This window comes from Lolium rigidum, chromosome 1 (assembly GCF_022539505.1).
Source record: "Lolium rigidum isolate FL_2022 chromosome 1, APGP_CSIRO_Lrig_0.1, whole genome shotgun sequence".
NCBI classification, from domain to species: domain Eukaryota; kingdom Viridiplantae; phylum Streptophyta; class Magnoliopsida; order Poales; family Poaceae; genus Lolium; species Lolium rigidum.
Window position 1 is genome coordinate 162,439,094 of NC_061508.1, and position 72,089 is coordinate 162,511,182.

At 45.0% G+C, this 72,089-nt stretch overlaps 2 protein-coding genes across 2 annotated transcripts; both read right to left on the reverse strand.

The window, feature by feature from the left end:
• Positions 1-22,593: 22,593 nt before the first annotated feature.
• Positions 22,594-24,174, reverse strand: LOC124682680 (ethylene-responsive transcription factor RAP2-13-like). The gene has a single exon (XM_047217321.1). It carries the CDS (start codon positions 23,737-23,739, stop codon positions 22,939-22,941), a length of 801 nt encoding a protein of 266 aa, XP_047073277.1. The 5' UTR covers positions 23,740-24,174; the 3' UTR covers positions 22,594-22,938.
• A 13,072-nt stretch (positions 24,175-37,246) lies between these two features.
• On the reverse strand, positions 37,247-42,543 carry LOC124683977 (uncharacterized WD repeat-containing protein C2A9.03-like). Its single transcript, XM_047218396.1, has 10 exons — positions 42,410-42,543; positions 42,106-42,292; positions 41,843-42,010; positions 41,512-41,598; positions 38,872-39,006; positions 38,682-38,786; positions 38,497-38,588; positions 38,302-38,407; positions 38,120-38,206; positions 37,247-38,028 (listed from the first exon to the last, which is right to left on the reverse strand). The coding sequence occupies exons 2-10, from the start codon at positions 42,244-42,246 to the stop codon at positions 37,615-37,617; spliced, it is 1,335 nt and encodes a 444-aa protein (XP_047074352.1). The 5' UTR covers positions 42,247-42,292; positions 42,410-42,543; the 3' UTR covers positions 37,247-37,614.
• Positions 42,544-72,089: the final 29,546 nt, after the last annotated feature.

Here is a 72,089-nt window from a genome sequence, read left to right on the forward strand (position 1 = left end):
CAACATGAAGATATCAAATTGCTTTTTTTCGAAAAGGAGGCATAACCCAGCCTCTGCATCGATTGATGCATACGGCATTTTATTGCTTTATTTAAAAGTTGAAGTTTTACAAAAAAAAAAATACATCATGGGTCACACAGGGTCGATACATGTATCAACCATCTAAAAAAGAGAGAAAACATGAGACGGCTCTGCATCATCATGTTAATCTATGATCAAAACGCCAGCTGCACTGGCTGTATATATCCCGAGCAACCATATCCAGCCGGTTGCACCCAGTAGCCAAATCCTGACGCCTCTCCATTGGTTGTAGGTAAGACCACATACGGATCCAGTGGGTAGCCAGCGGTATAACCTGCATAAAAGTAGTTTTTGCTTTGTTAAAAATATAGTCATTTCTCACGTTCCAGATAGCCCAAAGTAAAGCACAAACACCAACTCGGATTTATACTTTATCTTTCTTTACAACTCCCGCTAGCCAATTGCCAAATAAATTTGTAATATTCTTTGGGGGAATTATATTGAAGGCCATGTGCACAATACGCCACACAACTTTTGCTAGCGGGCAACTAATGAATAAATGTTGTATTGATTCATCTTGATTACAAAAACAACATTTCTTACTACCATGCCAAATTGCTGGTAGATATCAAATTGCTGATTGTCAAATTAAAGCATATACATGTTTCCAAAGTTGATGGAAATAAAATCCTGTAGTTTCAGTTGCCATAGTTGAATGAATTTTGTAGGTTGAAACTGTCTAGATTCAGTTCTTGAATCTCGAACTTGAGTGATGTTTTGAAATGAATAAATTGAATGATATGTTCCTGTAGAATCATAAGCTACTACTCATCATATAATGCCTGCAATGGGAACCTCGATTCATGTTTGAAAATGCCTGCAAGTTTTTCTAGAAGCACTATTATATGATGCCTGCAAGTGTTTTTAGAGGCATTATTATATGATGCATGCAAGTGTTTTTAGAGATAGTATGGCATAATGCCTAGAATTTTTTTTTGAGGCATGTTGGGGAAGTGCCTGAAATTATTTTCAGAGGCATTTTTAAGTGCCTAAAATTATTTTTTGAGCCATTTTTTGAAAGTGCCAACAAAAACATTTAGAGACATTGCTCAGATAGTGCCTCAAAAAATATTGTAAGGCATTTTGAGGCACTATTTGAGAAATGCCTCTAAATGTTTTTTGTTGGCACTTTCAAAAAATGCCTCAAAAAATAATCAAATGGTGTAGATTTTTTTAGGCGGATTTGAAAGTGCCTCAAAAAATCTATTTTTAAAGGAAATTTGAATAGTGCCTTAAAAAATCTATTTATAGGGGCACTTTTCAATAATGCCTTAAATGATTTTTTCCTACACCATTTGATACAAAACTTTTTTTTCCTTCAAAAATCTTTAAGGGCACTAATGCTATTTTAAGGCACTTTTTAGTGCCCCTAATAATCTACTGTGGTGTAGTGAATACCAGGGATGCCCTTGCTATAGCTCATAGCGATGCAGATTGAGGCGAACCCGCCGGTCGATCGGGCGCGCCACGGAGAAGCGAATCACACCAGCCGATGCGGCAGGTGTAGGTGAAGCGTCTTTTTTTTTAGAAACACAGTACAAACGAAGGCGCTCACATACACGCGCATACACTCACTCCTATGAACGCACACACGCACACCCTATCCCTATGAGCACCTCCGGAAGACCGAGCTGGCGGACTGGATCTTGAAATTGACGAAGTCACCACAGGCGCCTCGCTGTCGACGGGAACGTCGCCTCCCACTGAAAGAATATTCCGTCTTTATGAGACACACAGATGTCAAACCTGGGGTTTGAACTCTGGTGGGCTGGGGGTACAACCACCCTCCTAACCACCCAACCTCAGGTTGGTTCTCGGTGTAGGTGAAGCGTCAGTGCGGCCGCCGGTAGTCGGTTGAAGCCTATCGGATGAAAATAATGGAGGTATGTTTCTGTTAAGGGCATCTCCAGCGGCGCGACGCATTTTAGCGTCCGCGCGCGTCCGTTTGCGTCGGCCCTTTTGGTCGAAAACGACCGCGCGTCCGTTTGCGTCGGAGGTGACTCCAGCGGCACGACGCATTTTTTTAGGACGAATCATTTTTTTGAAATGAAACATAATTTACAAAAACTGAAACATAACTTACATACTTGAAAACATAAAAAAAATCTAAAGCGCCTACTGCTGCGCATCGTGCCCGTGCTGCTCCTCGTCGCTGTCGAGCAAGATGATCTCTGGTATGTCCCACGGCCAGTAGCCATCCGGGGGAGCGTACGCCGGGCGCGATCGCGGTGCTCGAGGTTGAGGAGGCTGCGGCTGAGGCGGCGGTGGAGGCGCCCAGGGCTGCGGCTGTGGCGGCGGATGAGGAGCCCAGCCATAAGGCTGTGGCGGCAGTGGGGGAGGCGCCGAGCCATAAGGCTGTGGCGGCGGTGGGGGAGGCGCCCAAGGCTGTGGCGGCGGTGGAGGAGGCGCCGCCGAGTCCAGGAGCGCCTGTCGAAGGGCTTCATCCGCGGACAGGCCCGGCGGCATGACAGCGGTGGCGTAGCGGGGCAACGGCGGCTGCACAGGCGCGTCGTACTCGGAGACGAGGAGGCCGAGCTTGGCCATCTCGTCGTCCGTCATGTTGTCGGGGAACTCGAAGTTCCGGCCCTCCGCCATGGCCTGCTGCCATTCGTGGAAGACGAGGCCGACGTAGTCCTCGTTGTCGTCCTTCACCTCCTCGCTATGGTACGCGAACGCCTCGATGTAGTCGTCGTCGTCGTACACGGCGTAGGCTTCGTCGTCGTCGTCCTCGTCCTCGCGGTCGTTGTGCTGCGGCTGCTCACGTCGCGTCGGCGCCTGCTGACGACGCGTCGGCGCCTGCTGACGACGAGCCGGCGGTGCAGGGCCGAAGGGATAATCCCTGTCGCCCATGAAGCCATCCCTTCGTCTGATGTCCGTCTCCGTGGACAGGTACGTACGCCAACTCTCCGAGTCGATGGCGTACGCCGGATCGGCGCGGAGGTCCGCCGGCAGATATCGCCTCCTGCGCCGGATCTCCTTGGTCCGCTCAGGCTCGCGCGCGAGTGCTCGGAGGGATGGGCACCCGGCGGCAGCTGAGCCGCCAGCCGCCAGGCAGCTGCACGCCGGACCAGGCGTCGCACGGCACCCATTTGCCGTGCATGAGCCTCCCCACCGTGACGGGAGCGCCACCTTCTTGCTGCCGCTGCCGGAGGCCTCGAAGTCGTTCTTCTTCCCCATGGCGCAGCGGCGGTTGTGGTGCGAGTGGAGCTGTGGGCGAAGGAGCAACGCGGCCGCTGGACTTCTAAGGGCGGTCGCGCACGGGATACGATGCCATTGAAGGCGCCGCAGAAGCCCAGCCGCCGCCCGCCAGTGCACGCGCAGAACAGGAAGCTGCGGCATTCATGGCGAAGGCTGCGGCGCAGACGCGGAAGCGCTGACCGCGGAAGCGATGGCCGCGGAAGCGATGCCCTCCATGCAGGCTCGCTGTCAGGCGGGCCCGGTGGAGACCGCAGCGGACACTTTGCGCGTCCACGCAGCGTCCGCCGAGACGCAAACCTGGCGCATATTTCAGCCAGGTTTGCGTGGTCCGGTCACTTTGCGTCGTGCCGCTGGAGGCGACCGTTTGCGTCGCGCCGCTGGAGATGCCCTAAGCAAAATGATTGTGTTCCCCGGGGGACGAAGCGTTCGATCCTCCGTCTTGGCTGCGCGCCGTGTGTCTCGGCCCACCGTTTTCTTTTTTTTATCTTCACACGCGCACCTTCCTCCTCCACTCGTTCGTTCCAGGGAGTCAATCCCTTTTCTCTCTCCAGCTCGCTGCCGCACTACAAGCCGCCGCCGCTGGCTGGCGACCGCTGCACGCAACGACCCACGGTTGGCCGCCGCGACCAGCGCCGCCTTCCTCGCCCGCGCGGACTGCCCCCAACCTTTCGCGCGCCACCGGCCCGTAGTCGAGCGCCGCTGATACGTCTCCAACGTATCGATAATTTCTTGTGTTCCATGCCACATTATTGATGTTATCTACATGTTTTATGCACACTTTATGTCATATTCGTGCATTTTCTGGAACTAACCTATTAACAAGATGCCGAAGTGCCGATTCTTGTTTTCTGCTGTTTTTGGTTTCAGAAATCCTAGTAAAGAAATATTCTCGGAATTGGACGAAATAAAAGCCCGGAGGCCTATTTTCTCACGAAGCTTCCGGAAGACCGAAGACGAGACGGAGAGGGGCCACGGGGTGGCCAAACCCTAGGGCGGCGCGGCCCCACCCCTGGCCGCGCCGGCCTATGGTCTGGGCCCCCCGTGCCGCCTCTCGACTTGCCCTTCCGCCTACTTAAAGCCTCCGTGACGAAACCCCCAGTACCGAGAGCCACGATACGGAAAACATTGCTGAGACGCCGTCGCCGCCGATCCCATCTCGGGGGATCCTGGGAGATCGCCTCCGGCACCCTGCCGGAGAGGGGAATCATCTCCCGGAGGACTCTACACCGCCATGGTCGCCTCCGGAGTGATGAGTGAGTAGTCTACCCCTGGACTATGGGTCCATAGCAGTAGCTAGATGGTTGTCTTCTCCCCATTGTGCTATCATTGTCGGATCTTGTGAGCTGCCTATCATGATCAAGATCATCTATATGTAATTCTATATGTTGCGTTTGTTGGGATCCGATGAATAGAGAATACTTGTTATGTTGATTATCAAAGTTATGCTTATGTGTTGTTTATGATCTTGCATGCTCTCCGTTATTAGTAGATGCTCTGGCCAAGTAGATGCTTTTAACTCCAAGAGGGAGTACTTATGCTCGATAGTGGGTTCATGCCTGCATTGACACCGGGACAGTGACGAGAAAGTTCTAAGGTTGTGTTGTGCTTGTTGCCACTAGGGATAAAACATTGATGCTATGTCCGAGGATGTAGTTGTTGATTACATTACGCACCATACTTAATGCAATTGTCCGTTGTTAGCAACTTAATACGGAGGGGTTCGGATGATAACCTGAAGGTGGACTTTTTAGGCATAGATGCGGTTGGATGGCGGTCTATGTACTTTGTCGTAATGCCCAATTAAATCTCACTATACTCATCATGATATGTATGTGCATGGTCATGCTCTCTTTATTTGTCAATTGCCCAACTGTAATTTGTTCACCCAACATGCTGTTCGTCTTATGGGAGAGACACCTCTAGTGAACTATGGACCCCGGTCCAATTCTCTTTACTGAAATACAAATCTACTGCAATACTTGTTTTTACTGTTTTCTCTGCAAACAATCATCTTCCACACAATACGGTTAATCCTTTGTTACAGCAAGCCGGTGAGATTGACAACCTCACTGTTTCGTTGGGGCAAAGTAGCTTGGTTGTGTTGTGCAGGTTCCACGTTGGCGCCGGAATCTCTGGTGTTGCGCCGCACTACATCCCGCCGCCATCAACCTTCAACGTGCTTCTTGGCTCCTCCTGGTTCGATAAACCTTGGTTTCTTTCCGAGGGAAAACTTGCTGCTGTGCGCATCATACCTTCCTCTTGGGGTTGCCCAACGAACGTGTGAAATACACGCCATCAAGCTCTTTTTCTGGCGCCGTTGCCGGGGAGATCAAGACACGCTGCAAGGGGAGTCTCCACTTCTCAATCTCTTTACTTTGTTTTTGTCTTGTTTTATTTTATTTACTACTTTGTTTGCTGCACTAAATCAAAATACAAAAAAATTAGTTGCTAGTTTTACTTTATTTACTGTCTTGCACTCTATATCAAAAACACAAAAAAATTAGTTTACTTGCATTTACTTTATCTAGTTTGTTTTATTTACTATTGCTAAAATGAGTAATCCTGAAGTTGAAGTTCGTTCATTTAAGCAACAAGGGGGAGAATGTTTAAAAGATGTTTGGTATAGAATTAGTGATGCCCATAATAGGTGCACTAAGAAATACTCCACCACTATCCTACTCAGGAATTTTTATGTTGGTATCTCTAGCTGGAATAGATATGTTCTTGATTGTCTCTCGGGAGGTAACTTCCTAGGTGCTCCCGCTTTAGAAGCTAGCTGCGTTATTGAGAGTTTATTTGGAACACCACCTGTTAATGAAACTAAAAGTGAAACCTCCCTTGAGGATGTTATGAAAAAATTGGAAACCATAGAGAAAAATTGTAGCGTTGAAACTAAATTGGAAATATTACTTGATAATACTGATAAACTTGATAAAATCCTAGGAGGAATTAATGAAAGAATTGCTACTCTAGAAACTTGTGCTATCCATGATAATCAAACCCATAGAATTGGTAAACTTGAAGAAGCTATGAGAAAATTGGGTTCAACTTTTTCTTCTCTTAAATTTAATGAGAAAGCTTATGTGGGTAAGGAGTAAAAATTCATGTATATCTCTAAGGTGCCTAAACCAAAGAATTACTATAGGCCTAAAATTGATAAAACTCCCAACACCGCTGGTAATGATGTTGATGCTTCATCTCTCGATGTTACTTGATACACACTTTCTGCGCCTAGCTGAAAGGCGTTAAGAAAAGCGCTTATGGGAGACAACCCATGTTTTTACCTACAGTACTTTGTTTTTATTTTGTGTCTTGGAAGTTGTTTACTACTGTAGCAACCTCTCCTTATCTTAGTTTTGAGTTTTGTTGTGCCAAGTTAAGCCGTTGATAGAAAAGTAAGTACTAGATTTGGATTACTGCGCAGTTCCAGATTTCTTTGCTGTCACGAATCTGAGCCCACTGCCCTGCAGGAAGCTCAGAAAATTATGCCAATTTACGTGCATGATCCTCAGATATGTACGCAACTTTCATTCAATTTGAGTATTTTCATTTGAGCAAGTCTGGTGCCATTTTAAAATTCATCAATACGAACTGTTCTGTTTTGACAGATTCTGCCTTTTATTTCGCATTGCCTCTTTCGCTATGTTGGATGAATTTCTTTGATCCACTAATGTCCAGTAGCATTATGCAATGTCCAGAAGTGTTAAGAATGATTGTGTCACCTCTGAATATGTCAATTTATATTGTGCACTAACCCTCTAATGAGTTGTTTCGAGTTTGGTGTGGAGGAAGTTTTCAAGGGTCAAGAGAGGAGTATGATGCAACATGATCAAGGAGAGTGAAAGCTCTAAGCTTGGGGATGCACCCGGTGGTTCACCCCTGCATATATCAAGAAGACTCAAGCGTCTAAGCTTGGGGATGCCCAAGGCATCCCCTTCTTCATCAACAAATTATCAGGTTCCTCCCCTGAAACTACATTTTTATTCGGCCACATCTTATGTGCTTTTTCTTGGAGCGTCCGTTTGTTTTTGTTTTTGTTTTGTTTGAATAAAATGGATCCTAGCATTCACTTTATGGGAGAGATACACACTCCGCTGTAGCATATGGACAAATATGTCCTTGGTTTCTACTCATAGTATTCATGGCGAAGTTTCTCCTTCGTTAAATTGTTATATGGTTGGAATTGGAAAATGATACATGTAGTAATTGCTATAAATGTTTTGGGTAATGTGATACTTGGCAATTGTTGTGCTCATGTTTAAGCTCTTGCATCATATGCTTTGCACCCATTAATGAAGAAATACATAGAGCATGCTAAAATTTGGTTTGCATATTTGGTTTCTCTAAGGTCTAGATAATTTCTAGTATTGAGTTTGAACAACAAGGAAGACGGTGTAGAGTCTTATAATGTTTACAATATGTCTTTTATGTGAGTTTTGCTGTACCGTTCATCCTTGTGTTTGTTTCAAATAAGCCTTGCTAGCCTAAACCTTGTATCGAGAGGGAATACTTCTCATGCATCCAAAATACTTGAGCCAACCACTATGCCATTTGTGTCCACCATACCTACCTATACTACATGGTATTTTCCCGCCATTCCAAAGTAAATTGCTTGAGTGCTACCTTTAAAATTCCATCATTCACCTTTGCAATATATAGCTCATGGGACAAATAGCTTAAAAACTATTGTGGTATTGAATATGTAATTATGCACTTTATCTCTTATTAAGTTGCTTGTTGTGCGATAACCATGTTTACTGGGGAACGCCATCAACTCGTTGTTGAATTTCATGTGAGTTGCTATGCATGTTCGTCTTGTCCGAAGTAAGGGCGATCTACACCGAGTTGAATGGTTTGAGCATGCATATTGTGAGAGAAGAACATTGGGCCGCTAACTAAAGCCATGATTCATAGTGGAAGTTTCAGTTTTGGACAAATATCCTCAAATCTCTAATGAGAAAAGAATTAATTGTTGTCAAATGCTTAAAGCATTAAAAGAGGAGTCCATTATCTGTTGTCTATGTTGTCCCGGTATGGATGTCTAAGTTGAGAATAATCAAAAGCGAGAAATCCAAATGCGAGCTTTCTCCTTAGACCTTTGTACAGGCGGCATAGAGGTACCCCTTTGTGAAACTTGGTTAAAGCATATGTATTGCGGTGATAATCCAGGTAGTCCAAGCTAATTAGGACAAGGTGCGGGCACTATTAGTACACTATGCATGAGGCTTGCAACTTATAAGATATAATTTACATGATGCATATGCTTTATTACTACCGTTGACAAAATTGTTTCATGTTTTCAAAATCAAAGCTCTAGCACAAATATAGCAATCGATGCTTTTCCTCTATGAGGACCATTCTTTTACTTTCAATGTTGAGTCAGTTCACCTATTTCTATCCACCTCAAGAAGCAAACACTTGTGTGAACTGTGCATTGATTCCTACATACTTGCTTATTGCACTTATTATATTACTCTATGTTGACAATATCCATGAGATATACATGTTACAAGTTGAAAGCAACCGCTGAAACTTAATCTTCTTTTGTGTTGCTTCAATACCTTTACTTTGAATTATTGCTTTATGAGTTAACTCTGATGCAAGACTTATTGATGCTTATCTTGAAGTACTATTCATGAAAAGTCTTTGCTTTATGATTCACTTGTTTACTCATGTCATACACAATGTTTTGATCGCTGCATTCTCTACATATGCTTTACAAATAGTATGATCAAGTTTATGATGGCATGTCACTCCGTAAATTATCTTTGTTATCGTTTTACCTGCTCGGGACGAGCAGAACTAAGCTTGGGGATGCCGATACGTCTCCAACGTATCGATAATTTCTTGTGTTCCATGCCACATTATTGATGTTATCTACATGTTTTATGCACACTTTATGTCATATTCGTGCATTTTCTCGGAACTAACCTATTAACAAGATGCCGAAGTGCCGCTTGTCGTTTTCTCGCTGTTTTTGGTTTCAGAAATCCTAGTAAAGAAATATTCTCGGAATTGGACGAAATAAAAGCCCAGAGGCCTATTTTCTCACGAAGCTTCCAGAAGACCGAAGACGAGACGGAGAGGGGCCACGGGGTGGCCAAACCCTAGGGCGGCGCGGCCCCACCCCTGGCCGCGCCGGCCTATGGTCTGGGCCCCCCGTGCCGCCTCTCGACTTGCCCTTCCGCCTACTTAAAGCCTCCGTGACGAAACCCCTAGCACCGAGAGCCACGATACGGAAAACATTGCGAGACGCCGTCGCCGCCGATCCCATCTCGGGGGATCCCGGAGATCGCCTCCGGCACCCTGCCGGAGAGGGGAATCATCTCCCGGAGGACTCTACACCGCCATGGTCTCCTCCGGAGTGATGAGTGAGTAGTCTACCCCTGGACTATGGGTCCATAGCAGTAGCTAGATGGTTGTCTTCTCCCCATTGTGCTATCATTGTCGGATCTTGTGAGCTGCCTATCATGATCAAGATCATCTATATGTAATTCTATATGTTGCGTTTGTTGGGATCCGATGAATAGAGAATACTTGTTATGTTGATTATCAAAGTTATGCTTATGTGTTGTTTATGATCTTGCATGCTCTCCGTTATTAGTAGATGCTCTGGCCAAGTAGATGCTTTTAACTCCAAGAGGGAGTACTTATGCTCGATAGTGGGTTCATGCCTGCATTGACACTTGGGACAGATGATGAAAGTTCTAAGGTTGTGTTGTGCTCGTTGCCACTAGGGATAAAACATTGATGCTATGTCCGAGGATGTAGTTGTTGATTACATTACGCACCATACTTAATGCAATTGTCCGTTGTTAGCAACTTAATACCGGAGGGGTTCGGATGATAACCTCGAAGGTGGACTTTTTAGGCATAGATGCAGCTTGGATGGCGGTCTATGTACTTTGTCGTAATGCCCAATTAAATCTCACTATACTCATCATGATATGTATGTGCATGGTCATGCTCTCTTTATTTGTCAATTGCCCAACTGTAATTTGTTCACCCAACATGCTGTTCGTCTTATGGGAGAGACACCTCTAGTGAACTATGGACCCCGGTCCAATTCTCTTTACTGAAATACAAATCTACCGCAATACTTGTTTTTACCGTTTTCTCTCGCAAACAATCATCTTCCACACAATACGGTTAATCCTTTGTTACAGCAAGCCGGTGAGATTGACAACCTCACTGTTTCGTTGGGGCAAAGTAGTTTGGTTGTGTTGTGCAGGTTCCACGTTGGCGCCGGAATCTCGGGTGTTGCGCCGCACTACATCCCGCCGCCATCAACCTTCAACGTGCTTCTTGGCTCCTCCTGGTTCGATAAACCTTGGTTTCTTTCTGAGGGAAAACTTGCTGCTGTGCGCATCATACCTTCCTCTTGGGGTTGCCCAACGAACGTGTGAAATACACGCCATCAGCCGCCGCCGCCACTGGCTGGTCGCCGCCGCCCGCAGCAGTCGACTGCGTCGACGCAGAGGGCCACGCCACGGAGCCGCGGCCTTTTGCGCTGCCGCGGCCGCATACGCAGGCCTTCCACCTCGCCTGGCTCTCCCTCTTCGCCTGCTTCTCGTCGCCTTCGCCGCCCATCCTCCCTGCGCTGCGCCCGGCACTCGTGCTCGCTCCGTCCGCCGCCTCCGCCGCCGCCGTCACCTCCCTCGCCGTCGCGCTCGTCGGGCGCCTCGCCATGGGCCCCGCCTGCGACCTCCTCGGCCCGCGCCGCGCGTCTGGGGTCGCCAGCCTCGTCTGCGTGCTCGCCCTCGCGCTGGCCGCCGTGTACGCGTCCTCGCCCGCGGGCTTCGTCGTGCTCCGCTTCTGCGCGGGGCTCTCGCTCTCCAACTTCGTCGCCAACCAGCACTGGATGTCCCGCATCTTCGCGCCCTCCGCCGTCGGCCTCACCAACCCCGCCGTCCAGATCAGTGCTAGATGGAGGCGAAATCAGTGCTAGAATATAAAGCATATTTTTCGCGAATTTTTGGGAGTTTGCTGCCTTAGGCCTCGGAGGTTGCTACCAGCGAAGGCAGGCTTTGCTACCTGACGATTGCTACTGGCGGAAGCCGGGTTTTGCTACCACGGAGGTCGTTTCTGCTACATTAGGTGTCAGGTGTTGCTGTCTTGATCGGAAAGTTTTGGGAATTAGTATTTTTTTTTGCTACAACTTTTTATGTGGTTTTGCTACCATTGTACAATACGGGGTCTCCGGCGATGTCTCTGGTGACTTTCCGTCGATATCTGTTTTTGCTACAATAGTATAATTTTTTTGCTACGAGCTCGCCGGCGAGGTCTCCGGCGAATCTCCGGCGAGCTTAGCCTTTTTATTTGATTTCGTGGCTGAATCATTTTTTGCTACAATGTAGCAAACACGGGTTATTTTTTTGCTGCCGGTAGGTATTTTTTTGCTGCATCCGGTAACAGCAGATCTGACCGTACAAGATAGCCGATCCAACGGCTAGGGACCCGGGAGCTGGGAAATCAGATTCCCGGGGGACGCCCAGCACTGTCGAAGCCGGCCTTTGAGTTCGTGCGCCCATGTATATAGCTTCGTCGCCTGACACTCCCCCATCTCACTTCATATTCCGGCACCACCACTTGGAGCATCTATGCTCGTTCGTTAGGTTGCCTCTGCCATCATCTTCGATGCAGATTCGTATCCCCCTCTCCCCCCTGCAATTCCCTCTTACCAAATGATTCAATGTGTTGTTGTTGTTGATATCTTTTCCAATCGCAAATTGTTAATGATAGTGTTCATTCTGTTCTAATCAATTGGTGCCTGAATATTTTAAAGGTTTATGTATTGCTCTAGGAAATTCTTGACCACACACTATGCAGTAGCTGCCTGTCAGACAATTAGTTCACGCGTACTACGATATCTCATACAATGTCCATGCATCTTTATTCATATATCAGAGAAAGACGTTTGATTGACATTCATAACATGGTACTTTTTATTTTTTGTATACGATAGGTTAGATGTTACGTGCAAACGTATAGTAAAATACAAATAAAAAACCTAACTGGTTCGTACTAGATGGTTTGTCAGACCACTGCCCGGTGCTTGTGGAAATCATGCAGGAGGTCCGACCAACAAGGCGAACTTCCCCAAGCAGTATGAGATTCTTTGGGAGCGGGAGTCAGAGCTAGGTGAGCGGATCGCTGCAGCATGGGGTGAGGCAGGCCAAAAAAGCAATCTATCTGATATTACGAAGGGCCTGGACCAGGTTATGTCAATGCTACAAAATTGAAGTAAACTGAAGCTCGGTAATGTGCTCCGTGAACTGGATAAAGCGCGGAAGGAATTGGAAAACCTGCGCTTAAACAATGCCAAACAACGGGAGATCCGTTGAGCCACAGACCATATGCAAAAGCTGATATACAAAGAACAAATGTTGTGGCTACAGCAGTCACGGGTTACATGGTTAAAAGAGGGTGACAGAAATACAAAAAAATTCCACCAAAAAGCGGTGTGAATAAAATTAAGAGACTCAAGGACAATGATGGTGTCCGGAGGAATGTCCCTACGAATATGGAGAGAATGGCTACATCTTACTTCCAGGAGCCCTTTACTTACCCTTCTTTTCGAGACCCACTGCTAGGCCTCCCACGGGTGAGGGTGACTTCGCGGAGTGGTGGTCGTTGGTGGTGCGGACCTCACCTCGCCAGTTGCGTAAAGTACTTCGTCGCTCATCATGCTCACGGCGTGGTGGATCTGGAAGCACAGGAACGCTGCGATCTTCGACAACGCGCGTCCCTCGGTGACCTCCTTACTTAGCGACATCAAGGCCGAAGCGCGACAGTGGGCGGACGCGGGTGCCCAGGGGCTTCGCCAACTTCTCCCCTAGATTAGGTCTTTTGGGTTGAGTTGTACGGCGTGGTGTGGTTCTCTCTTGGACTTGTACATATAAACCTTCTTTTTCTAATCAATGCATCGAAACGCAAGCCTTTTGCGTTTTCGCGAAAAATGAATTCATCGCTTTAACACAGGAAAATGTTTCTTTGCCAATGAATAATGATCTGTGTAAGGATTTTACGGATGACGAAATTAGTGATGCTCTGTTTCAAATTGGACCCCTAAAAGCCCCTGGTGTTGATGGTTTCCCGGGTCGTTTCTACAAACACAATTGGGGAACAATTAATGCGGTCTAGTTATTATTATTTTTGGACGGGACATATGCCTAACGGTGTTAATGATACTGACATTGTCCTTATTCCAAAGAGTGACCAGCCTGAAACTCTCAAAGATTTGAGACATATAAGTTTGTGTACCATCATCTACAGGGTAATTGCTAAATGTATGGTCAATCAGAGTGCTTTCATTCCAGGGAGACTTATCATAGATAATGCCCTCGTGGCTTTCGAGTGCCTACATTTTTTTTAGCATAATACAAGTATGGAGAAAGACTTCTATGCCTACAAATTGGACATATCTAAAGCCTATGACAGGGTGGATTGAGATTTTCTAAAGAAAGTGATGCGAAGGTTGGGATTCTCTCATCGATGGGTGGACTGGATAATGGCATGCGTCACCTCGGTGAGATATCAAGTTATATTCAATGGGACCCTCCTGGATTCATTTTCGCCTACTAGGGGCCTCCGACAAGGTGATCCTCTCTCTCCATTTTGTTTCTGTTGGTTGCGGATGGCTTGTCTACTTTGCTGCAAAAGGAAGTGAATGGCAACAATATTGCCCCTGTGAAAATATGTTGTCGTGCCCCTAGAATTTCCCATCTCCTGTTTGTGGATGATATTGCTATTGTCCTTTAAAGGACAGCGGCGCGCCTTCGGCTCGTGCTAGTGTCTGTAGTCGTCGCTAGGTGGTCCAATGACTTTTTTGTAATTTTTATTACTTTTAGACATCTTTGTACTACTGTTGATGATTATTAATAGATCGGTGGAATTTTCGAAAAAAAAAATTGGAACAGGCGAGCCGAATAAAGGATGTGCTTGACCTCTATGCCTGTAGCACGGGACAACTCATAAATCATGGGAAGTGCTCCATAATGTTTGAGAATGCATGTCCTCTACAGACACGCATAGAGATTAAAGGGGTTCTGCAAGTCACACAAGAGGCCTTTGAGACCAAATCTCTTGGGTGCCAACACCTGAAGGGTGGATGAACAGTGGGAAGTTTCAAAGTCTACAAGCTAAAATTGACAAATGACTTGTGGAGTGGGACGATAATCATAAATCACAAGCAGCAAAGGAAGTTCTGATCAAAGCAATTGTGCGGGCCATTTCGGTCTATGTCATGAGTGTTTTCATGCTGTCCTTGGGCCTCTGTGATGAACTAACAAAAATGATTAGAAGGTACTGGTGGGGTGGGGAGAATGGAAAGAGGAAAACTCAATGGGTTGCCTGGGATATTATGCTTCGGCCTGAAGATTACGTCGGTGTTGGTTTTCGGGACATGCGCCTTTTTAACCGGGCGCTCCTTACCCGCCAAGCCTGGAGGCTAATACAGTACCCGAACACATTATGTGCGCAGCTACTGAAGGCCAAATATTTTCCAAGTGGATCCCTGATTGACACGGTGTTCACTGGTAACGGCTCATCGTCCTGGCACGCCATTGAATATGGCCTCGAGCTACTTAAGCAAGGTATCATCTGGAGAGTTGGGAATGGTGCACAAATTAGGGCTTGGCGCGACCCATGGATTCCTAGGGACTTTGGCAATCGGCCGCATTCGTAACAGGGGTGCTGCTGCTGCAGATACCGGTGGGTTGCAGACTTCCTCTTACCAGACGGATCGTGGAACCTACCTCGCCTGCAGTTATATTTTGTACAAGAGGATATAGATGACATCGTAAAAATCCAAGCTTCTAGACGAAATGAAACTAACTTCATTGCGTGGCACCCGGAGAAAAGAGGAACTTTCACTGTCAAAAGTGTGTATCGTCTGGCTCTCAATGCTAGCATGCAGATGCAAGATCGTGGTGCTACAAGCTCACGACCAGATGGGTCAAGGCCTAGCTGGAAATTCATTTGGAATTCTTAGGTTCCACCTAAGGTTAAAACACTCACAAGTTCCTCGCAAAAAAAAAAAACACTCACAAGTAAATACGGCAAGGAGAGGTATGGCAACAACCAGAACATGTCCTATATGCGGCCTAGAGGACGAGGATTCGTTCCATGTTTTCATGCGGTGTCCTCATGCTTTACATTTGTGGCGCGCGATGGAAGAAGTCTGGCCGATGCCCCGGGATGAGCTGCTGAAGAATACAGGAACGGAATGGCTCCTGCACTTGCTACTGTCTATACCTGACGAGCAACGAGCACCGGTACTGATGACAATTTGGCGGATATGGCACACGCACAATGAGATGACACAGAATAAGCCCTGTCCCTCCATTGAAGGTTCTCGATGGTAAGTTACCTGAATTCTCTAATGATGATCAAGCAATTTCCTCATGAAGACCTTGAGAAGGGGAAGATGGTGGTTGATCCTTGCCAAGGATTTAGATGAGCTAGATCATCTGAAGACGGGAAGCAGAGTAGCAAGCAAACATGGATGCCACCGAAACAAGGAAAGGCCAAACTAAATGTGGATGGTGCCTTTGCTGGAGATGGAGCAGGTGCATGCATGGTGTTGCGTGATCACCAGGGCAGGTCATCTTCACGGCATGTCGTGCTTTGCAGTACTGCAGGGATGCAACGGAGGCTGAATTGTGGGGTATTGAGGGATGTCTGCGATTGACCATGCACTGGACGAATCTGAACTTTGCACTTGAAACGGACTGCGCAGAGGCCGCTGAGCTGATAAAAGAAAGTACCCTGAACAAGTCAGCTTACACGTTCAAAGTGATGAAATCCATGAGTTAATAAGGGAAAGATAAGGTAGTATAGCTAAGATTAGTCGACAGGTTAATGTGGTGAGCCACAAATTAGCCAAACTTGATAGGGTTTATGGTCGAACTGAATTCTGGCTAAGGGATTTCCCCCGGGAAGTCGCCACAGCCATTGCCAGTGATTGTAATCCGGTTTTGAATTAGTTTATTCTCTTTTCCCCACACAAAAAAGGAGACGACGCCTCAATATCTTATAGTTTTATTCATATGTGATTAGAACAATAATTTGCGTGATAATTTCTTTCATAAATATAGGGTACATCGTTCCAGGAAAATCGGCTGGTTTCCTGTGCTGCTTCACCGAACTAAGGCGACGCTGGATGCTTCCACAAGCTGCTCGATACCTATCAAGTATGACCTCCTCCTCAACTGCCTACCGATCAAGGCAATGGAAGATCTATTTATCCCGATCCATCTTTTCTGCAGTTTTGTATCAAATCATGTAGCCCTATGTCAGTGCTTTAATAGCCCCAAATTAAAAGAAGATGTGTATATGAGCTATAGAGTAGAATTCTCATCCTCACCATCAGAGTTAGTGCAACGGTGTATATGTTGTATACACTACAGAATTATTTTTGGTTCTGATCCCTCGGATTTACTCTAGATTTCTTGATACTCTTTATCTGAAGGTTCATAATGACAAGCAAGTTTTTTTTATTTGTGATTAAAAGTATTCAAGTGGCATATGGTGTGTCAGCTCAATCAGGATTTCTGAAAAAATATTCATGTTGAGCCGGTGTTTGAGTTCTTAAAGGTCACTAAATTGTGTTGTTGTTGTTGATCAAAATGTTCGGGCCTTGGACTATCCAGATTCAAGTATAGAAATCTTTAAATGTATTTTCAAGGTATGGTATTATGCCAAAATTTTGAAATGTGCAGGCCTTGGACTATCCAGATTCAAGTATAGACAACTTCAAATGCATTTCAAGATATGGTATTATGCCAAAATTTTGAAAGTTTGCTTCGATTTATAGTAAGAAAAAAACTAGCATCTAGACTAGCTGAAGCTTGAAAAGGTAAGAATTTGTTGTGCTATCAGTGTATCTAATTACAATTTGCGGTTTACTTACTATGGAGGGCCTCCTTTTCATGCATATGATATGAGTTTGTTCTTCATCTATGTTGAATGCAATATGCAAACTTACATGCCGCTAGATAAATTCTACTTTATATGACCGAAGTTTGCACCTATTTCCTAAAGATGGGGTCACACTGATGCAAGAGGATTATTCAAGAATTATGCACTCTTGTAATATAGCATTTTCCTCTAAGCATATACGATCTAACATCCATCTTTTTAGATTGGGTTTATGTGAAATATATATAATTCTATATTAGCTGAAGATGATATCCCTATTGTCTTGGTACTTGTTCAGAAAGTACTTGTACTTGATAATTGATTATACATCAGAGCAAAACAAACACCTGCCTGAAAACAATTTACAATTTATTAATGCAGCATTTCAATCATATCGGATATTTTATTCATCCTCTTGGAGGTTGAAATAGTTCGCACCTTCGCACCATGACAAGGAAGGGTTTAATAACTAATTTGATTTTTATGATTCATATTGAGGTTGTGGTCAATATGTTGAGCGGAGCCTAATGGTGGAGCAGCCTGGCAGCCTGCCGGCCAAAGAAGAAACTCTAGGGGCATTTGGTTACCTGGGCGGTGGTTGGTAGAGTGTATGGGTTGAGAAAGATTCTAGTTTTCATGGGCTATCAGGGGTCCAAAACAGTCTGCACAGCACGATCTCAAAGCATTCAAAAAGAGCCTCCAGACAAGGTTTTTAACAATGTAAATTCTTCTATTTTGCAGGTTATCTACCGGTGCACGGCTTTACTCCGTTCATGGTCGTCTCTTCAGCGTTTGGAGCACAGAGACCTATTTACGGAGGTGTCTCGTACGGTTGGAAACTACGGCGAAGGATTATATTATCCAACATGGGTGGCAGCATAGCCTCCGAATTGGGCCATCTTAATCTTAGGATTTGTTGCTGCTCTTTGTCGTGCTTTGTATCGTGCTTTGTTTTAGTTGTATCTTTATGGCTGTGTGCATCTTGGTTATGCAGACGCCGGGTGTAATACTTAAACTTTAAGTAATAAAATGTCCTTTATCGAAAAAGCCAGGCTCCACTCCTACGCCCCAATCGGGCATTCCTCCGGAGCCAAGCCCGTTGAAGAATAAAGCGCGTAAAGATTCCCCTTGATTTCAGTGTCAGGCTATTGGGCCCTCAACATGGTAGCCTCACATGCATGTAAGACGCAGCCACAACCAAACAACCAGCCCAAAATCTCTCCGCAACCCAGCAATTACAGCCCAGGCAACCAAACGAAGTGACAACTACGTCCTTTGCATCGTTTCAAAAAAACCAAACTCCATTGAACCAAGAACGTGCGTTGTTTTGGAGCCTAGCTAGATGAGACCAGGTAACCAAACGCGTCATTTTAGAATTACTTGTTGTCGCCACATCGGCCTGAGAGAAATAACCGTATTTTTGAGCGGCAATAGGGCCACTGGTGAACTTTAATCCGCCAAGTCTAGAACAAGAGTTTCAGTCATGAAGCATAGCGAGGCAGCCGACAAAGAAGTGTGGGGAGTAGTCGTAGCATCTTAGCAGAGCGGCCAGTCCTGGCTGTAATGTAATACGTACAGTTTCTTCTATCTTTATGACATAACATGCAAATTGCATGTTCTGAAAAAACCCATGTTGAGCGAGCCAAGCCCACGAGTGATTTCACCCAAGTCACGATGGCAAAAAGTCACGAGGGCTTGCTCCGGTCGTCTAATGTATCTCGACGACCTAAATATTGGCAGTCGGCGGTGCTCCTGGGTAGACTTGCATCATGAGGAATGTTGGGCAGTGGTGGTCTCCTCTTTCGCCGGAGGGGATCTGACTTGTTTGTGGCTAGTTTAGCGAGTCTCACGATCTGTCATCTAGTCCTCGACGTGAGGCGTGGCTGCCGGTGAAATTCGGTCCTAACTTCAATCATGGTGAACGATGGGGGCGCATGTTTATTGCTACCTTGTTGAATGCATCATTCCTGCATCATGTGTTTCTTCTCGCTTGGGCTACTCTAGCGAAAACCCCAGAACCGGATCTCCCGGATGGGACGATGGCGACGCACGACACCGTTCTCCCTGTTGGGGGCATAGTTTTTGGAGAAGACAATGGCTGAAGGTGGTGCTGAGGCGGAGCGGTATGGTGCCTATGCCGTGTCAACGTCAGCTAGTCTCGGCGGCATGATGTAGTGGGGTCTCACAGACGGATGCAGTGTGATGGACTCCCGCGGGGAGGCGACGTTGTATGGCGCCATGCATGCGTCGATGGCAAGGTTGGCAAGGTCAATGCTTTGATCCTTCCTGAAGATGGGTCTACGGAAGATGGTGGCAACGACTTATCGAGAGTGTGCAGTGGTGTGCAGTGATGGCTCAGGGTTTGCTAGACCGGTTTGAGTTCCTGACCAGTGGCGGAGCTTAAGCAAAAAAACTTGGACGGGCCAGGCTGCAGGAGACCAAGGTTTTTCTTCAAAACTGGAGATCTAGTGGGATGGCCCAGCAAGAAAAATAATAGACTGACCAGATGTTGGGTGGGCCATGGCCCAGGTTGGCTTCAACGTAGCTCCGCCAGTGTTCCTGACTCTCTCTATAAGGCATTTTGGTCAGTCCTCCGACTTTCTGATCATGTGCGTTGGTGAGGTTCAAGTATGAGGCTCCGATATGATCACCCCCTTCATCAAGCTTGCAGGTGTTGAGACATATATCATTAGTGAGGCCGCTTCAGTTTGGTCTTTATATTTTTCTTGTAAGGTTTGGTTGAATAATTTTAAGAAAAGAAATTGTGTGCATCATTTTGATGCGAGAACCTTCTGTTTGAAAAAATGTTAATCCAAGCAGGAGTAGGGTTATTACCAACTTGCATTCAATGGTAAAAGATCCTTCATATCATTTTTTCTCAATTCAAGATTTTTTAAAGTTTGAGCAACTAAATAGAAACAAAGTATCAACAGCTACAACTAAGGATGTCAAATTCTACCCATTTGTTCGGGTACACATTGTACCGTACGAGCATGGGCAGGATATGGGCACACTTTTACACTCATAATTACTACACATGTCCTACTTGTTAGGTTATGGGTATAGAACGGGCATAGCCTTGTACGTATGACCTATCGGTGTACCTGTACCCCTCCCGTTTATACTGACATGTGAACCAACCTAGTTATTGAGTATGTTAAGTTGTCATCAGTTATTAATTTATCGTATGACTCGTCTACTTTTGTTGATTTACGAGTTATGATTGTGAGCAGTGGCGGAGCCAGAACATGAACCATGTGTAGTCATGTTAAAATTGTATAGTCAAATACATGTATTTGTATAATTTTTTAATTATTTTTTTACACATTTTAAGCTTGTATTACTAAAAAACTGTGTAGTCAAATGACTACACAGCCTAAGTGTGGCTCCGCCACTGATTGTGAGGTTGCGATTTCTAAATTTTGATAATTATCGTATAATTATCTACTTGTTATTGGGGTGAGATAATTATTCTTTTTGTCAAATTTAGTATTGATAATTTTAAAATTGTGAATAACTTGTTTATTTGATCTACCAATTGAATACACAATGTGTGTGGGTACCCGTCGGGTATGGCTGTGGGCAGGAGCGAAGCTGCGGCCGGTGCTAGCAACGTTGTAGCACCGGTCCAGCTGACTAGCCAAAGGGAATATGTAAAAGAGTTTTAGTGCCACTTAAGCTAAGCTAGCACCACTCTTCCACCAGTTCTGGCTCCACCACTGGCTGTGGGCACAAATTTTCATACATGTGGGTACAGATATATATATGTATAATTTAATATCCACTGACTACATATGTATATGGTATTAATCTATCCTACCAATACCCTATCCATTGGCATCTATATGACTATATCTACAACAAAAAGTAAATAGATATGGAACCATCAAGAAGCATACTTTTCCTATTGTATGATTTTGATACGGTAGATTATCTACAACACAAAGTAAATAGATATAGAACCATCAAGAAGCATACTTTTCCTATTGTATGATTTTGATACGGTAGATGTGGATACTTTTGCGTATAGTCAGGATTCTGTGAGATGTATACGGGCTCCTGGTGTGCGGTTCTGGCCAATGATGCAGATGATGTTCCCTATTTGCTTGGGGCAATTCAGAAGTTTGTCAATGCAGAAGCTGTTGAATCTGTTGCTGGTCTGTATGTTGTGCAATCGGTCATCTCTGTAACATGCAGGTCCGATTCAGGTTGAGAGCGACTGTGCTGCACTGGTAGCTGAACTGAATCTAAAAGGTGTCAGCAAATCAGCAATCTCGAGCACCTGCTAAGGAGGATGCCATCTTCTCGAAAGTTAATCGTTCTGCCAATATGATTGCCCATGAACTTACAAAAATAGGCCGTAGTGTGTTGAGGAGGAGAGTTACGCTTGGTCCAGTTCCATCCTTTTTGACGGAATTGGCTGAGCGTGATTGTGACCACATAAAACTGCAAATCTTGGAAGTAATTGTGCATTCATTTCTATCTCAGGTGCAGAGTTTCAGTTTCTCCTTAAAGAAGATGATCTCAGGTGCCAAGTTGAGTGCGGAGTCGAAGGCGTTTGTTGCATTCAGAAGCACACAACTGCAGTCTGCAGGTGCAGAGGAGATGTGCGGTGGATTTCCTTGTTGTCGGCAAACCATTTTTCCAGTTTAGCTTAATAACGGAGATGCTTGGGAGGCCGCAGTTTGTTGAGTACGACAGTTGCGTTTGGTTTATACTGTTATGGAGGTTTCGAAAAGAAATTAACAAGCACCAAATTTTGCCATAAAAGGAGTACAATTCGAGCCGATAAAGCTTCTCCGTTGAGCTAAATGGAAGAGAAAAAATGGTTTGCCGATAAGAAGGAAATCCGCCACATCTCCTCCGCACCTGCAGTTGTGTGTTTCTGAATGCAACAGACGGCTTCCACTCCGCAGCCAACTTGGCACCTGAAATCATGTTTCTTAAAAGAGGAGAAAACGAAACTCTGCACCTGAGAAGATGGAAATGAATGCATCGATTAATTCAAATATTTGCAGTTTCACTGCACGGCTAACGTTTAAAACTTAACCTGGTCGCCTGCTGCATCCAAAACATAAACTCTTTTTTTTTCTTCCCTTTCGAGTCTACTTTTTTTTGGTGGGTCTATGATCTCACCAAACTAAGCAGCTCTTCAGAAGTCAGATTAATCCATCCGTGAATACGTTTTGGTGTTCAGAGCATATATTCCGACAGAGTCATGGGAAAATCATGTGCCAGTGAATATGTGAACTTCGCAAACACTCCCACATCAGACAAGCAGTTGATATGAAAAGAAAGAAAGAAAAACAGCAGTTGCAGAGTCCAGTTCTATCAAAACTATTTTCTGAGATCGAATATCAACAGACTTGAGATTTATAGATCAGGCATGTTGTGTAAATAGAACATAGTCGAATATATATTAATTCACAGTAGCATCAGCAAACAGCTGATTTTACAGCTTAGAAAGATCAGTACTAGTACATACTTGTACTCCATCTACTAAGTCACTACTGGCTAAATCATGGTAATTGCTAGACATATTTACATCCATCCGGGGACGCCGGTCACAAAAAGGACGCCGGCGGGCAGCCTCCGGGGAAACCAAAGCACTAGAAAAGAAAAATCTAGACAAAGAACGAACACAATAATCACCTGGCGGCGCGGGATGACTAAAATCTCATCCGCGCAGGCCGGACATACATACACTAGATTACATGACACTGATCACTTCTGAGGAGCTTAGTTGGTTGCGAGCAGCGAGTCCCAATCGATCTCGTAGGACGGGTACTTGGTGAGCATGAACGTCTCCGACTCGTCCCACGGCACCTCGCCGAAGTTGAGCTGCTCCATCTCCGCGAGCGGGGACGCCGAGGCCGACGAGGAGGAGTCGGAGCCGTCATCATCCATGGGAGAGTTCCCGGAGGAGGAGGAGTTGCCTGAGGACGCCAGGATGGGGGCGTTGATGGGCGTTGCCCCGCCGCTGGCCCTGCCGGGCTTGGTCTTGGCCTTGGAGGCGGCGATGGTGTGGGAGATGGCCTGCAGCTTGGCGTCGACGGCGGCGTCGAGCGGGCCGCGCGAGGCGGCGTTGTCGGGGAAGTTGAGGCGCGCGGCGTCCCCGCGGAGGCGGTAGGCGGCCTGGTCGTAGGTGACGGCGGCCTCCTCGGCGGTGTCGAAGGTGCCGAGCCAGAGCCTGGTGCGGTTGCGCGGGAGGCGGATCTCCGCCACCCACTTGCCCCAGTGCCGCTGCCGCACGCCGCGGTACAGCTTCTGCGGGCGCGGCGGCGCCGCCGCGGCCTTCATGGGCTGGGCCCGAGGGGCCAGCCCGGCCTGCGGGTGGAGGCGCAGGCGCGACTGGATGTACTGGATCTGGGCCGGGCTGAGAGCCTGGGCCGGCCCCATGTAGTGGGCTCCGGCGGCGGGGAAAGGCGGCGGCAAGGCGGGGTGGAACGCCGGCGCCGGCTGGATCGACGGCGGAGCATCTCGGAATAAAGGCTCCAGTGCTCCCGTCAGGTTCCCCGGGCGATCTATAGCTGCTGCCATGGATTCTACTTGTTGCAGAGTCTTTTTTGGGTGTTTTTTTTGAGTAAAAAGAAAGAAAAGATAGCCTGGTTCTTCACCAAAATCAAAGAACAGGCAGGAAAATACTAGAGATGGATTGTGGCACAAAGGAGGTGAACAAAAAGAACCCCCTATTTGCTATCCAGTGATTGATAATCTAGAAAAGAGAAGAAACTAAAAGAGTAGATCAGGAATCCAGGAACTAAAAAGGCTCTGGAACCTCTACTCAGAAAATCTACAATCCTATTAGAAGGGGCGGATCGGGTGCGATGAAGATCTGGACAGGGAGAAGTGTACCTGGAAGAAGCAAGAACTCGCTCGAATCTACTTGCCTACCTCGCTCAAACCTCACGGAGATTGTGTGATCAGGGAGGGCTTTTCTTGGGTGGTTGATGGTGGGAAGTGTTGTTGGCTGTGGAGGTCTTGGCTTGGGAACAAAGGGGACACCAAGGGAGCTCTTTTATAACCTTCAAACGGCTCTCCTGTTCCTCCTAACCTTATCCCATCAGCGCACAAATTAACACCGAATTAATACCACTAATCACCTCCTTGTGTCCAACGGATCCATCCGCGAAGCTTCGTCTCTCTCGCTGATCTGCGGGCCACTGGTCTACGCGTTTTCAGCTGTGCTCCTACAGCATGGCTTCACATCCTGGTCTGCAGGCCACTGGGGTGGCGACACGTGGTGCGTCCACCGGCACGTGTGAGGAGCGGCGACCGGCTGGTGTCAGTACTGCTACGTGGCTCCGGCACATTGGATGCCTTGGGTGTTTTGCTGTTGGAGGGATGGCACGGCCTGATCCGCAGGCGCCGGGCGCGTGTTTCTCTGACGAGCACGCAAATGTGCAGTGACGTGAGATGAATCGTGGATTTGTTTGTTTCACCCCTTTTCTGCCACAATTGCAAGCCCCGACCTCGAGCTGAAAGCGACGCTGATCCAGAAAACTCGACCTCTTCTCTTGTACAAGGTTAGAGCATCTCCACTCGTTGGCTCTCCCTACGGCGAAATTCGGACGAAACAATCGTCGGATTAGACGAAATTAAGTCGTGGGGAGTACCGTATTTCCAGTCGTCCACCCGGAGTTCGGCGGATATAGTTTAAATTCAAACAAAGCGCCGTTCCGCGCTACAAGTACGGCCAGTTGATCGGCAAAAGGAGAAAAAGATCAGCCACAGATCGGCGATCGGAGGGAAATTACACTGAAACAAGCTCATCTGCAGTCCCGGCCGGCACGGCGGTGTCCGACGGACCAGCTTCCTCACACGCCGTGGCCGAAGCGGCCGCGGCAGCCGACGACGAAGCAGCGGCAGTGGACGTCGGCGCGCCGCAGCCGACGAGGTAGATGGCGAGGAAGCCGAGGTAGGAGCCGGCGGGGACGGCGAAGGACCGGCCGGAGTGGCTCGGAGGATGTCGCCGCAGTGGCCCCGGTACCAATCCTCGTCTCCTCGTCCATCGGTTCCATGTTGCCGCCGCCCATCGAGAACGCCAAGTCCGTGTTCCTCTTCTTCGCCGCGTCGTCGTCTTCGACAGGCGATCCGGACGCCTTGGTTGGCGAGCATCTCCCGCCACCCGCCGTCGAACTTGTCGTTCCTCCCGTCGGCGTGCGACCTCAAGTCGGCCCAGCACTTGTCGATCGACGCCCGCATCCTCGTCGGCGGGATTGCCCGTCTTTTGAGCTCTTTGAGCTTCTTCGGCCGAGTTCGGGGCGCCCTTCCGCCGCGCAAGCCGCCGGAGCGTCGGGGTTGTACTCGCTCGGTCTTGCTCTTCGAGAGGGTCGTGCGGGTTTCCTTCCACTTCTCGCAGTTCTCGAGGCGGGCGTAGACGTTCGAGAACTTGAACCTGCAGCCGGTGTCGTCCGTGTACATGTCCAAAGCACGGCGCAGACTGGGAAAAAGAGTACGGCGATACGGGTCAGCTCACGACGATGTACCTCGGTGATGCAGGGTCGATGGAGCATACCTTTTGCTCCAAGTCGTGGCCGCTGATCGGCCGTTTGTCGACCTCCTCCTGTATGCTGTGCCATTTGTTGCACGCCGTCTGCATGATCCCCCAATGGGTGGCCATTGCCTTGTCTCCCCGGTACACGTTCATGTTCGTCTTGTTGAAGTAGGGATTGATGTCTACGGGTGTTTCTATTCTTGTAGACAGTGTTGGGCCTCCAAGAGCAGAGGTTTGTAGAACAGCAGCAAGTTTCCCTTAAGTGGATCACCCAAGGTTTATCGATCTCAGGGAGGAAGAGGTCAAAGATATCCCTCTCAAGCAACCCTGCAACCACAAAGCAAGAAGTCTCTTGTGTCCCCAACACACCTAATACACTTGTCGATGTATAGGTGCACTAGTTCGGCGAAGAGATAGTGAGATGCAAGTAATATGGATGAGTATGAGTGGTAATAGCAATCTGAATAAAATATGGCAGCGAGCAAACATGTAACAAAACAAGTAAACAAACGGAGATTCGATGCTTGGAAGCAAGGCCCAGGGATCCTGCTTTCACTAGTGGACACTCTCAACAATGATCACATAATAGAACCACTCTACACCATCTTGTTGGATGATGAACACCACTAACTGTGTAGGATTACACGAACCCTCAATGCCGGAGTTAACAAGCTCCACAAGTATTCGATATTCATGTTTAAATAACCTTAGAGTGCAAGATAGATCAACACAATTACACCGAGAACTAACATAGCATGCACACTCGTCACCATCACACTATGAAGGAGGCATAGATCACATCAATACTATCATAGTAATAATTAACTCCATAACCTACAAGAGATTATGATCATAGACTACGCCAAGTACTAACACGGATGCACACACTGTCACCATTACACCGTGCAGGAGGAATAAACTACTTTAATAACATCACTAGAGTAGCACATAGATGATATTCAAATAGATCACATAAAGAGAGAGATGAACCACATAGCTACAGCGGAGCCCTCAGCCCCGGGGGTGGATTACTCCCTCCTCATCATGGAGACAGCGATGGCCGTGAAGACGGCGGTGGAGACGGCGGTGGAGATGACTCCGGGGGCAATTCCCCGTCCCGGCAGGGTGCCGGAACAGAGAGTTCTGTCCCCCGAATTGGACTTTCGCGATGGCGGCGGCTCTGGATGGTTTTCTCTGGTTTCCGTCCTCTTGGTCGATGTTTTTAGGTCGTGGACGATTATATAGGCCGAGAGTCGGAGTCGGAGGGGCCACGGGGTGCCCAGATGATAGGGGCGCGCCCCCCTCGGGCCGCGCCGCCTCGTGGGGTGGGGCCCCCCGGCACCCCTCCCGACTTTTCTCCGGTGCTCGGAAGCTTCCCGAAATTATAAGATCTCCGAAGTTGATTTCGTCCGATTCCGAAAATATTTCCTTACTAGGATTTCTGAAACCAAAAACAGCAGAAAACAGACAATCGGCCTTTCGGCATCTCGTCAATAGGTTAGTTCCGAAAAACGCATAAAAATGATATAAAGTGTGAACAAAACACGTTGGTATTGTCATAAAACAAGCATGGAACATCAGAAATTATAGATGCGTTGGAGACGTATCAGCATCCCCAAGCTTAGTTCCTACTCGTCCTCGAGTAGGTAAACGATAAAAGATAATTTCTGAGGTGACATGCTACCAACATAATCTTAATCATACTATTGTAAAGCATATGAGATGAATGCAGCGATTCAAAACAATGTTAATGCAATGAGTAAACAATTGAATCATATAGCAAAGACTTTTCATGAATAATACTTTCAATACAAGCATCAATAAGACTTGCATAAGAGTTACTCATAAAGCAATAAATTCTTAGTAAAAGCATTGAAGCAACACAAAGGAAGATATAAGTTTCAGCGGTTGCTTTCAACTTCAACATATATATCTCATGGATAATTGTCAACATAGAGTAATATAACAAGTGCAATATGCAAGTATGTAGGAATCAATGCACAATTCACACAAGTGTTTGCTTCTTGAGGTGGAGAGAAATAGGTGAACTGACTTAACATAAAAGTAAAAAGAATGGTCCTTCAAAGAGGAAAGCATCGATTGCTATATTTGTGCTAGAGCTTTTATTTTGAAAACATGAAACAATTTTGTCAACGGTAGTAATAAAGCATATGAGTTATGAAAATTATATCTTACAAGTTGCAAGCCTCATGCATAGTATACTAATAGTGCCCGCACCTTGTCCTAATTAGCTTGGACTACCGGATCATCGCAATACACATGTTTTAACCAAGTGTCACAATGGGGTACCTCCATGCCGCCTGTACAAAGGTCTAAGGAGAAAGCTCGCATTTTGGATTTCTCGCTTTTGATTATTCTCAACTTAGACATCCATACCGGGACAACATGGACAACAGATAATGGACTCCTCTTTAATGTATAAGCATGTGGCAACAATTATTATTCTCATATGAGATTGAGGATATATGTCCAAAACTGAAACTTCCACCATGAATAATGGCTTTAGTTAGCGGCCCAATGTTCTTCTCTAACAATATGCATGCTCCAACCATTAAGGTGGTAGATCTCTCTTACTTCAGACAAGACGGACATGCATAGCAACCAAGGTTTAAAATAGCGTGCTAAATGAAATAGCGTCGGTATCCTTCAAACGCTATGGACGCTATATCGTGCTAATTACGTGCTATATTTCAAATAGCGTTTTGAAAAAAAATATCAAATATAGTCTAAAAATAAAGGATTTCGCTAAAAATGTTGGATATTTAGTCCAAAAAATGACAGAATCATACATACATAGCCACATACAACAAATAGATCTCAATTTTTTCATAAGGCTAACATCAGTATTCCACAAGGCAACAACATAGTATAAATTATTTAATAAGAATCATCAGCATTAGCGATATTAAGTTCTAATCTAGAAGAGGAACCAACATATTGCACTTCATCACCACGAAAAAGTGAAATTAACTTTGCCTGAAAAAATAGCGCGCTAACGCTATGAAGTTTTAGCACAATATATCATGCTATTTTACAAATAGCGCCATAGCGAGCAAAATTACTAAAATTTAGCGTAGACCCTCCAAATATGCTATTGCGTGGTATTAGCGGAGAAATAACGCGCTATTTTAAACCTTGATAGCAACTCACATGATATTCAACAAAGAATAGTTGATGGCGTCCCCAGGAGCATGGTTGTCGCACAACAAGCAACTTAATAAGAGATAAAGTGCATAAGTACATATTCAATACCACAATAGTTTTTAAGCTATTTGTCCCATGAGCTATATATTGCAAAGGTGAATGATGGAAATTTTAAAGGTAGCACTCAAGCAATTTACTTTGGAATGGCGGAGAAATACCATGTAGTAGGTAAGTATGGTGGACACAAATGGCATAGTGGTTGGCTCAAGGATTTTGGATGCATGAGAAGTATTCCCTCTCGATACAAGGTTTAGGCTAGCAAGGTTATTTGAAACAAACACAAGGATGAACGGTGCAGCAAAACTCACATAAAAGACATATTGTAAACATTATAAGACTCTACACCGTCTTCCTTGTTGTTCAAACTCAATACTAGAAATTATCTAGACTTTAGAGAGACCAATTATGCAAGCCAAATTTTAGCAAGCTCTATGTATTTCTTCATTAATGGGTGCAAGTTATATGATGCAAGAGCTTAAACATGAGCACAACAATTGCCAAGTATCAAATTATTCAAGACATTCTACCAATTATTACATGTAGCATTTTCCGTTTCCAACCATATAACAATTAACGAAGCAGTTTCAACCTTCGCCATGAAAATAAAAGCTAAGAACACATGTGTTCATATGAACCAGCGGAGCGTGTCTCTCTCCCACACAAGCATTTATTCAAACAAAAACAAAAACAAAAGCACACAGACGCTCCAAGTAAAGTACATAAGATGTGGTCGAATAAAAATATAGTTTCAAGAGAAGGAACCTGATAATTTGTCGATGAAGAAGGGGATGCTTTGGGCATCCCCAAGCTTAGATGCTTGAGTCTTCTTGAAATATGCAGGGGTGAACCACCGGGGCATCCCCAAGCTTAGAGCTTTCACTCTTCTTGATCATAGTATATCATCCTCCTCTCTTGACCCTTGAAAACTTCCTCCACACCAAACTCGAAACAACTCATTAGAGGGTTAGTGGACAATAAAAATTAACATGTTCAGAGGTGACACAATCATTCTTAACACTTCTGGACATTGCATAAAGCTAATGGACATTAATGGAACAAAGAAATTCATCCAACATAGCAAAAAAGACAATGCGAAATAAAAGGCAGAATCTGTCAAAATAGAACAGTCTGTAAAGATGGATTTTATTGAGGCACCAGACTTGCTCAAATGAAAATGCCCAAATTGAATGAAAGTTGCGTACATATCTGAGGATCACGCACGTAAATTGGCTTAATTTTCTGAGCTACCTACAGGGAGGCAGGTCGAAATTCGTGACAGCAAAGAAATCTGTAACTGTGCAGTAATCCAAATCTAGTATTCACTTTACTATCAAAGACTTTACTTGGCACAACAATGCAATAAAACTAAGATAAGGAGAGGTTGCTACAGTAGTAACAACTTCCAAGACACAAATATAAAATAGAGGTACTGTAGCAAAATAAACACATGGGTTATCTCCCAAGAAGTTCTTTCTTTATAGCCATTAAGATGGGCTCAGCAGTTTTAATGATGCACTCGCAAGAAATAGTAGTTGAAGCAAAAGAGAGCATCAAGAGGCAAATTCAAAACACATTTAAGTCTAACATGCTTCCTATGAAAAGGAATCTTGTAAATAAACAAATTCAAGAAGCATAATGCAACAAGCATAGAAAGATAAAACAAGTGCAGCTTCAAGATTTTCAGCAAATAGAGAGGCATTTTAGTAACATGAAAATTTCTACAACCATATTTTCCTCTCTCATAATAATATTCAGTAGGATCATGAGCAAACTCAACAATATAACTATCACATAAATTATTCTTATCATGAGTCTCATGCATAAAATTATTACTCTCCACATAGGCATAATCAATTTTATTGGTTGAAGTGGGAGCAAATTCAACAAAGTAGCTATCATTATTATTCTCATCATCAAATATAGGAGGCATATTGTAATCATAATCAAATTTATCCTCCATAACAAAGCGGTACTAAAAGACTACTATCATTATAATCATCATAAATAGGAGGCAAAGTATCATCAAAGTAAATTTTCTCCTCAATGCTTGGGGGACTAAAAATATCATGCTCATCAAAACCAGCTTCCCCAAGCTTAGAATTTTCCATATCATTAGCAACAATGGTATTCAAAGTGTTCATACTAATATGTTCCATGGGTTTTTTAATTTTCGCATCGAACCATCCATGTCTTAAATCAGGAAATAGAATAAGAAGCTCATTGTTGTCCATTATGCCAAACTAGTGTAAACAAGAAACAAAAAGATGCAATTGCAGGATCTAAAGGAAATAGCTTCGAGCACACACACAACGGTAACAGTAAAAGTACTTTACCTGGGACCGGAGTATGAGTGCCTTTTACCTTTCCTCCCCGACAACGGCGCCGTGAAAATAGCTTGATGTCTACGGGTGCTTCTATTCTTGTAGACAATGTTGGGCCTCCAAGAGCAGAGGTTTGTAGAACAGCAGCAAGTTTCCCTTAAGTGGATCACCCAAGGTTTATCGATCTCAGGAAGGAAGAGGTCAAAGATATCCCTCTCAAGCAACCCTGCAACCACAAAGCAAGAAGTCTCTTGTGTCCCCAACACACCTAATACACTTGTCAGATGTATAGGTGCACTAGTTCGGCGAAGAGATAGTGAGATGCAAGTAATATGGATGAGTATGAGTGGTAATAGCAATCTGAATAAAATATGGCAGCGAGCAAACATGTAACAAAACAGTAAACAAACGGAGATTCGATGCTTGGAAGCAAGGCCCAGGGATCCTGCTTTCACTAGTGGACTATCTCAACAATGATCACATAATAGAACCACTCTACACCCTCTTGTTGGATGATGAACACCACTAACTGTGTAGGATTACACGAACCCTCAATGCCGGAGTTAACAAGCTCCACAGTATTCGATATTCATGTTTAAATAACCTTAGAGTGCAAGATAGATCAACACAATTACACCGAGAACTAACATAGCATGCACACTGTCACCATCACACTATGAAGGAGGCATAGATCACATCAATACTATCATAGTAATAATTAACTCCATAACCTACAAGAGATTATGATCATAGACTACGCCAAGTACTAACACGGATGCACACACTGTCACCATTACACCGTGCAGGAGGAATAAACTACTTTAATAACATCACTAGAGTAGCACATAGATGATATTCAACTAGATCACATAAAGAGAGAGATGAACCACATAGCTACAGCGGAGCCCTCAGCCCCGAGGGTGGATTACTCCTCCTCATCATGGAGACAGCGATGGCCGTGAAGACGACGGTGGAGACGGCGGTGGAGATGACTCCGGGGGCAATTCCCCGTCCCGGCAGGGTGCCGGAACAGAGAGTTCTGTCCCCCCGAATTGGACTTTCGCGATGGCGGCGGCTCTGGATGGTTTTCTCTGTTTTTGTCCTCTTGGTCGATGTTTTTAGGTCAGGGACGATTATATAGGCCGAGAGTCGGAGTCGGAGGGGCCACGGGGTGCCCAGATGATAGGGCGCGCCCCCTTGGGCCGCGCCGCCCGTGGGGTGGGGCCTCCCGGCACCCCTCCGACTTTTCTCCGGTGCTTGGAAGCTTCCTGAAATTATAAGATCTCCGGAGTTGATTTCGTCCGATTCCGAAAATATTTCCTTACTAGGATTTCTGAAACCAAAAACAGCAGAAAACAACAACTGGCCTTTCGGCATCTCGTCAATAGGTTAGTTCCGAAAAACGCATAAAAATGATATAAAGTGTGAACAAAACACGTTGGTATTGTCATAAAACAAGCATGAAACATCAGAAATTATAGATACGTTGGAGACGTATCAGGGATCGACGAGTTTGCGTTTCTCGTACGCCTGCCTCACTCGAAGCCAATATGTGTCGTACGACTGATTGGCCCCGTTTATGCCATTCGTGGACACGGTCATCCAAGCTTCGGCGAGGCACTCCTCTTCCTTCGGCGTCCATTTGATACGCGGTTCGACAGGCGGCGAGTCCTTCTTCCTCTTCTTCTTCCCCTTCGACAGGTTGGCGGCGGCTTGAGTTAGCTCTTCTTCTTCGTCTTCTTCTTCGATGGCTTGGCTTCCGTCGGCAACATCCTCCCGATACTCGTTGCGCGCCGCCACAGCTGCTGTCGCCCTCGCCTCCTCTTGCGTGAAGAACCCCGGGCTCGCGGCGGCGGCGACCATGAAGAACCCCGGGCTCGCAGCGGTGGCCATGGAGCCGGATGTGATCATCTCGTGGATCTCCTCTTTGTTCGGCGCTGCCATCGCGCCGAACGGGAGCGGCCCTCGTCGCATGACCGGCGAGGTGCCCTCGAACTGGCCGCCGCCGCCGACATCAAGCTCGGGCGGCGACGGCGTGAACCTGGACGGTTGGACGTAGGCGCCCTCTTGGAACATGGCAGGTGGCGACGGCGAGTACATCGAAGGGGAGAAGGACGACGGGGAACTGCTTGTACCTAGCGCCGGCCATTGGCCGGGGAACATGGCGCCGCCGCCGCCGCTCATGGCCATGCTGATCTTCCTCGCTTTCTCGTCCTGGGCCGCCGCCGCCGCCCTCTTGGCGGCGGCTTTTTTCACCCTCTCCGCCCTGCCGCATGTTTCCACCTCGCGCCGTTTCTCGTCCGCCGCCCACTCTGCGTTCGTCATGCCCGGCGGCCGCTCCTTCTTCGCCCGCGGCTTCCTCGTCGTCGCCTTCGGCGGCATTGTGGTGGACGAGAAGACGAGGAGCGGTGGTGGACGAGAAGACGCCGCCGGGAACTGGAACTGGAAGACGAGGAGGAGGATGGAAAAATTCGGCGGGAGAGAATGGGGATATGCAAGCAAATTGGAGGGAATGGGGATATGCAAGCAAATTGGAGGGAAATCGACAGGATTTGGTTTTCCAGTCGCCGACTACGCGGGTCCACACGACGTTTCGCGCCAAAATCTTTCGTCCGGAGTCCCCGAGCGCGCCCCGGGGACCGGGGATGGCGTGGGCTCGCCGGATGGATGAAGGGCCAAATCCGGACGAAAACGAGGAACCGGGGGCGCGACTGGGCCGAATTACGCCGTCCGGATGGAAAAAACGTCCCTCGGGGGCCTAGTCGGGGGGACGAGTGGAGATGCTCTTAGATGCCAGTCATGTCTTTCAAAACGTCTCTAAAAAAATTTGGGGTGCCGTCGAATAAAAAAACATTTTCAGTCGCGCGTTTTAAAGGCTCATTTTATCCGGCGCGGCCCAATACGGTGTCTGGGGTCTCGAGCCCGTCCCAGCTACACAGGGGACGCTCCAGGCACGCCGAACACAACAAAATGAGAGGCGAGGAGGCGCAGGTCCGATGCGTCAGCGGCTCGGATGCTCAACCGCCGCCTACGTAGCGACGGTGCAGTTGCCGGGAAGCGGAACCGTCGCATTGGCAACCGCAGCGACCGATGCGCCAACCGCCGAAATGGAGCGCGGACTCCTCGGAAGAGCAACCGCCGCTCTCTTCGACTTCTGCGCCGCCGTTCATCCGCGCTCAATAAGACCCGTACGTAGACGCTTTCGGATCTTCAACCGGTCGCCATTCATCCAAGCTTCCATCCGACACCTCCAGCGACGATGAGCTACACCTCACAGCTTCCATCCGACACCTCCAGCGAGGGCAAGTCTGCTGGATTTCGCCGTTGGTGGGACAGGACCCGGACGCCCAGCAGCGGCGACGATTTCCCGCCGGCAGTTGACAGCGAGGAGGAATGGCTGGGCGTGGAGGAGGACGCGGAGGAGGAAGGGTCAGAGGAGGCGGCGGCGGCGGCCCGTGCGAAGGCGGAGGCGGACGCGAAAGCGAAGGCCAAGGCCAAGGCGCATCCGACGAGCACCGGCGACGACGTGGAGGACACTAGTTCCTCCGACGAGTCGGCCGACACCGCCTCTTCGAAAGAGGTGACGAGCAGGAAGCGCCACCGTGATGACGACGACGAGACGGGGCCATCATCGAAGAAGAAGACGAAGTAGTTTAAAATAATTTATATGTAATTTATGTTTTTTCAAAGTTTTATATGTAATTTCTTCATGTTGAACCAATTTGAATATTAGTAAAGAGTTTTTTCTATCTATTTAAATTATTTTTAATGTTTGGGGGTGGCGTTTGGGGGACGTGACTGGGGAGCGATGTCCCCCAAACGCGGCACGAACAAAACACATCCCCCGAACGCTCGATCCGGTGCGGTTTAGGGGACGGTTTGGGGGACGCGACTGGAGATGCTCTTATCGTTGTAACGAGTCCTCTATCGGCTGAGACATTTGTTCTTGCTCGTTTCGTTAGAGACGTGTGTTTTCAGTCAAAAGTTAAATCACATTAAGTCTGACTGAAGATTTATATAAAAACAACACCTATTTACAGTAGTGAATTAATACACTATGAAAAGAGTACTTCTTATGGATAATCTATTGATGTAGATTTGGTGTTGCAGCTACTTTTTTTTTTTTTTGTCTTTGTCCGTAGTCAAACTTAAGCAATGATAACTTTTATCTAAAGTTATATGCCTTACTTTATGGAATGAAGGTAGTATTTGAATAACCTTGCCCGAAAACAATCGTTGGTAAGACTGTACTATGTGATGCATGTTGAATGGAAAAGGTGTCATATGTTGTTGAAGTCATGGACCTTCGGATCATCTAGAGCTTCATCAACAGTTATTCTTTCTTCCTTGTCTCTAGGACGGACATGGTCTTCTTCACCTGTCTAGCGACTTCACGCCCATATCCAACAACGCCATCTTCTGTTGGTGTGGATTTTCGCGATCGCCAACCATCACACCGCCATCTGAAATTCCTTCACCACCTCCATTCCAATCACCACCTCGTCCAGCTCATCGTCACGTACATCCAGGTGCTTCAGGAGATCATCGATCTCCCGTTCTTTCCCCGTCGCCACCCCAGAAGAACTCCCAAGCTCGCTCGTCGCCATGTCCGCTCCTCGGTGAAATCCTAGGGCCAGGTGGAGATCAAAGTATATGGAGAAGTTTAGATCGGTAGTAAAGTTGGACTCACGAGGGCGATTCAAATCGCCTTCAGGGCAGAAAAAACCTTAATAGGAGGGTAATAAGAGTTGCAATTTTTAGATGCATATTACCTTTGGTTAAAGTTAAACTTTGTAAAAAATTATTAACTATATCCTATAAAAATATATTAACTTTCATAATACAAACTGCATTGTAAGAAAATATATTTTGTGGTGGTTCTAATGACATTGAATTAATGTTATATATGCTTATATTATTTTCTATATATTTAATTGAAGTTTACAAAGTTTGACTTAAAATAAAAATAATATACATCCTAATATAGAAAGGTAGCAAAATTATTAGCCGCTCCTCGATTGTTAACTATTGGTCCAGTGATTGGGGCCATTGGCCATCTTGGAATCTTGGTGAGTATTTCACTCCACGGCCATGTGTTGGATTCTGGGACCATGTGAGTGATCCTGGGACTGGGAAATGCACATGCCCCATGTCTCCTTGCGTACGTGCTCCACTTCGTTCAACGCCGCATCTGGTGCAGATTGTACCTACAAAATTTAGGAGCTGGATTCGCACATCTCTAGGTGCATGCATGAACTCCTTCCCTGTTTGATTGTTCTTCTTTAAAATGGTACGTACTACAGGGACACCAGCCATCTATTTCAATTTCTGTGTAATTTTGCAATTCTTGTGTTTTTGTTTCACAAGCTATACACAACACCCCATTATCACTATAAATAATATACAGTACTTATAATAACATCTTATATTATGAGTCAGAGGAACTTGAAGTACTCCCACTGCAACAACTAATTAGGGCTGGAAGGAGTATTGCGTTGGGGAAAAAACTTGCATCGTGCCAAAGAAAAGTAGGGTCTGTTTGGTTCCCAGCCACACTTTGCCAAGCCAAAGTTTGGTAATTTGGCATGTGTTTGGTTCTTGCCACACTTTAGAGCTGCCACACTTCACTATCCATATGGCCCACTTGTCATAGAGTGAATTTTTTGCCAACTTTTGCCACACTTTGTGGCTTCCAAAATCCTAGCCACACTTTTGTGGCTGCCACACTTGCCAAAGTTAGGCTTGGCAAAGTGTGGCTGGGAACCAAACAGGCCCGTAGTCTGCCACACACCAATGTGCAGTTGGGTTCATGTACCCTGCACCGGTTGCGATGTTCGACGTTTTTTGGGACTGGTCCCCTGTTTGTCTGATCAGGTTCGTGCATCATGGGTACTCGAATACCTAGGATTATTTTGAATTATGATTCCCTTTCTATTCATAGGGTAGCGTGCCTTCAAGAGCTACAGCCGAACGGGCCAAGTAACATGTCAAATACTCCATCCCCGAATGTAACGTTATAGACATATAAAGAACGGGAAAGCCACCGTCCAGATAAAGCATCGACTATGTACATTGATTTGGTGAAATGGAATAAAAGCTATACATTGAACTATATTCCACCAGTTCCTAAACAGAAACAAGTTAATCCAGACAAAATGATAGAAATTAAAAGGACAGAAATTTATACAGCTCCAGATCATTTATCTGGAGTAGCCCGAGGAGCTGCAGCGAACCACTCATCGCACACTGCTTCAATGAATTTTCTCTACCAGTTGCCTTCACTATATCCATGCAGATTTTGCAGCACAATCAAACGACCAATCAATCCCAACTGAAGGGATTGCAAAGGCAAACTGTGCTACATAAAAGAGATCACCACAGGCAGTTCAAGTAATGATGCTGGTGCCTCCTGCTGAACTCCATGAGGCCTCCATATGTTTGGTCTGCTACACCAATATAGAAAGCCTCCGTGTCTGGGCTGAAAGACAAACCCGCTATCTCACCGAAAAAGTTTATCTCGTGAGATTTGCCATAATCAGCAAAACAGTCATAGATATGGACGAAATCTATAGGCTCTGCTGTTGCCAAGAAGCGCCCATCTGAAGAGAATTTGATACAGCGTATCGAGCCTAGCCTTCCACCGAGGACAGCTAAGGACTGTGATAGGTTTCTAATGTCCCACAGCCGGCATGTTGTGTCTTGACTTCCAGTAGCCAAGATATTGCCGTCTGGATGCCAGGCAGATGAGAAGGAGTAATCCAAATGCCCTGTAAGTTTACCAATCGCCTAAAGCAAAGCAGAAAAGGTTACTTGTTTAGGGTTAACCAGAAAACACTAATTTCGTGCAAACTTGAGCAAAACAACCCCACATGCTTACCTTGCCACACTTGGGATCAAATACCAAGCCATCCTCATGATCACCAAGGACAGCAAAGAGTGTTCCATCAGGGTTCACCGAAACACTCTGTTTGGAAACTAGATATTAGTAAATAAAGGGCAGAATACAGGTAGTAAACAGACCTGAGCTTTTGCTGAAAAAAAAAGGTCTAAGCTACTTACATTCACAGACCATGGGAAGACATAGTGGTTCAGGAGGTCGAAGTACTCCGTGTCAAAAATTCTGACAGAGCAGTCATTATTAGCAGCAACCAACCTTCTAGAACCACTGGAAATATACATTTTGTTAGAATATTGTTCAGAAAAACCTGACAATACTACCGTATACCAACTCAGACAGAAAACAAGAAATCTCACTTGGGATCCTCGTAGATCTCTAAAGAGTTGGTTATGGCATTCTCATCCTCTGTAACTCTCGTGCTGAAAACAATCCCATCATCTTCCAGTCGCTAATAGAAACAAAGCAACTTATCAGCTCAGATCATGAGGTGTTACTTGTTAGACTACTGCAGGGTACAAGGGTCTAGTTGCCACCCACTTACCTTGCATATAAGCTCCCCTTGAAAACCACCAAGTACCAGTAAATCCTTATCTACAGCCATAGTTGTGAACTGGACCATGGAGACAGATTGTGAACCATGGCCCCTCTGTCAAGCAACAACAAATGTGATGGACATTTCAGTCTAAACAGAAGATGAATCAACAACAAATAACCTGAGCTGAAATACAAACCTGTTTCGGTATAATGCAATCATCACCATTAACTAGCTCAGTGCTTATCTGGTCCAGTGATGACCAGTGTGTCAAAGACTGATTGTGTACTGTATAAACATCATGCTTGCTTGTTGCCCAGACCAAATTCCTCAACTGTAAACTTGAATGTCAGAACTCAAAACTACACCATCTATCTTTATTTATTAGTGCGAAGAGAGAAATTAGTAATATGAACACGAATTAATCTGATGCAAGCACCTATTATGGAGAAGTTACTGAATGAACATTCGAGTTGCAGAATTTCAGGAGTTCATAAGAAAATGGACTGCAACAATTGGTAAAAACTTCAATGGAGGAATTAAGAAAACAGATACTCGCAAGGAAAAGTGGTGATTAACAAAGGGAAATGTGCTTCTATTTTAGGCTGGGTGCCAACATAAGTAAAGTATCTACCCTCAACAGTACTACGACCAATCTGCTCTTCAGTCTAGATGTGCTAATGTGCTCCCCGTCTTTAGCTAAAATTGGTTTTTCAATATAAATAATACCACGGGCAGAGCCCGCACACAGCGATGCTCTGGCAGCTGCCCCTGGCTTGCCAGAGTGCTCACAGGGAGAAGCAATAACTACACCAGGTGAGAAAGTAACCCACACAGTTCCCAGGTAACAATTTCGTAGGGCACAGTGCACCACAATAATGTCCCAACTCGCAACTGGTCAGAACCAAACACAGGCCAGAAGTCCAGCTCGCTTGGTCACCCCCCTCGCCGCTGCTTGACTTGACGCTGGCTCGGCTCCTAACTCGCTCCAGACACTCCACCTCACACATGTTGTACGGATCTGCTCCAAGGCAAGATGTCAGCAGATGATGCCTCCACACAGTGCACTGCCACAGTTGTTGCCCTCCTCCTGGGCTCCACATTTGATTTGGAATTTCATTTGAGGTGAGCAGTGGGGTTTTTGTTTGGGGGTTTCACTTATTAGGTATCTGGTGCTTTGGGATTTACTGATTTGAGGATCACTCATTTGCAGATCTGCGGATATTTAAGAATCTGAAAAGCTAAGCAGGGGCACCGCGAAACTAAAATGCAGCAAGGGAGAAATTGTGGCCAGATTGCAGTCTATTCTGATGCAGTCTGAGCATGAGCACTACTTAGCTTAATCTATCTACTTTAGAAAACTGTAATGTTGAGGCAGTTAATTGCAGAAATCAAGCAGGCTCTTAGTTTTTCTTTTCACGATTAAGAATAAGAAATGCAAAACCACAGTACATGCTAGAATGACCGGGAAAATTCTGTGGGTCTCAGTCTCACCAAAGTTTTACTGAACACATTTAACATTTTGGCAAGCAACCTATGATCAACCCTTGTGGAAGGAGCCATGGCCCCCACATACCCACCAAGAGGTGGTTCTTCAAAGGTTTTTAGTTGATAGGGAAAGTTTTGGGGATGTTATGCAATCAGAATCGGAGCCCTTGATTAACGCTATGGAGTCCCATTTGGTCATGCAATTAGAAACTTGGATGTGTGAACATACGGGATAGCTAGTTGGTGAGTCTTAAATATTGGGGACTTGCCAGTCTCAATAGTGGTCCTTGCAGTTACATAACGTGTATCAAATACTGTTTGCGGTTCTCAGAATTTCCAGAATGTTAACACTTTGCCCACGCTATAAAATATCGCTCCCTGCAACCATACCTGACAAACCATCCTCAAAACAAGCCCAATGGCACATACTTGTTCCCTTCAAACCATCCTCATGGCACACTCCCTTTCCTCCTATAATTGCCTGATGTACTGCTAGTTAATCTATTAGGTAAGCCTCCTAAATGTCAAGTTTTCAAACCCACGGGAGGCTCAGCGAAGGCTAGCCAACATTTAGTTCTATTTTTTCTTGAAAGAATACTATGCAATTTCGTTTCCTACATTATGCAGAATTTGTTCTATGTAGTAACGAGATCCTGGAATGGTCGGGTATTCTTTACTGACAAAAAAATTTGGCATGTTGTCGCTAGAATGATATCTAGTCCTTAATATGTTGAGGTAGACGCTTAGCAGCAAGGTAACGTTGTTCCTTCATAACTTTGTGTGCTAGAGAAACTGCAAAGAAGATATGCCCCTCTTGCTGAGATTCTTATTAAAGATGATAACCCTTGGGGGTTCACTTAGTTAGATTAACGAATCTAGGTTGTATTAGGACTTGACCAACAACTAGTCATCGATAGACAATTTATGTGACATAGAACTACTGATAAACGTCAGGTCCGTATCCGAAAATACTTGCATATAACTACAAATATGATTTTGTATTGTAAAACCTTACATTAATTGAGTAATTGTTAGTAGTAGTAGTAAAATCCTTGTCTTACCAAAACTTAGCACACCCTAGATAGAGAAACTGAGGGAGTGTTAAATAACTGAATTGAAAATAATATTCTACAATATAGCTTCCGACAACATTGTGCAACGTATTTTCCTCCAATTCATATTCTATCTCCAGAAGACAGACATTGTGAATAAGGTTCTCGACCGTGGACATGAACAAGTTCTTTTGCACAAGAAAACATGATCTAACCAGTTAGAATACTTTAGCCTTTGCTCTATTTAAGCTCCACATATTGTACTGGAAGTTTGAAACGACAAGAGGGTAGATACAAACCTGAAAATGCACAATTGATGGCCGAGCACGCCTTGTGTTGTACTGGAAATCATAGTAAGGGCTATCCTTGTCCACATGTTTGCAGTGCTGGAAGATGAAATATAAGGAAAATCAGATTCTAAGCTGGTGAGCAAACAAGCTGATGACATTACTATCTTCATATAATTGTTTGTGCCATAAACTCCCAATTATTAAGACTAGACTGGGCATAACAATAAAGTTAGAATCGGTAACGATAGGACAGACATGTTTTGTAAAGAATATTTGAGATTCTGATAATTGTTGTAGCTCCTCATAACAATAAAGTTAAAATTGCTCGAGGGTTCTGTACCTCGATGGCGTCCTCGCGGGCGTAGCTGAGATTCTGATAATTCTTGTAGCTCCTCATCTTCATCTCCCTGTACTGGTCCCTGGGGAAGAGCATCTTCTCCCAGGGGATCCCCTGCACGTCCTTGCCGTTGGCTACGTCCTCGGCGGACACGTCCGGCATCAAGTTATCCTGCAAAGCAAAGAGAAGGGGTTAAATTGAAATTAAGCCCGAATCAATGAAAAAAAGTATGAGAAGCGGGAAGGTAGTGGGTGTGCAGGGCGTACCTGGTCATAGTTGACGAGGTTGGCGAGGAGCTCGTTCTGGTTGACCTCGCCGAAGGGGTTGTCGTCCCCCTGGTCGTCTATGAGCTCCTGGATGCTCTGGAGGATGAACTCTAGGTTATCCTCGAGCTCGAACTCGTCCATCGATCCTCCCGCGACCTCCCTCGATCCAGCCAAAAGAGAATCAACACTGCGCGGCGGCAGGAAGAGGAATCGGCAATCAGAAATACCCCCGGAAAATCGAAAGAGGGAGCTCGGGATCGGGGAAGGAGCGGCGAATCTAAGACCAATTCCGCCGAGAACTCACCTGGGTTAGTCGGCGGCGGGGCGGAAACGCGTGGGAAATTAGGGATTTGTTGGCCGTTCCGGGGGGGGCCTGCGCTGCGAGCTAAAAAAGGGAGCGGCCGAATGGAAGGCGGCGAGACGACGGGGTGGGCGGAGCAGTAGAGCGGGCGGCGGGGGAAGAGGAAAACCGGACCGGCCGACCGACCGGAGCGCGTGGCGGTTTTTGTGTACGCGGATTATCGGTGGGGATCGGGACGTCCTCTCCGCCGACCGGGACGGGGTGATGGTGGGCGCGTGATGTCAGTCACGCGTAGTACCCGTACGGGATAAGGATCCCACTGGATCTGCTGCGGCGTCTGGGTCGGATCGGGTCGCGGGGATTAACCTAAGCCTGAAATAGCACGACTGAACGGTTCAGACAGCAAAGTCTCACACGCCATCGGAAGCTGCAAACGGAGGCCGAGCTCCAGGGAGAATTTTTTCTTTCAAATTTTGAAAAATCATACTAGAAAATCGTATTTCTAAGCTTTAAAAAGTCGTGAAGAAAATCTGGTGGTTGTCCATGATTTATGCCACTACAAGTGTTTCAAAATCTCACTATGAATACTTTATGTTCAAAAATGTCAAATGTGTAGATCCAAGTATAGTATTCAGTGCGCATTTCGAAGCTATAAAATTGCACATTATTCTGTTTTTGTGAAACCTAGAACAGCGGCGGAACTAGCCTAAAAATGTTGGACGGGCCAATACACTGAAAATGTGTAAAATGGTTTATTATTAGGCTAAGATATATTGGGTTGGGCGGGCCATTGCCCGATTTTGCCTCAACTAAGGTCCGCCGGTGACCTAGAACATAAAGTTCTTCCACTTCAATTCAAAAACAAAAGATGTAGACTGTATCGGACCACTTCAAGTCTTCAACGTGTTGATCCGGACTAGAGTTTAAACCTGTCTAGTTTAAACTTTTGTCTTTAGCATGCATTTAGGTCCCTCTAAAAAAAGCATGCATTTAGGAAAAATCTTTTTGGTGCACTGTTTAATTTTTCATACACTGTTGGGAGATAGTTAAAGAAGAGCCCTAGTGAGAAAGATTGAAATGGATAGCCCATAAAAATCTAAAGAATGATTTTGATCCCATTGATCTAATCCACAACTTCGTGAAAAAGATCTTGGTCTTGAGATTACAACCTTTAATGCAGTCTCTCATCTCCTCATGTAAAACTTCATCCATTATAGGAAGAAGAACAATTCACGCTTACTTTATGTATGTTCAAGGCATGGCCAAGGAACTTAAGAATAACAAGGTGCTAGCTATTCTTTTTTTTTTGAACAAATATATTATGCAGAGCAAGCCCGCCTCATTAAAAACCTTCCAGTCCCCTTCGGTGCCCTGGAAGGAAAAGAGTGCATCTCGAAACTTGCCCGCCAAAACACAAATAGTCTGGTTACATCACGGTTACATCTTCCACTAACTATGGATAAAGAAAAGGAGGCAGATCATCTAACCAGAAACTATTATCTATATCATCTAGTGATTTTGACACTAGATCCGCAGCTATGTTACTCTCCCTAGTACAGTGGCCTAAGCTATGTTACTCTCCCTAGTACACTAGATCCTCGTCGATGAATGGCATGCCCACTATCTTGTGCTCCTCTGGTTCCATGAAGGCCTGGACAACCTCCAATGAATCTGTCTCCACATATATATGGTTGCACCCGATTCTCTCAGCTAACCATAGACCGTCTCGGACTGCCTGAGCCTCCGCAGTGGTGACATCAATAACCCCCTCGATCGGGATCCTACAAGCCGCTAGAAACTGGCCAGTGGAATCTCGGATGATACACCCCGTCATTGCCCTCCTTGTGTCCAAATTTACTGTTGCATCGGCGTTTAGTTTTACAAAACCTGACGGTGGTCGCATCCAGCCCTTCTTCTCACCTCCTCCGATTTTCTTTTTCTCCTTTACACAGTTCATAACCATGGCCTTGATTGATAGAGCCGTTCTGCTAGCCAAAGGCAATGTTCCGCCATGTTTTACTTCTCTTCTTCTCCACCATATAAACCAAGCCGCAGTGACTATGATCTCGTAATTGGTAATCCATTTAGGCCTTGTGGTGCTCTCAGCTTAGACATCAGTAGGTGCTCCAGCACCATGCAACCTGATAGATCCACCTGTATAGCATTATGTATAATTTCTGCCAGGCCCAGAGCTCTCCAAACAGATTGAGCTTTTTCACATTTAAACATCATATGATCTAGGTCCTCCGCTCCGCTCTCACACAGAGGACATTGCCCACTCCTTTCGATATGACGATTTGCTAGAGTGCACATGCATGGAATAATGCCATGCAAGGCACGCCAAGTGAAAATCCTTACTTTTGCAGGGACAACTAACTTCCAGGTTTTTTCCCACACCGGGTTTATGCTAGAGCTACTTTGTTGATCTCGTCTTACCGCACCACTTCCGTATTGGTGTTTCCACTCCATATGGTAAGCAGATTTCACCGAAAAAATGCCACTCCGATTGTAATGCCATGATACGGCGTCCTCCGTTTCCCAAGGTGAAAATGGTAACGCCAAAATTTTATGTGTATCGCACGGGTAGAAATTTTCCTCCAAAAGCTGCACGTCCCAACTCCCAGACACTTGATTGATTAGATCTTCTACTTTACTGATCAATAGGTGGCCTCTGGGTGTAAGCACCTTCCGTGTTGGACTATTTGGTAACCATGGATCAGCCCAAACATCAATACTTGCTCCATTCCCCACACGCCATATATACCCTCGTTTAAACGTTTCCATTCCCGCCATCAGACTCTGCCACGTGAAAGATGCCCCTTTCTTCGGACCCGCTTTTAGAATCTCTCATGTAGGATAATATTTAGCACTAAGAACCTGCGCACATAAAGAAGTATGATCAATTGTTAGTCTCCAAATTTGTTTTGCGAGCATCGCGAGGTTAAAGCAATGCAAGTCCCTAAACCCCGTGCCGCCTTCCTTCTTCGGAGTACACATCTTCCACCAGGAATACCAGTGCATTGCCTTCTTTCCATCCTTTTCTCCCCACCAATATCTAGCAATGGCGGCCGATATAGCCTTTATAATACCCTTTGGGATTTTAAAAACCGACATGGCATATGTGGGTATTGCGTGGGCAACCGCCTTCAAGAGAATTTCTTTTCCTCCCATAGATAGATTTTTCTCGTTCCATCCATTTATGATTTGACAAACTCTATCCACCAAATTTTGGAAGCAATCTGATCTCTCAATCCCCACATGGGAGGGGAGACCCAGATACTTCTCCGTTAGAGCTTCAGAATTAATGTTTAGCGCTGCACACACTGCTTCCTTGTCCGCCGCCAGGGTATTAGGACTGAAAATAATACTTGACTTTGGGTCACTCACTAGTTGGCCAGAACTAGCACAGTAAGTATCTAACACCTGTCGAAGAGTAGTCGCATTCGCCATATCATCCTTCATCAAGATCAGGGAATCATCGGCAAAGAGTAAGTGAGATACCGACGGTGCCCCCCGGCACACCCTTACACCTTGTATGCGATCCGCTTCTTCTCCATGCGTCAACAAACTTGAGAGGCCCTCCGCACAAATCAAAAAGAGGTACGTCGATAAAGGATCGCCTTGTCTTAATCCCCTTGTAGATACAAATCTATTTGTTTCATCTGAATTGAACCACACTCTGTAATTAACTGTAGTGACACGGGACATGATAAGATCCACCCATTGTTGTGTGAATCCCAACCTTCGCATCATATCCTTCAAGAACCCCCACTCAACCCTATCATATGCCTTTAGCATATCCAACTTAACTGCACAGTAACCATTCTTTCCTTGCCTTTTCCCTCTTGTGGCATGAACACACTCATAGGCCACCAGGACGTTATCAGCGATTAAACGACCTGGTACAAAGGCGCTCTGCGACACACTGATTATTTCAGGTAGTATCACTTTTAATCTATTAGCCAAAACTTTTGAGATGATTTTATAAAGAACATTGCATAGGCTTATTGGCCTAAATTGTGTAATCAACTCAGGTTCTTTCACCTTTGGTATCAATACGATTGTTGTCTCGTTCCATCCTTCTAGCATCACTCCTGAATTTAGGGCCTCCAAAACCTCCTTTGTGACCGACTCTCCAATTAGGGTCCAAATTTTTTTAAAGAACACAGCATGCATACCATCTGTCCCAGGCGCCTTAAAATCTCGTATTGCAAACAAAGCCTTCTTGACTTCTTCCGCGGTGAATGGAGCGATCAGCCGCTCGTTCATCTCAGCCGTAACTTTTGGTTTTACTTTTTGTAAGAGTTCTTCATTTGTTTCTGCAACTTCGGAAGCAAACAAACCAGTAAAATAGTAAGAAATAATTGGTTTAATAAGGCTATTCCCTTCCCTGATCTCCCCATTCAGATCCTTCAGTTTCACAATCAAATTCCTTTTCCGCCTAGCACGAGCATAGTTGTGAAAATATGCTGAATTTCTGTCACCTTTTGCCATCCAATTAACTCGGATTCTCTACATCTTATATATTTCTTCTTGTTCAAGAGTTTTTTCAATCTCTTGAGTGAGCTCCTCTTGCCTACTGACGTTTTCTTCCGACATCTCTCGCCTCAGAACCTCTTCTAATTGTCTCGAGAGCGTTCGAAGCTTAACTCTAGGTTTCTTTAAGACCGTATTATCCCATGTATGTAGTGCATTCTGAACAGATGCCACCGCTTGTAGTACTCTTCCACTCCCATTCTGCATGCCATCCTCCCATGCATTCTGTACAATCTTCCCCACTCCATCCTCCCTAAGCCATTTTCCTTCAAACCGCTTCCTCTTCACTCTACCCGACCCTGCAGTGTTGCGATAGTATTCTGTATCCATCAATATTGGGCGATGATCAGACCGTAACATATCCAGGTTTGCTAAGCTCGCATACGGGAACAAATTTTCCCAAGCTTCATTAGCACATGCTCTGTCTAACCTCTCCCTTATACCTGGTCCCCTCCTAGTTCTTTCTTCGCCATGTAAAGATATCACCCGTGTATCCAAGATCCTCCAGACCACAATCGGTTAGAGCATCCCTGAAAGCCTGCATGTATTGGATTGGTCTCGTATTTCCCCCTTCTTTTTCATGACTATAGAGAATTTCGTTCCAATCACCAATAACCAGCCATTTCAAATTAATCTGGCTATGGAGCTCTCTTAATCTTTCCCAAGTTTTATATTTGTCATCCCAAGCCGGCTCACCATATATCCCTGTAAGTCTCCAGGCCGTTGATTCATTACTCCCACTAACCAAAACATCAATGTAATTTGGATGGATTGCTTTCAATTCAATTTCAATACCCCTCTTCCATAAGAGGACCAAACCTCCACTTCTCCCATCACTCTCAGCCACCAACGCCCCATGCATCCTAGTTTGAACCCTCAGTCTCTATGCACCCACTTTATCCAGATGTGTTTCAGAGAGGAACATCACATCCAGATCACTTCGCCCCTGAGTCTCCAGGAGCGCTCGAACTGCCGGGCCGCCCCTTGCACCCCGGCAGTTGAGTGATAAGGTTTTCATTGTGACTGGCGGCACCCCTCGAGGAGGCCTGCCAATGGAGTTTCAGAAGTTGTTTCTCCTTTCTGCATTGTTCTCGCTCTTTTATTTCCCTGACTATCAGTTGACATATTATCATTATCCTCGTCTCCCTCTGTCTCAATTGTCTGACCATCTGTTAATCTCAGCTGGTTCCCAACCGCATTTTCATTGGCTGGTTCTATCTGCCCCATGTTAAGCCTTTTTCTTGCCCCTTGGTCCTTTGTTCCCTTCCCATCTATCACCATGTCATTTGTTTTTCTTGGGCTGGTGCCAGTGTCACGTAATTTGATGCGTGTAGTTGACACGTCCGTTGGGAACCCCAAGAGGAAGGTGTGATGCGCACAGCGGCAAGTTTCCCTCAGTAAGAAACCAAGGTTTAATCGAACCAGTAGGAGTCAAGAAGCACGTTGAAGGTTGATGGCGGCGGGATGTAGTGCGGCGCAACACCGGAGATTCCGGCGCCGACGTGGAACCCGCACAACACAACCAAAGTACTTCGCCCCAACGAAACAGTGAGGTTGTCAATCTCACCGGCTTGCTGTAACAAAGGGTTAACCGTATTGTGTGGAAGATGATTGTTTGCGAGAGAAAACGAGTAAAACAAGTATTGCAGCAGATTTGTATTTCAGTATTAAAAGAATGGACCGGGGTCCACAGTTCACTAGAGGTGTCTCTCCCATAAGATAAAAGCATGTTGGGTGAACAAATTACGGTCGGGCAATTGACAAATAGAGAGGGCATAACAATGCACATACATGACATGATAAGTATAGTGAGATTTAATTGGGCATTACGACAAAGTACATAGACCGCCATCCAACCGCATCTATGCCTAAAAAGTCCACCTTCAGGTTATCGTCCGAACCCCTTCCAGTATTAAGTTGCAAAGCAACGGACAATTGCATTAAGTATGGTGCGTAGTGTAATCAACAACTACATCCTCGAACATAGCGCCAATGTTTTATCCCTAGTGGCAACAAGACAACACAACCTTAGAACTTTCGTCACTCGTCCCGGTGTCAATGCGGGCATGAACCCACTATCGAGCATAAATACTCCCTCTTGGAGTTAAAAGCAAAAACTTGGCCAGAGCCTCTACTAGTAACGGAGAGCATGCAAGATCATAAACAACACATATGTAATAACTTGATAATTAACATAACATGGTATTCTCTATCCATCGGATCCCGACAAACACAACATAGAGTATTACGGATAGATGATCTTGATCATGTTAGGCAGCTCACAAGATCCAACAATGAAGCACAATGAGGAGAAGACAACCATCTAGCTACTGCTATGGACCCATAGTCCAGGGGGGAACTACTCACTCATCACTCCGGAGGCGACCATGGCGGTGTAGAGTCCTCCGGGAGATGAATCCCCTCTCCGGCAGGGTGCCGGAGGAGATCTCCGGAATCCCCGAGATGGGATCGGCGGCGGCGGCGTCTCGCAAGGTTTTCCGTATCGTGGTTTTTCGCCTCGGGGGTTTCGCGACGGAGGCTTTAAGTAGGCGGAAGGGCAGAGTCGGGGCTCGACGAGGGGCCCACACCATAGGCGGCGCGGGCCCCTCCTTGGCCGCGCCGCCTTGTGGTGTCGCCACCTCGTGGCCCCACTTCGTATGCTCTTCGGTCTTCCGGAAGGTTCGTGGCAAAATAGGCCCCCGGGTCTTCGTTTCGTCCAATTCGAGAATATTTCGTTACTAGGATTTCGAAACCAAAAACAGCAGAAAACGGAACCGGCACTTCGGCATCTTGTTAATAGGTTAGTTCCGGAAAATGCACGAATATGACATAAAGTGTGCATAAAACATGTAGGTATCATCAATAATATGGCATAGAACATAAGAAATTATCGATACGTCGGAGACGTATCAAGCATCCCCAAGCTTAGTTCTGCTCGTCCCGAGCAGGTAAAACGATAACAAAGATAATTTCTGAAGTGATATGCCATCATAACCTTGATCATACTATTTGTAAACATAAGTAGTGAATGCAGCGATCAAAACAATGGTAATGACATGAGTAAACAAGTGAATCATAAAACAAAGACTTTTCATGAATAGTACTTCAAGACAAGTATTAATAAGTCTTGCATAAGAGTTAACTCATAAAGCAATAAATCAAAGTAAAGGCATTGAAGCAACACAAAGGAAGATTAAGTTTCAGCGGTTGCTTTCAACTTGTAACATGTATATCTCATGGATAATTGTCAACATAGAGTAATATAACAAGTACAATATGAAAATATGTAGGAATCAATGCACAGTTAATCACAAGTGTTTGCTTCTTGAGGTGGAGAGAGATAGGTGAACTGACTCAACATAAAAGTAAAGAGAATGGTCCTTCAAAGAGGAAAGCATCGATTGCTATATTTGTGCTAGAGCTTTTATTTTGAAAACATGAAACAATTTTGTCAACGGTAGTAATAAAGCATATGAGTTATGAAAATTATATCTTACAAGTTGCAAGTCTCATGCATAGTATACTAATAGTGCCCGCACCTTGTCCTAATTAGCTTGGACTACCGGATCTTTGCAATGCACATGTTTTAACCAAGTGTCACAATGGGGTACCTCCATGCCGCCTGTACAAAGGTCTAAGGAGAAAGCTCGCATTTTGGATTTCTCGCTTTTGATTATTCTCAACTTAGACATCCATACCGGGACAACATGGACAACAGATAATGGACTCCTCTTTAATGCATAAGCATGTGGCAACAATTATTATTCTCATATAAGATTGAGGATATGTGTCCAAAACTGAAACTTCCACCATGAATCATGGCTTTAGTTAGCGGCCCAAAGTTCTTCTCTAACAATATGCATGCTCCAACCATGAAGGTGGTAGATCTCTCTTGCTTCAGACAAGACGGACATGCATAGCAACTCACATGATATTCAACAAAGAATAGTTGATGGCGTCCCCGTAAGCATGGTTATCGCACAACAAGCAACTTAATAAGAGATAAAGTGCATAAGTACATATTCAATACCACAATAGTTTTTAAGCTATTTGTCCCATGAGCTATATATTGCAAAGGTGAATGATGGAATTTTAAAGGTAGCACTCAAGCAATTTACTTTGGAATGGCGGATAAATACCATGTAGTAGGTAGGTATGGTGGACACGAATGGCATAGTGGTTGGCTCAAGGATTTTGGATGCATGAGAAGTATTCCCTCTCGATACAAGGTTTAGGCTAGCAAGGTTATTTGAAACAAACACAAGGATGAACGGTACAGCAAAACTCACATAAAAGACATATTGTAAACATTATAAGACTCCATACCATCTTCCTTGTTGTTCAAAACTCAATACTAGATGTTATCTAGACTCTAGAGAAACCAAATATGCAAACCAAATTAGCAAGCTCTAAGTATTTCTTCATTAATGGGTGCAAAGTATATGATGCAAGAGCTTAAACATGAGCACAACAATTGCCAAGTATCAAATTATCCAAGACATTTTAGAATTCCTACATGTAGCAATTTGCAATTCCAACCATATAACAATTTAACGAAGAAGAAACTTCGCCATGAATACTATGAGTAGAGCCTAAGGACATATTTGTCCATATGCTACAGCGGAGCGTGTCTCTCTCCCATAAAGTGAATGCTAGGATCCATTTTATTCAAACAAAACAAAAACAAAAACAAACCGACGCTCCAAGCAAAGTGCATAAGATGTGACGGAATAAAAATATAGTTTCAGGGGAGGAACCTGATAATGTTGTCGATGAAAAAGGGGATGCCTTGGGCATCCCCAAGCTTAGACGCTTGAGTCTTCTTAATATATGCAGGGGTGAACCACCGGGGCATCCCCAAGCTTAGAGCTTTCACTCTCCTTGATCATATTGCATCATACTCCTCTCTTGATCCTTGAAAACTTCCTCCACACCAAACTCGAAACAACTCATTAGAGGGTTAGTGCATAATAAAAATTCACATGTTCAGAGGTGACACAATCATTCTTAACACTTCTGGACATTGCATAAAGCTACTGGACATTAATGGATCAAAGAAATTCATCCAACATAGCAAAAGAGGCAATGCGAAATAAAAGACAGAATCTGTCAAAACAGAACAGTCCGTAAACATGGATTTTATTAGGCCACCAGACTTGCTCAAATGAAAATGCTCAAATTGAATGAAAGTTGCGTACATATCTGAGGATCATGCACGTAAATTGGATTAATTTTCTGAGCTACCTACAGGGAGGTAGACCCAGATTCGTGACAGCAAAGAAATTTGTAACTGCGCAGTAATCCAAATCTAGTACTTACTTTACTATCAAAGACTTTACTTGGCACAACAAAACTCAAAACTAAGATAAGGAGAGGTTGCTACAGTAGTAAACAACTTCCAAGACACAAATATAAAAACCAAGTACTGTAGCAAAATAACACATGGGTTATGTAATATCCCAGGTTTAGAGGCTATAAAACGAGAGAACACCAAAGTGTGCATTGCATTCATGCATAGAAAATCCGGGGAATTTTCGCGCTTTCAAATAAAACCTACCACAGTAACTGAAGTTTCACTTGACTTGCTGGAACTGAAGTAGATCATCAAGTCAAGCGCTATAAACTTCACTGTGATCTTTGCTAAACCTTGTTTTGGGTAGAGATGATTTGATCTATGGATTAGATCAAATGGAATTAGATTTACAACAACACATTCTTTAAGAATCAAACCCTAACTTATTAACACTTGAAAGTTAGCAACTATCTTTGTGTGTAATTTAATTCACTTATAAATAAGTTAAACCACAGGGTCTAAAGTGCATAAAAGCCACACATTCTCATTTAAATCATAACTTATTAAATATATGGAATATCATAAAACTAAATCCATTTACATTACGAATTATAGTTCAAACTATTTGAATAAAACTAGCTATGAGTATTTTGAAACTCATATGATCATGCCTTGGTAAATTCAAACACCAACTATCCAAACTTGAGAAATAACCCTCAACCTTAACCTTTTTACCAATATTATAATGCAAATCCAATCAAAGATGGTATGATGACTCATCCACAATAATAAAACCATCCACATGATATTTAGTAGCAAATGCCACTTGGCTATCCAAAAATAAATCATATGAGAGGATAATCTCTGTGCCATGTGGGATAAAAATATCTACATGACTTGCATCCCAAGCTTTGCCACCTCATGCTCAAAGGATTGCTATGGATGAGGGCATGACAACCAAGCACCTTACTCATCAAACCAAAACAAGAGTCACCACCTATGTGTCATGATACTAGAGCTTGCCCAAGTGACATAGGCATCCCAAATGGGCCTGCCAAATATAGTACCCGGGGTTTATTGAAGGCCCACTACCCGAAGAATAAGAAGATTCGGAAGCCCAAGATGTATTTAAGGAAAAGATAGAGTTGTAATAGGAAGTGTTATTTGTAATCTGGCGGGATGAGTTAGAAACCGTCCCGAACTCTGTAACTTGTACAAAACGAAACCCTCGGCTCCACCTCCTATATAAAGGGGGAGTCGAGGGACGAAGAGATCATCGAATCATTGTTTGCAAACCCTAGATTTCATATTCGTCGAGTACTTTTCGGCTGAAACCTTCGAGATCTACTTGCCCTCTACTTCTAACTAAACCCTAGCCTACAATCCATAGGCATTGATAAGTTAATCCCTTGTCAATTGGCGCCGTCTCGTAGGAATTAGAGGCGTAAGGATCCGATCTCGATGGCACGTTCAAGATCTTCGACATCGTCAACCGGAAGCAACACCATGGATCGAGGTAAACAGATCGCTGCTGGTCTTGTTGATTTTGTTCCTCACCCACCCTCCCGTTTGGATGCATATGCGTATCTGCCGGAGCCCTTGGAGATGACGTTCGGAAGGTTCCACTTTCGCGTCGAGAAGGAAGGATCGTATCGTGTCGAAATTCCGATTTCGTCGGGATCGTCGGCGGTCGACTCTGATTTTTCAAGCTATGCATCATCAACTGAGTCGAAGAAGAAACTTCGGCAACGCGTTACGTCGACATCGAGCAAGAGAGAAACTCGCCAAGATCTTCGAGCAATGCATCGTTTGAGTCATCTCGCGGACTCATATATAAGCGATGGCTCAAGCGATGTCGACAGCTACGACTTCATCGACAAGTCTCTCACGATGGGCAAGGTCTTCATCAATCTCAACAATGATGTCACCGAACCCAACATAGATCTGAGTACAAAATATCATCGGATTTATGCTATCGAAAATCAAGAGGAAACATCGGAGGCTTTCGACGAGTTGGGAAATCCTTTTGTCGATCCCTCGGATCTAAGGAGAGGTATGGGCACTAAATATGTCGGGCCCACACCACGCGTCGAATCCAACTTCCACGAGCAGCTCTGGGATAGAGCGGCAAAAGCCATAGATGGTTCGGAACCAATGACGACAACAGCTACAGCTCAAGAACCGCAAGCTTACCAATATATGCTCGCACGAACCGCCCGAGAAATAGAAAAACAGATGACCTGAGTTGAACGAGAGAAAGGAGGCAGCTTACGCATCCGGCAGGAGAAGGGCGGATCTAAGTGGACAATCTAGAGTTTCGGGTGATAGCCACAGAGGAGGCTCGGAACGAGAGGAAGATCAAGGTTACAACACATACCCGAAGCGTAAAGAGAGTTCTTAGTTCAAAACCTCGACATGTCTTTTATGTCGATAGATACAAGGGGAAATATTATCCCTAAGACACCGGAAGCTGGGTATATGGCGACACAAGCTTACATCCTCGCATCCAGTGCCACCCCCGGGAGATCCAAGGGAAACATTATACAACATGGCGTTAGCAGGGGTTGGAGCTATGGGGACAGCGTTCGTAGCAACGCCTCCCGAAGGAGCGGCAAGGCAAAATAGTCCACGACCTGCGGCAACAACGGCGGCAGCTCCGGAAGGACCAAGTGGAGCAAGAGATACAGGAATACAAGCGAGGGTCGATAGAGCGAGGCAAAGCGTAAGAGATCATCGGCAGTCCCCAGAACTTAATGACGAGGATATGTGCGGTCTACCGTGCTTCACGAGAAGAGTCCGAAAAACTCGAGTCCCCTCAGGATTTAAGTTACCCGACCACTTCAAAAAGTTCGACGGCCTGCAAGATCCGGAGGACTGGTTAATTGATTACCTCGAGACGGTGAAGCTAACTCGGAGGAACTAGAGCAACAGACGATGCAAAGTATTCAGGTGCACTTAAGTGGAGCCGCACGATCTTGGATCAAAAAACTTCCGCCAGGATCCATCGACAACTGGGAAAGTTTCGAGGACGTATTCGTCAAGAACTTCAGGTCCACGTGCAAAAAACCTGCGTCGTTAGAAGAGCTGAGGGCATGTCGACAAAAGCCAGATGAATCAATGAGAAAATATATCCAAAGGTGGAACATCATAAAAAACTCGGCGAGAAAATATATCTGACGAGAGAGCTATAGATGCGTTTGTCGCAGGAATTAGGCGTGGAGATTTTGTCGAGGATTTGGGAAGGACCAATCCAAAAACAGTATCCGCGTTGATGGAGATAGCAAATAGATGGGCCGACGGAGAAGACGCTGTCCACAATAAACGACACAGGTCGCCAGAAGAAGACCGTGGTCGAAGTTATCGATCGAGGCGACGATTTCCTCGGCAGTATCCAACTTATGACGTCCCAGGGCAAATTTCGGCAGGATTTCGGGCAAATACAGGAGGAAGCAACAGAGACGATTATCAGAGAAGCAATGAGCAGCGAAGTGATAATAGGGATGACTCCCGCAACAGGCAAAATAGTGCGCCAAGGTTTCCACGACCTTTTGTGTCTCCCGAAGAAATGTTAAATGGACCGTGCCAGATGCATTTTTTCCTCGATAGCAATGGGAAAAGACAGTCAGGACACCTGCAGAAAGATCGTCGAAATTTCCAAGCGATGTTCGGATGTGCGTAAAACGCTCACGCACGAGCAGCACGAGAGAAACCCTCGGGAGCCTAGGAGCGAAGTTCATCTACCACCACCTCCCGCGATTACAGAAGGCAATCAACACCAGCTCGGAATAGCGGCAGCACTCGCACCACCACCCTATGTTGATCCTAACTCCAACGGAGCAGGTGTCGATGATTCGAAGGGAAGGCCATCTAATAGAGCTCAAAAAGTAATCTCACGACGAGTGTTTATGGCGGAGAAAATGCCTCCACCAACAGTTGAGTACCTTAATTGGTCGGGACAAGATATCGGTTTCACAATAGCAGATCATCCGCAGCAAGTTCCTCGACCGTAGGCGGTCAGCACTTATTCTCGCCGGCAGTTATTGCGGGCTTTGATGTTTCTCGAGTATTCATAGATGGTGGCGGCAGCTTAAACCTTATGTATGCGAGATACATTGAGGAAGATGAACATATCCTTAGCAAATCTAAAGCCAACGGACACAAGGTTCCACGGCATCACACCAGACAAACCAAGTTACCCATTGGGAAAGATCAACCTCGACGTTCAGTTTGGAACCCGAGAAAATTATAGAATCGAGAAGCTGGAGTTTGAAGTCGTGGATTTTCCATCGCAGTACCACGCTTTGTTGGGACGACCAACATATGCTAGATTTATGGCAGTACCGCACTATACATACCTGTTATGGAGATTGCCTGGACCCAAGGGACCAATCACGGTCAAAGGGAGTTTTGCCTTAGCTGATAAGTGCGACAAGGATTTCCATCGGTTATCAGAAACCTTCGGGATGCAAGCTGAATACTTGGCGTCGAAAAGCATGACTGATTACGACGTACTGCCAGACGTCGGAAGGCCAAACAAGGAATCAACTTTCAACACAGAGAAAAATTCTAAGGAGGTGCAGATTCACCCGACAGATCCAAAAAAGACGACATCCATTGCAAACAACATGGATATCGCATAGGAAAGCGCGCTCGTCGAGTTCCTCCGTGAGAACTGGAAAATCTTCGCATGGTGTCCAGCTGACATGCCAGGAGTACCCGGGGAACTTGCCGAGCACCACCTAAATTTGGATCCAACAGCGAAACCAATCAGACAACCTTTGCGGCGTTTTTCGGAACCAAACCGCAAATCCATGCTATCAGAAATAAATCGACTAGAGGAAGCCGGTTTTATCAGAGAGATATCTACAGAAGCCACATGGGTAGCTAACCCAGTGATGGTGCCAAAGAAAAACACGACAGTCCTTCGCATGTGCGTCGACTTCACGTGTCTCAACAAACATTGCCCTAAGGATCACTTTCCCCTCCCAAGGATCGATCAAATCATCGACTCCACGGCAGGCTGTGAACGTCTTTCCTTTTTGGATGCGTACTCTGGTTATAACCAGATCAGATTAAAAGAAGATGATGAAGCCAAGACAGCGTTTATTACACCTTACGGCGTGTTTTGCTACAAGACAATGCCCTTCGGTCTAAAAAATGCGGGAGCTACATATCAGAGGATGATGCAGAAGTGTTTAGCAACACAGATCGGGAAAAACGTGCAAGTATACATCGATGATGTCGTCATAACATCAAAGAAGGGGACAACGCTGATTGAGGATCTCAAAGAAACCTTTGACAACCTCGACAAATTCTGCCTCAAGCTGAACCCGACGAAGTGTTCTTTTGGCGTCCCGGCAGGAGAACTTCTGGGATTTCTAGTTTCAGCAAGAGGGATTGAAGCAAATCCCGACAAAATACAAGCCATAGTAACAATGAGGAAGCCAACGAAGTTGAAAGAAATACAGACAGCCTAACCGGGCGAGTCGCAGCTTTGAGCGGATTCGTCGCCAGGTTAGGAGAAAAAGCTCTACCATTTTATGCGCCGATAAAGCAAGGAGATAAATTCCGAGTGGAACGAAGAAGCCGATCGAGCTTTCGAGGATCTAAAGCGAAAAATATCGACACCACCAATCCCGGTGGCTCCAAAGGAAAAGGAACCTCTCCTGCTGTATATTGCAGCCACACCCCAAGTGGTTAGCACGGTGTTAGTTGTCGAAAGAGAAGAAGAAGGGAAAATCCATGGAGTACAACGACCAGTATACTTCGTGAGCGAAGTCTTGTCGCCCTCAAAACAAAGGTACCCTCGCACCAAAAGCTAGCATATGGAGTGTTCACAACAGCACGAAAATTGCGCCACTATTTTTCGGCACACCCGATCATAGTGGTCAATGAAGCTCCTTTATCAAATATACTCGAACAACCCGGAGCTACTGGGTCGTGTCTCCCTTTGGGGAATAGAACTTTCCCCTCGGGACATCACGTATGAAAAAGAAAAGCAATAAAGTCGCAAATACTACCGGACTTCATCGCGAGTGGATGGAGTTGCAAAATACAGGACCCCAGCATTTATCGAGAACCCGGACTATGAATTTTGATGGGTCCAAGAGACTAGAAGGGGCCGGCGCAGAGTAGTACTCATATCACCCGAAGGCGACAAGCTGAAGTACATCCTTCGGATGACGTTCCCTAACGCGTCTAACAATGAAGCAGAATATGAGGCTCTCATACACGGGATGAAGATGGCGAAAGCCTCGTGGAGCAACTCGATTAAAAATCTTTGGCGATTCACGGTTGGTGGCTCAAGCAAGTTATGAACCAATGTGACGCAGTCAATGATAGCATGATGGCATACAAGGAGGTGTACAATGAGCTCGAGAAGTTGTTCGATGGATGCGAAGTAAATCATATTAGTAGATTGAGCAACGACGAAGCCGACGTTCTGGCAAACATCGGGTCGCAGTGCCTTGCAGTCCCGCCAGGTGTATTTTGGGAAGAGATAACAGAGAGATCCACTGAGTCGACAAAATCAAAAAAGAAGGAGAAGAAACTCTCGGGGGCTACCAAGGAGAAGCAAGAAGAAGAAGAAGAAGAGCAAGACCTGGTCATGGTAATACAGATACCATGGATGCAGCCATACATATCATATATACTCAAGAAAGAAATACCCGACGATCCAGTTGAGGCAAGGCGAGTAATTCGACGCTCCAAAGCTTTCACAGTGGTTAAGGGAGAATTATATAAGAGAAGTATCTCAGGCGTCTTGCAAAGGTGCGTCACACCTGAAGAAGGAAGAATAATTCTGAAGGATATACACGAAGGAATATGTGGCCACCACGCAAGTAGTCGAGCTATCGCAGCCAAGGTTTTTCGGGCAGGATTCTACTTGGTTAACAAGCAATTGAGGATGCTAAGGACATAGTACGAACTTGCGATGCGTGTCAAAGGTTCGCCGCAAAACCTCACTCTCCAGCAGCAGAGCTAGCACCAATACCTTTGTCGTGGCCCTTTGCACAATGGGGACTCGATATGGTGGGCAAGTTACACAAATCATGGCCAGGAGGAAAGGAGTACATGCTAGTAGCCGTCGACAAATTTACAAAGTGGATAGAAGCGAAGCCGATAAATTCACCAGACGGAGCATCGGCAGTAAAATTCATACAAGGCCTCGTCTTCAGGTTTGGAGTGCCCCACAGGCATCGTCACGTACAACGGCAAGCAACTTCACATCCAATGAATTCAAAGACTATTGCAAAGAGGTGGGTATCAAGCTGAATTTTGCGTCAGTTGCACATCCTCAAACCAATGGGCAAGTCGAGAAAGCCAATGGCATCATTTGCAATGGCATCAAGAAACGTCTGTTGGGACCTTTAGAAAAAGCTCGACATACATGGCCTGAAGAATTACCAAGTGTGCTGTGGAGCATCCGAACAACACCAAATACGGCGACACAGGAAACCCCGTTTTTTCTGGTCCATGGCGCGGAGGCAGTACTTCCAATAAAAATAGAGCACAACTCCCCTAGAGTGACAGCATATGATGAAGAAGCTTCAAAGATAGCATTGGAAGACGATGTGGACGCACTCGACGAAGCTCGAGACGAAGTACTATCTCGCGTAACCAAATATCAACAGGACTTGAAGAATTACCACGGCCGACGTCCGCGGCCAAGATCTTTTCGGGTGGGCGACCTAGTTCTTCGGCTCACGCAAAAAAGTCATGAAAAACTCGAGTCACCATGGCTTGGTCCTTACATCGTCACGGAAGTAATCGGAGGAGGAGCATACAGGATAAAGGACAAGAAGACAGGGGTGGAGGAGCCAAACCCCTGGAACGTGGCGCAACTCAGGCGGTTCTACGCCTAGAGTTGAAATATAGTCCTTGTAAAACTTCAATGTACTGAAACGCCCACGAGTTTTCAGACGCACTCTTTTCCTTTTTGGGGCACCGAGTGGGGCCGGAAAGGTTTTTAATGAGGCGGGCTCGTGGTGCTACAATATAATAAAGATAGTGGAGATATACTTCTTATTTTTCGACACGCTCGGGGCTCAAACGCTCAAGCCTCAAAATACATACAATATAGATTCACCGAAATATTTCGCCTTGGTACATTAATACCTCGCCAAATATAAAAAAATCGGGAGACAAAGAATCATAAATATAGTATACACATCAAAAAACATAAGTGCCTTGGTTTAAAAACCTCGCCATGCAAATATAGAACTTCGACATCAACGATACTCAAAAACGGGCAATCTACCAAAAAGGACAAACAAATATGTCTTATTCAGGAAAAATAGATTTCAAGGAAGGAAAAATAGTGCAATCTTCAGGCTCGGGGGCTTCAACAACATAGAGGACCTCAACGAACATACAACGAGTTCCTTCGGAAATATGAGATACAAGATTTCTAACATGATACAAGTCAATGAAATCCCAAGATAGTATCTACCGATAAACCCCTCGGTTGTTTTGTGTTCAAGCATAAGAACCCTTGGTAAAGAATTCGAGTCCATCCGAAGAAGTTCATCTATCATCGACTCGGCCACAGGAGCTACCATGGCATCGATTGAGTCAATATCATTCTTTCGACGCGTTTTCTTGGCCAGGCAACCAGCAACAATCTTCGTCAGGTCCAACTTTGGGTAACAAATGTTTATCATAATCATGGCAAATCTCGCTCCAGCGAAGTGAGTTGAGCCCGCACAAAGTTATGGATGCGAGGAGCATCTCCGAATACCTCCAATAATTCGGGAAGAGTTTTCGGAACCTCGTTTCGCGGAAACAGATTCCTATAGACAAGGGTTAATGTCGACGTGCAAAAGCTGAGAAAATCGCGCACCTGGCAAGCACGATCTTGGAACCTAACAATTTGTTGGGTTCTGCTCAGGAGTGGCCCGTAACAAACACCCATGATTAAGGGAGAGGTTAACAAGAAGATTTGTCCTCTCACTCACCCTCCGATCTTCTGGCAGCCAGAATCAAGAACCGAGCCCGTTAAAAGCAACAGGGCAAGAAATTGGAAGAAAGGCACAACGAAGATAAAGAAGAGGCATCAAAAGAAGGCAAAAACGTACCTAGCATATCCGTGCTAGCTTCTAGCATTAGCTCAAGCATACTATTTTCTCGGGTTGTGGCTCCCTTTGCTTCCAAGTACAGCAAGCATCCCTAGCAGCCACAGGCCTTCTTCGGCTTGATGAAGAGCAAGTTTTTCTCCTTCAGAGGCTTTTCGAGATTGTTCCATCATGGCCAAAGTTTGTTTCTTCATAGACTGAAGTTGTTGTCGAAGTTCTTGTAAATCTTCCGACAAATGCCCGCCTGATGAACTCTGGAGGAGGCCAGGGTCGACTAATATTTTCTTCGAGAAGGAAGATGCAGGTGAAGCAGCGGCAGAGCAAGGAGGAGTCGAGTAGTTATCAAATATTAACTGGAAAAGAAATGCCCAGGATCAATGAACAGCACGAAGGGAAATTTCATTACTTGCTAGAATATTTACATGGGTATTACAAAAGAAAGTTCTCCAGGAAGACTAAGTGAGTAATTGTCGCCAAGGCTAAAATGGCGACAAGAGCAAGAGAAATAGAAAAGGAAACAAGGAGGCATGCCACTAGACCTCCGGCCTCGAAGAGCTAGGAGTCGAAGTTGGCTTGATCCCGAGATACGCCAAGATTTTCTTCGTATTGGGCTTGGCCGCCTTCATCAGTGATTTCCACCTCGATCGTTCTATCTGATCGGTGTCGCCAACCTTCATCCGAGTCGAGAGTCCGTCGGCTGTCAGCAACCGGAGCAACGAGTATTTTCAACGACCCACCTTCATATTTTCATGGCGCATCTTCAGCCCAAGATCTTCTGATGTATTGAAAAGCTTGGCAAGGTCAAGGAAAGTCGAAGGTTCCTCTTTCTTCGGGAAGAAGTAGGGGAACAACGCCGACAAAGCCCCACTGGCATTGGCCACGCCTTCACGAATTTCGCGTCCATGGAGCTCCAAAAGAGAAAGTGCGTCAAGGAGAGGGTCATTGACGGGATTCTCCAGATCATAATCTTGGCCTGTTTGGGCTGACACACGAGACAACATATTAGTCGAAAACCAAGACACAAGAAATGCAACAAAATAGAAGAAATTGAGGATATTACTCAGCGTACGTCGACATTGCGACTTCAAACGCTTGATGACCCCCTGCTCGCGTGCAGCCTGTGCAGTTTTCTGCTCGTGTAAGGCAGATTCAGCATCTTTGAGCCTTTGCTGCAATTCTTCGACACTAGCGGCCTTTGCTTTAGCATCATCAGCTTCAGCTCTAGCTTCGCTAGCGGCAAGCACAGCCTTCTTACGAGCCGTTTCACTTTGCTCGAGTTTTCGAGTAAGTGTCTCGGCACGTTGGTTAGCCTCCGCAAGTTTTTCTGTTGAGATGTGGAAAAGAAAGATCAAAAATAGCGACAGGCAGCATGAGTAAAAAACCAGGGAAAAAAAGCGAGTATAAAAGTCGTTACCTTCGGCTCTGCTGGCATACTCGCGGTACCCAATAAATTGGGACCCGATGCGGATAAGATCCTTGATCATAGGCTGTCAAAGAAGAAGAAAAGAAGGGAAAAACTTCGGCATTACAAAAAGTAAGGTTCCATAAAAGCAAAAAAGAGGAAAGATGGATCTCGATAAACTTACATCATCCAAGAGTCAGCGACGAATAGCTGCTCGGTTGAGGAGGAGGCTCAACGATCATTTCAACCCTTGCCCTTTTTGGCGAAGGGACAAGGGGGCTCGATGGTGGAGTAGTAGTGACGACGTTTTGTTGGGGAGGCGATGTTTCATCTCCTTCAACTAACGTGTACGAAACAAGCACGGTACGTGACGTGCTGGTCCGAGGAGCTACGTCGATGAATCGGTACTTCTTCCTCATCACTAGTGAACAAAAATCGACGAGTACAAAAAGCAAGACAAGTTAAATCTTTCGAGTACATAAAAAAGAGGAGGAGAGATAAAATTGACTTACGAGCTGATGAGGGACTCAAAATAAGGATCATAAGCTGCCTTCGGATTAGAAGGAACAACTTCTTCAGCCTTAGAAATGCCAGAATCCTCGACTTCAGTCCTTTTTCTTTTGTTCTTTGGAGAAACAGCAGGAGGAAGGGATTCAGTCGATTCACTGGCCTCAGACTCAGCTTCTTTATCATGAGAAGCCGCAGATCTGTGAGAACCCGCGACTTCACTTTCAGGAACAGAAGAGCCTTGAGCATCTTCGGCAATTATACCCATTTCTTCGACTTCTCCATCCTCAGGAAGAGGAGGAAGGGAAGCCATAGTAGGGTGATCCTATAAAAAATAACGACAAAGGGAAAAATAGCGAGATATTAATACAATGAGAAGCAGGAAAAATTCGGAACAAGATAAAAATTCGAGAAGACAAAATACCTCGGGAAGAGGATTGGTGGAGTTGTAGGGTGCCACGCGACAGGAGGAAGGAATAGGATCCTTCTTACTCAGCGAGGTAATTCTTCGAATAAGCTTCTCCAAGTCCTTCACAGAAAGATCTCCGGAGAGCCTATTGGCGTCATTAGCACCAGAGTATGTCCAAAGGGGATTTTTTCGAGCCTGAAGAGGCTGCACTCTAATTCTAAGAAAATAGGCTGTGATTTGGACACCAGATAACTCTTTGCCTCGAGTATTTTGGAGCTGATGAATACGAGACATAAGAGCTTCTGTCGCCTTCTTCTCTTCTTCGGAAACTTCGGCGTCCCGGGAGTGGCGGCGTTGAATCTTCGCGTTTCCGTCGAAGGGAACTATGTTATGTTCCACGGAATTGGCGCTTTCTTCGTGTATATAGAGCCACCTCTTGCGCCATCCTTGGACAGAGTCGGGAAATTTGACGTCGAAATAATCGACATCGGTTCGGACACAGATAACTACGCCACCTATGTTGTAGGTGGCATTGTGCGCGCCATTGCGGCGAAGGCAGAAAATGCGCTTCCAAAGAGCCCAATTGGGAGCGACTCCAAGGAAGCATTCACAAAGAGTGATAAAAATAGAAATATGGAGGATCGAATTGGGAGTCAGCTGGTGCAACTGAATCCCGTAAACAAAGAGAAGACCGCGGAGGAAATCATGGATTGGGGGAGAGAGGCCACGGATGAGATGATCAACAAAACTAACCCGATACTCCATTGGAGGGTTGGGATAGCTTTCTTCGCTAGGAAAGCGAATGGCGTCTTCCTTCTTCATAAGGCCAAGCCTTTTCATCGAGTTGGCGTCTTGATTGGAGATTTTAGATCTCTCCCACTCAAGATCTTCGGCAGCCATCGCGGATTCTGGAGTGCTGTGGCGAGTCAGGCGCGCGCGCGGTGGCATCAACGGCAATGGGTAGAGCAATGTATGCGAGTGCGGGAAATCAGAGAGAGTTGGGCGCAGGGAAAGTTTTGTGAAGAGGAACAGGTGAGCGGCGCAAGCGAGGGGATGAACGGAGGTTGAAGACAGGTTTATATAAGAATTGGGTGAAGCAGTGTGCCGTTGGATGAGGAAATCGTGTGGTGAGAATAGATCTTCTAGACACAAGGGCAAAAAAGTATTTTTACTCGGGATAGGCGTTACAGTACGTGCGCCAGAAAAAGCGGAGGACGTGTGTCCCCCACTTGCACGACGTGTCAGCATGGTGGAAACCATGGACCCACAAAACAGAGAAATCTCGGCAATAGATGGAGTTGAAGAAAATTTGCCAAGGGAAAATGTGTCGACAAGAAAACTAAAAGGAGAATGGCGACAGGATGATTTATTTGCATACTTCGGGAGCTTTTGGTCAAGAACAAGTTTTTGCCCAAATGCTCGGGGGCTACTTCGAAAAAAGTAAAGTTTCGATTATGGCAAAAATAGAAATTGTGGGAGCCTACAACCAAGCACAAGTTCTTGGCTGTAGCCTCGGGGGCTACTCCCATCGGGAGCGCTGTTCGCGCACCCGATAGATAGATTAAAAAAAAATATATATAGAAAGAAGAAGGGAAAGAATATCGGAAGATAATGACAATATAGCGACAAGGTGGACTAAAATGTTGAGCCTACAACCAAGCACAAGTTCTTGGCTGTAGCCTCGGGGGCTACTCCCATCGGGAACGCTGTTAGCGTGCCCGATGAAATTAACAAAGGAAAAATAGAACAACAAGAGAGTATATTTCGAGTTATAATTAACTCTACATATACTCCCATCGGGAGAGCAAGTATAAGTCATATTTGACTCGATAAAATGTGCCATTCCAACAGCCGGAAAAGCACTCGACAATATATTCTCGAACGCCAAAGTTGCGATCAATTTCTGAATGCCGCAAATCTGCGAAGGTAAGACCCCGGATCTATTCTCGCTGGGCGTGGCATCGCCGAAGACTGCGCTCGCTACTTTTATCCGTATCAACGGATACGAAGAAAAATCCTAACGGACGCGTTAGGTACTCAATAAATTTAACTGGGACTCGACAGAATGGTAAGACCTTAAGCGGCACCTGTCAAAGTTTACACCAGTATCCCGAGATCATGTCCAGGGACGTGATTTTGAAGTAGGTTTTTGCGGATTGCCACTAGAGCAGCTTAACTAGTACCTGATCCGTCAGATGAACTAGCCCCAACTACCAATATCCCTGTACAATATAGAGTTTTATGAGAAGAAGTATAAAAGTTAGAGCTTTTGAATAAAAATAAACAGTGGAGATTTTCCTTGACTCTATGATTCAAACAAAATCTCGGGGGCTACTGACATAGGCATCCCGAATGGGCCTGCCAAATATAGTACCCGGGGTTTATTGAAGGCCCACTACCCGAAGAATAAGAAGATTCGGAAGCCCAAGATGTATTTAAGGAAAATATAGAGTTGTAATAGGAAGTGTTATTTGTAATCTGGCGGGATGAGTTAGAAACCGTCCCGGACTCTGTAACTTGTACAAAACGAAACCCTCGGCTCCACCTCCTATATAAAGGGGGAGTCGAGGGACGAAGAGATCATCGAATCATTGTTTGCAAACCCTAGTTTTCATATTCGTCGAGCACTTTTCGGCTGAAACCTTCGAGATCTACTTGCCCTCTACTTCTAACTAAACCCTAGCCTACAATCCATAGGCATTGATAAGTTAATCCCTTGTCACCAAGCCTATAAATAGAGCCACACCCTTCATCCATTTGCTCATCAAGTACCATCATACATGTGAACAAACACATAGAGCCACTCCATATGAATTAGCTAGGATCAAGATGAAGAAGCTAGGAGGTGGAGGCATACCACAAGATGCAGGTTTATCAGAATTCCAGAAGAACAAGCTACATAAGATACCAAGGTAGTATTCCTAGGCAAACCATATATTTAGAGGATCATATCATCATCTCTTAAGTAGGACCTTAGGCTATTCCAAGATATTGAGAAGTGAGAGAAGATATAATATTAACCATAGTCATGTCCATACAAGAATCCTAGAATAGTACTAAACTTAGTTGTTCAAGACAACATTTGATCTTAGAAGTGAGAACCCTATTTCAATAACAATACCTTAGCAAACCAATTCTATAATCATCACAACTTGGTATTAATTATAAACCTAAGAATCTAGGATGAGTGTGATGAGAGGAATATTAAAGAGGGATTAGTGAGGAATGAGTGGATCTTGTCTAATGCATGATTATACTTGTAGAAATAGATGATAAGTTAAACCCATATGCTTAATAGATATCATCCATCACATAAAATAATAAGTATATCACTAGTAGTTAACCCCAAACCAATCCTCATGCCTTGTATGAAGGAGTAAGGGCATTAACCCTAAACCCTTTCACATAGGATCCACTTCACATATAATGATATGCCATAACTTGTGTATCATGGATCACAAGTATAATCCAAGCTAGAAGTTGCTAAGCAAGATTAGTAATTATAGAGTTTAATCAACCATTTTCTCAAACCTTAAGAACTATCATTCACATAAAATCATGAACCAATTCCATTTCCTTTACCATTTGTTAAACCCTAGCCATAATTAATTTATATATGAACAATCAATATGGTTAAGCACTAGAAAAATAGAATGTGTTCACCATGCACATGTTCTAAATTTCAAATCAGTTAAAACAGGTTTAATTCCTTAATTAACAAAGCAATTGAGATAAACCCTAAAATCATTTCTATTTGAAAATTTGAATTGTGTCTCATAAGAACACAAAATAAATCAATTATACAATGGTTGTTTGAAAACAAAACAAAACATTAAGTATCATTATCAAATTGTTTTGATATTCAAATAATTTAGAACCTGCAGAACCAAAATAGAAACCAAATTTGAATTCAAACAACAAAATAGAAAACAGAAAATATAAAACAAAGTTTGAAATGAGAAAAGGAGGGAAACTTACCTGGACCGTCGCAGCCCAGCACCTCTCCGGTCGAAGCCCAACACCAAGCCCACCAGTAACCCAGCCCACGAACAAAACGATCCAAACCACTTACCGTTTCGATGCTTTAAAGATCGTGCGAGAGGAAATCGTCTTCGTTCTCTTCCCCGGCGTCGACAGCGCGTTGGAGACAATAGGCCACGACCTCATCGGCGATAAGGACGACCTGGACGTCGCAGACCATCTGAGAACCGCGCCCAATCTCTCTCGCGTCCGTCCTATCCTTTAGCGCCAAGATTCGCGCCCGTATGCAGCTCACCGTCGCCATTGCATCTCGGCCAGTACCGCCGGCGAGCCGATGAACCAAACCACCTCGAGCGCTATAAAAGCACCACAAGCTCCGCGTTGCAACCCTAATCCTTCGCCGCCAATCCATTTCTTCCCAGACCTCCTCTATCTCTCGCATTCTTCCACTTTCTGTCGCCGGTGTCGAGCAAGAACACGGCGGTAGGAGCCACCTCAGCCTCCGGCGCATGCTCGAGGAGGTGCGCCTTGGCGTGTAGATCATCTGGGAAGAGTCCAGCATCAAGGGGAAGTCGCAGCAACGCAAATTTGAAGATTCCCTTTTGCAGTACCTCGCCGGTAATGGTGAAATCGAGCTCGTCTCCGTCAGCAATCGTCGTCGTCGACCACGCCATCATGTTCAGGGTAAGCTTGCACATCTAAAGAGCCAGATCTTGCTTCCTAGAACCCTCTGTAGCCCTCGATCGATAGTTCACCGGAGAGCACCGCCGCGGGACATGTTCTCCGACATGGTTCCGGTGATCCCTCGCCAAACCAACACCACCATCGTGTTCCTCGTCTTCTTCTCGTTCGATTGGTACCAACCACGCATCTCGGGGTGCCCTAAATCGGCGGCGCCACCGTCCTCTGGCCGCCGGCGTTTAAACGTCGGGAAGGTCAACGACCTCAGTCCGTTTTGACCGGTCTTTGCCTGCGTGGCATCTGACGTGTACTTAGGCCCCACTAGTCAGTCTCTGAGGGTATAAACGAACCGGTACGTTTAGTATTTTTACTTAATTTCAAAATCCAGTAAATAGTTGAAACTTTGTAAAATCATAGAAAAATCATTTCAACTCAGAAAATTATGAATAATATATCAAAATGCTCACAAAAATAAACTCTACCCAAATAAAATATAAAACAAAAATGTGTGTCAAAATAAAAATTCACTTATTTTTATCTTTATTAATTATGTCTTTCTAATTGTTTAAAATGCAAATGGAATTCAATAATTAGTGAAGTTTCAAAATTAAATTTTAACTATTCAGTAACTAAGTAAATTGTTAAGATTAGTTTTCTTTATCATAATTGCATCCACTTAAATATTAGTGACAATTCATAAACCCTAATTTGCAAATCACTATTTCTCATTTTCTTAAATAATAATCAAACAAGAAAATACTATGAACTAATATCACTTTGGTAATTCAAAACTTGTTTACTTGAACATCTTTAGTTAACAAGTTACATATTTTAAAACCTAATAACAATTGTTAAACCCTAGTTTTGAATTAAACCTAAATAGGAGTTACCCTAATTATTAATTCTTGTGAAAATTAATAAAATGCTAAAACCATTATTAATTTGTTTCAAAATAATTAGTGACCACATCTCTATTGTCAATTATCCTTTTTAGGAGTTGTACCATGATTTAGAAACCCTAGTTTCAAATTGAGTAAGACCTGGATCCCATTATTTCATGTGATCATTCCACCTTAGAACCAACTCTAAAACCCTAGATATGTGTCACATATGATCATGGGAGATTTACTTGACATATAGAACCCTAATTAGCAACAATTGAATGCATGCTTAGAATCCACTAGCATAAAACCAAGTCACATGAGATTATCATTTCATGTTCCTATTCTTAATTAAAACCTATATGATCCACTAATGTCACCTAGGTATAAACCTTAACTTGTTAATTAAATTAGTACCATTGATCACCACTCCTATATACCATACCATTAAGATCAACCTCAATCATTAAACCCTAGTAGAACCATAATGATAAACTCTAGTATCAACTTTGTGTAGCAAGTCACATCACATGTTCCTATCCAACTAAACCTTACTTAGTAAATAATAAACCACTTAGTTAGAAACCATTAGAGATTATTTAGTAAAGCAAATGTGAAGTCATAGTAAACCTTAATAGCTAACTTATAGAACCATCTTGATAACCATCCTTTGATATGATACTATAATGAACCATAGTAATAAACCTACTAAAACTTGCTACATAGAAACCCATTCCAAGTTAAGAACCAACTAGTTCCTATTAGTGAAACTAAATGAACCCAATAGTAAACCCTAGAGTTACATAGCTCCTATGTATAGTAGTTCATATTCTTATTTAACCTGTTCTTCAAAAGTTATTCTTTTGAAGTACAAATGTCAATCAAACCTTAGAAGCCCCAATACTTATTTGAAATACTCATTATTTCTTAAACAACATGTTCTTCAAAAGTTATTCTTTTGAAGTATAGTATAAATAATCATCAACCATGTTCTGTAGAACTTAAAATTGAAAATTTTTCTTTACATATTATTCCACCACTATTCTTTATGTGTATGATTGTTATGATGTCTTATATCACTTAACTATGATGCTAATATAACAAACCCTAATAAGAACCTTGTTTGAGAACAATTCTAAAAGTGCAACCAACCCTAAAGAAATCTTTACAACTCATACATCCTAAATCATCGAGGTTAGGTTACGCTCGGGACGATTGCATCTCATACTATGCATTATAGCATCTTTGCCAGTTCTTTAAACATTGTCCTTACCGGACGATGATGGTATTTCAGAAGTTGGAGTTATCACGTATCGAAGCTTTTGCCTGCATAATCTTGCAGTCAAGAAAGGCAAGTTCATCGCTTGCTCATGTCATTTGATTATTTTTATCAAACTATATGCAAAGTGCTATATTTATCACTCATGCATTGAAAAGCAAATATTATTTTACAATTATGAATATGACTATGTGGTGGGCAATGGAACCATGGTATGTGTTGATATGGTGGAGGTTCCATTGCAATGGGTTATATCACCCTAGGATTAATTACCAATGCCGTCCAGTGATTCTAGCGCCGTACATATCGCGTTATCCATAAGATCTATAATGGCTCTGGGAAGTCAGTCGTATCTTTTCCCTTACGCACGCCAACGGATGGTAGAGACGGTGGGGTGTTGGAGGCACCTGCCGCAATAGGTTGGGATATCCTTTTAAATCCCCATCCATTAGTGATGTTAATCTCTACCATCTATGAGGGATTGTCCGGAGTACACCATGAGTAAAGCCGTATTATCGGGGAAGTCTACTGGAGGTGTACGGTCGGACAAAAGGGTGGGTTTGCGGTGGTCGCGGAGAAGGCGGTGATTGGCTTGGATCTTATACTTGGGCCTCACACCAAAGGAAGTGTGGACGGGGACATACTCTCGGCCGGCAACATGGTTAAGATCTCTTGTGGGGTAAAGTAACGCACCTCTGCGAGAGGGTATCAAGAATTGTGACTGTCACTCCCTGTTCCGGGAAGGGAGCTGCGAACGCGGCGAGAAAGGAACTCCACGAAGTTCTAGTCAACCTCGTGAAGACCGACGGGCATAGTTTTCAGAATAAAATAAACCTTTTGAAGAAATGTTTATGAAAACTTGCATTGGCCTATGACTTTTCTGGTCTATGGCTGTAGCTAGTGCATGATACACCTATTTCCTAATATGAACTTGCTGAGTACGCTCGTACTCATTCTATCTCGTTTGAACCCCCTTCTTAGAGCAATGCACCGAAGGAGAAACTACCGTGGAACTCGAAGACAAGGGAGTCAACTGCAACAAGATGAAGAATCCAATCAAAGAAGTCAATGGAGTTAACTTCCGCATCAATTATTATGGAAACCTAGACTAGTAATAGAAGGGAACCTTTCCCTAATCCTAGCACCTAAGTAGCTAGATTTCTATAGCAAGCCAAGTAGATCTTGAACTGGAGTTAGCAATAAGATAGACTACGAGTCGTTCTTCTGGAGCTTTATTTGAAGTTTTACCTCACTCGTAAAGTAGGAGGCTGTGTGGATCTTATGTAAACGAGTTCGTGTGTACTTCTATAGACATACCTTGGACTCGCATATGTTTCTGTTGTACCACTCTGAGGGATGTAATATGGGTGGAACGGTGTTTCACTTGTGTTATGTCAACGACTTGTGTACTACACCATGCAGTGGTACGCTGGGTCACCGCAGGTTATCTCCCAAGAAGTTCTTTCTTTATAGCCATTAAGATGGGCTCAGCAGTTTTAATGATGCACTCGCAAGAAATAGTATTTGAAGCAAAAGAGAGCATCAAGAGGCAAATTCAAAACATATTTAAGTCTAAAATGCTTCCTATGCATAGGAATCTTGTAAATAAACAAGTTCATGAAGAGCAAAGTAACAAGCAT

Coding starts and splice junctions, on each gene's coding strand:
- LOC124682680 (XM_047217321.1), bottom strand. CDS start 23,739: ATGGCAGCAGCTATAGATCGCCCGGGGAACCTGACGGGAGCACTGGAG.
- LOC124683977 (XM_047218396.1), bottom strand. CDS start 42,246: ATGGACGAGTTCGAGCTCGAGGATAACCTAGAGTTCATCCTCCAGAGC. Junction 39,007..41,511: donor CATCAATTGTGCATTTTCAG/GTTTGTATCTAC, acceptor TCAAGTTTACAG/TTGAGGAATTTGGTCTGGGC. Junction 38,589..38,681: donor AAGGGGAGCTTATATGCAAG/GTAAGTGGGTGG, acceptor TGTTTCTATTAG/CGACTGGAAGATGATGGGAT.